General features: G+C 37.6%; 2 protein-coding genes across 2 annotated transcripts; one reads left to right on the top strand and one right to left on the bottom strand.

The window, feature by feature from the left end:
* Window positions 1-28,829: 28,829 nt before the first annotated feature.
* Window positions 28,830-51,315, top strand: LOC134541891 (dynactin subunit 5). Its single transcript, XM_063385620.1, has 4 exons — window positions 28,830-28,973; window positions 34,938-35,125; window positions 49,622-49,733; window positions 50,439-51,315. Exons 1-4 carry the CDS (start codon window positions 28,926-28,928, stop codon window positions 50,634-50,636), a joined length of 546 nt encoding a protein of 181 aa, XP_063241690.1. The 5' UTR covers window positions 28,830-28,925; the 3' UTR covers window positions 50,637-51,315.
* An 11,621-nt stretch (window positions 51,316-62,936) lies between these two features.
* On the bottom strand, window positions 62,937-71,653 carry LOC134542488 (raf homolog serine/threonine-protein kinase Raf). Its single transcript, XM_063386818.1, has one exon. It carries the CDS (start codon window positions 71,651-71,653, stop codon window positions 69,461-69,463), a length of 2,193 nt encoding a protein of 730 aa, XP_063242888.1. The 3' UTR covers window positions 62,937-69,460.
* Between the last annotated feature and the right edge of the window lie 436 nt (window positions 71,654-72,089).

Below are 72,089 nucleotides of genomic sequence, written 5' to 3'. Positions count from 1 at the left end.
AAAATTAGATGTTGCCCCGGGTGGAAAAATGTCCAGTTACGTCCCTGGGTGTAATGCAAGTCCCTTAAGTGCTTTCAAGAATTTGTACCGGTTGTTTTACGCCTAAAAATAACTCCGGAAACACGCCTTTTAGCCATTTTCAATATTCTAAGAACACAGCTGGTAGTATACGAATGTATGTTTGAAACTGGCGCTGGCGCGTGGAGCCGGAGCCGGTGTCCGCCATATTGGATTGTGACGTCACGGCGGCCATCTTGGACTCAAAAATTCCTCAAAATTCCTCAAAATTGACTCAAAATGACTCAAAATTTCCCGTTTTAAGAAAAAATATCCCGTTTTCGAGGGGAAAATTCCCGTTTCGAGGGAAAATTTCCCATTTTATTCCTTAAAAATCCCAGCGGCTGAAAATTCCTAAAACTGGCTTAAGCATCCTTAACTCAAGCCACCGTTAAGCCATTTATAGGATTATGACGTCACCGTTGCAGTTTCCGTTACGCCCGCCATCTTTAACTTTTTTATTTATTATCCGATTTTAATGAAATTTTTTTTAAAAATTATAAAAAAAATTCAATTAATAAAATTTTAATAATTTTTTATAAAAAATATACTTTTACGACACGGAGTTCGGAGTCCTCGATTCGACCCCGACGAGGGCAAAAAAAAATTAAAAATGGCAGCCGATCCTTCCTCACAGTGGCTGCAGGCAGACTGACTCCCACCACTTTTTTTCAAAGCATATATGTCGTCACCTAGTATGACGTCATGTCCGCCATCTTGTCTTCGTTGCTGGAGACCACCATCTTGTTTTCGTCGGCGAAAGTGCGCTGACGCCATGTTAGTTTAGTTCTTATCCGCCAGAGTGCAGTAATCATTTATTATTGCTGTGACACCCGCCATCTTGCCATTTGGCCGCCATCTTGAAAATCCGTAATTATTTAGCTATAAATTCGGGAAAAATTCCAAAATTCATTAAATAAATCACTCATCATTTTACAGATTGATTCGATCAGTTTCATTCCTTGGTTCGATACCCGATCGATACAATAATGTTTAATTTTATGTAAAAAAATAATAATTTCAATAAACCATGTTCAACATTCTTAAAAAAACTTTAAAACCTCTACTACCATCATCCTATAAGCCATCAACACCACCATCTTGGAAAATTCGTAATTATATTGCTAGAGATTCGGGAAAAAGTTCAGAAATCATTAAATAAATTTCCAATCAATGTACCGATTAATTAGATCGACTTAGGTTCTTGGTACGATTCTGGGCGATGAAAAAAAATTTTAAATATAACAATTTAACATAATAGTAACAGGTTTGAGGAATTAAACACCACAAGTTCTTTTACAAACATAATATTTATTACATAATTTATATTCTACTACAGGATCACTTACGAAAGCCAGCAACTTTATAATCAATCATTTAGTTCCGCATCGGTGTGAAATGACTAATTCTTAGCTCCAATCGGTTTATACTAGACAGAGTCCAACCAGAACCTTTACTGACATAGTTCTCCTCTTCTTGACAGAGTTTCTGGATACCGTTTTTAACAGTTTGCTTCACATTGTCAGAACTGTAAATTACTGCAGCCGATGTCTTGAATGCACACTTCGTCACTTTGTCATCTAACGGATATGGCTTTCCATATAAACAGTCCAACCACAAGTTATACTTCAAAGGTCCGTTTGTTGCTACGTCATCAGTAAGCTGATTGATTATGTCCTGTCTGATATCATCAAGAAAAGTACAAATGTCATTCGACTCACCGAACGTATTTAGATAATAATAGTCTTTCAACGTTCCACGAAATGCAGACTGCGCCAAGTAGAAGCCATTATCGTTTACTTGTAATGCACCGAACACAGTCTTAGGTTTATTTTCATGTTCAGACGTCATAGCAATCGGTTTCTGCACATCTGTTTTTTTGCTTGTACGCTCACGAGTCTCCAATCTAAAGCGAGGAGTCGAAATGGCAGCAGGTAGTTCAGCAGTAGGAGCACAGACTCCACCTTTACATTTTTTCGCATGATGTCGCAAACTGTCAATTCGACTAAACCATTTAAGGCACTCATCACATCGAAACTTCATACGAGAAGGATTCTTCGTGCATTTGCTCCGCTCATGTCTTCGTGCATCATGGGAAAATACGAACGACGTATCACAGTAGCTACAAGGATACCGTGGTGATGAAGACGAACCTTTCAGACCTGATCCAGATACAGGCGTTGCAACAGTAGTACCATTTCCAGGCATACTCTTATGCACATCGATGCATCGTTGTTGCGCCGAAACCTTTACTTTCTGCCGCACAGCAGGACCTTTGCATGCCTTCATGTGCGTTTTCATATTATCTTTTCTGGCAAACTGCTTATGACATTTCTCACAAACAAACATTTTACGATAAAGGTTCTTGGCACATTCTCTCTTCTCATGCCGTCGAGCATTGCTGCTGTTTGAGAAAATCTTGTCACAGTAACAGCACCGATGTTCGTTAGTTGTTGTCGATTCGGCATCTATTGAAGTCTCCATCGAGGGCGAAACGAAGTTCGTCGAGTTTTCCTGCACAGCCAGCACTACCGGCATTAAAGTCTCTTCTGCTGGTGGTATCACATCTGATGAAGTCTCCTCCAGTGTTGTCAGAGGCGTTGCCAACGGGATCTGCTCCATCATCTTCGTCGCTGGCGTCATGGTTCCCGTAGTCGATGGTACATCCTCCATCGAGTTCGACGTTAAAGTCGGTAAAGATGCCATCGAAGTCTCAAGAACAGGCAATTACACGACTTATGCACCAGAAGAAACAAACTAGATGATCCGTACACCGTCGACGTCAGTAACAAACTGAGCGTCCTGCTGTCTAGGACTCGTTTAAATACATTAACCGGTTTGAATAATACGCTAGTCAAATCAAGAACAATTTACTAAAATACTAGAGTCAAAACAACATTAAAAAAAATAGAAGCACCATCAACAAAAAAGGAAGCACATTTGGAAGCACCATCAAAAAAGGAAAAACAATAGGAAGCACCGCCATCGAAAAGGCAGCACATTCGGAAGCACCGACAACGAAAAGGCAGCACATTTTACAGCACCGACAACGAAAAGGCAGCACATTTGACAGCACCGACAACGAAAAGGCAGCACATTTGGAAGCACCGACTACGAAAAGGCAGCGCATTTGGAAGCACCATCATCGAAAAGGCAGCACATTTGGAAGCACCGACAACGAAAATACAGCACATTTGGAAGCACCGACAACGAAAATACAGCACATTTGGAAGCACCGACAACGAAAAGGTAGCACATTTGGAAGCACCGACTACGAAAAGGCAGCAACACCATCGAATAAGGAAGCACATTTTGGAAGCACCATCGAATAAGGAAGCACATTTGGAAGCACCGACAACGAAAAGGCAGCACATTTGGAAGCACCGACTACGAAAAGGCAGCACATTTGGAAGCACCATCATCGAAAAGACAACACATTTGGAAGCACCGACAACGAAAAGACAGCACATTTGGAAGCACCGACAACGAAAAGGCAGCACATTTGGAAGCACCGACAACGAAAAGGCAGCACCACCATCGAATAAGGAAGCACATTTTGGAAGTACCATCAAATAAGGAAGCACATATGGAAGCTCCATCAACAAAAAAGGCAAAAAGGAAGCACAAGTTGCGAGATCTAAGTCTTAATTAGAAATCAGAATACAAGAAATAAAAGCATTAAATGTTTATAATTTTAATTATTTATTTTATTTCAGTAGGTGTATTTGGTATGTATGGGGGCACCGGTGGGTGGTGGGGGATCCGCAGCGGCCATCTTGGATTACGTCACATCCGGTCGCCATCTTGGATTACGTCACATCCGGCCGCCATCTTGGATTACGTCACTTCCGGCGGCCATCTTGGATTACGTCACTTCCGGCGGCCATCTTGGATTACGTCACTTCCGGCGGCCATCTTGGATTACGTAACTTCCGGCGGCCATCTTGGATTACGTCACTTCTGGCCGCCATCTTGAATTTGACTTTTACCTTTGACCCCGACGACCATTTTGTTTTCTAGAACATCCCGACATTTCGAGTTTCATCCGCCATCTTGAAAATCCTTATTTATTATCCGATTTTAATTAAAAAAATAAAAATTAATAATTTAATTTTAATTAAATGTTACAATTATCTAGCACCACACTCCTATACATTACGTTTACATCATCGAGCGCCCCACTCTTCTACATTACGATTACATCATCGAACACCCCACTCATCCCTGTCGCAATTTTTCGTAACACCACCATCTTTTTAAATAAATTTATTATAAAAACAATAATCTAAACCATTATCGTCTGCTGGAGGCAGCCATCCTGGATTCCGCCATATTGATTTCATCCGATGATGTCATCACCATCCTAAAGCACCTTAGTGTATGTAAGGCCGACTTTCTATCCCGTACCAATGTTGTTATGATCCTTATAGACCATAAAATCCTCAGTCATTTTGTTGTTGTGACAACCATTTATTCTTAAAGGCATAATCATTTACAGGTTTTAACTTACATATATGTTATTATTTCATTGCTGCGGATGCGATAGTTAAAGTAATTATAATTTTAAAAAAATATAAATTTATTACTCCATCTTAGCGGACCAGAAATTTTTCAGAGTCCGTGTTTGCGTACTCGTGTTTAAAAAGCTGCATGGGAGCAGATATTTAGGTGTTTATGTATAATTACATGACCATTTTACGATATCAAATTAAGCATAAGTACCTTGAGGAATAAAGGTTCTATATTTAAAATAATAAGCAGTATGTAGGTATTATCATATTTATTTAAATAACCTCGAACGCTACAAAAACAAATTCTGGATTAAAGAAAAATACATACACATCAAACGAATCTATACAACTAAAAATGAAACCATATAGCAAAAATGGAAACTATACAACGAAAATGGAAACTATAAAACAAAAAATGGAAACTATAAAACAAAAAATGGAAACTATAAAACAAAAAAACGGAAAATATACAACAGAAATGGAAACAATACAACAAAAATTGAGACTATACAAAAGATTGAAACTATACAACAACAAAAACTGAAACTATACAACAAATTGAAACAGCAACACCCAAACTATTTGCAGAAAAAAATTATTCGTCGTCTCCTATATAGCCGTGGGGGATTGTGCGGATACCATCCTCGCAGATACGTCGCTTATCATCCTCCCACGTGATGGCCAGCTTATTACTATACTCACTATACAGCACATGCTGCCTCGACCGTATGGCTCTAACGCCTGCCCTCCTTGTGCGGTGGTCTTGCAGGGCATCCAGGTAGTCACCGAATGTGATGCGATTTTTGACCACACAACGCTGGATGCCCTTGGCCTTTTTCTCGACCTTGCCACCGCACTTGTAGGCATAGAGTTTGGCCCGTAGACTGACAAACTCGCTCATTACTTCTCCTCCACACTCGTCCTTGAATTTGCCAACAACCTTTTTGTTGACTGGGGAGAAGCAAGGGTGGTCGGAAGGGTAGCAGCTTGTGTCGAACTTCGCCATTAATGTGAAGTCGGCTTTGAGGTCATGGTAGAAGTCCTGTGTATGGATCTCGTAGACAAAACTGTCGGTGTCCATGTATGCTAGATGAATATTATCATTGTATCGGGGTTTCATAGTATTGTAGTGGAAGTCGTACATGAGTGTTTTGGAAAGGTCGAGTACTGCTAGTCCGGCATAGATCGGTTTGTCAAAAATGATGGTCTCATGGTTCAGGTGGACAAGCGTTAAATTCGGTTCATACATCGTGCGGTCCTTGAAGGATGGGCGACACACCAGTTTCTTAAATCTCTTCTCGGAGCACACCAGCTCCATTTTGAGCCTCCGCCTCTTGTTCTCCATAAGTTTCCCGAACGTGGAGTTCACAGCCAACTTAAAGAACTCCTTCTCGAACTCGTTGGCTGCTGCTTTGCGTTTGTTGGTGTTGAGCTGAATATACGGCTCCAACCATGCCGACTGCTCAAACTGAAGGACTCTGTGTATCTTAGTAACCATCAACCCGTGTGATACTGCTTGCTGGAGGTTTCTGTAGTGTACAATGTAATGTTCCTTATTTTCCAGCGTTGTCATGAGTTTCGATTGCTTTGAGCCAGGCGGACATTGATTCACGGGAAGAAACGGCAGGTCTTTGTGACTTTCATAGAGCTCGGGAGGGTACTCCACATCACACTCGATAATGTACCCGATAGGAGAATCATCCGGTACAGACATAACATCAATGGATGTGTCTGACCATTTGAAATGACGAATGGGGAGCGGCAGAGACATTGCCCACCCATACAAATTATTGGCATCAATGTACTCCAGATAGGTGGATGGCTTGGATGCATCATATGTCTCAGGCACGTAGGTGTTATTAGCCACACAATGCCTCTTGATGCTTTGCGCTACACCACCGCGAATACCTGCTTCCACAAACATGTACATGTCATAATCTGTCAGAAGCTCGAGTTTTACACCTGTGGTACGAAGCATCGCGTCGAAAGCGAATCCTGGACAAGAAATGTAGTGCGAGGGGTCTAGACTGTACGTGTCCAAGCAAAGACTGCGAAAATTCTCGAACACATCCGTCAGGATCAGGACATCTGTCTTTAGGTACAAGTCAGCGTACTCCCCCAAAGTAGCACACTGAAACTTGTCCCAGACTTTCCCTGCATGAGCATACTCCATCTCTGAAATCCCTGAATCAGTCAGACTATTGTAGAAATCATCGATAGGTGGAAGACAAGTATCGTCTAGTCGAACAAAAGAATCTACAAAATCGTATGGGAATACTCCTTTGCGGGTAACCAATTCCAGCTCATCAGGAGCGAAAAACTCAGCAGTACTGACAAACTTGTCTGCAGGCAAGAACTCAGCGAGCGAAGCGAGACCACGACTCATGAAGCGGAACGTATCTACAAACTGAATGCTGAACTTATCATGTAACTTCTTAGAAAAAGTTATCAGCTTCTCCTCTGAATTCGGAATTATGAAAATTTCTTTAGTGTCGTACCCTAACTTCCTGATAATGAAGTTCTGGTCGTAGGCCAGGTTGTGGAAGAACACAATCAACTTTTTTGGTCTGCGCCTGAGAAGGTTGCAGTCATTACATGCAGGCCCAATAAATTCGCCGGTGAAGTGATTATGATCACGGACTTTCTTTGAATTTCCCCCGAACTTTCCTCCACAGTAGCAACAACATCTTGCTTGCAGAAAAGCGGTGTTTTGAGCATGCGTGAGCGGAGTCATTGGAACAGATGTGGAAAAGATTTTCTGGACATCATGTCCAATTTCCACAATGCGAGAAATGAACTTATCCTCTGCGTCACAACCACGATACACTTCAGGCTGTGAAGGAAGTGAAGAAGTGAGGTGTGCAGGGATGATGGTGTTATCCACTTTCATGTAAATGCAGTAGCTATATGCCTTATGCTTTTGATACTGCAGCGTGTATGGCTCATCAGGATTCGGGTGACATGTATGGATTTTCTCTAGAATAGCCTCAAAGTCGCAATATACCACGATAGGCATCTTATCAGCATGATGGAAGTTTTTGAACTTCAGAACAGGAGGCTGACCATTTTCATCAACTTGAGGCATTTCCATCCTAACAGCAGCATGCTGTTTGCAGAGCTCACTGTGTTTTTCCAAACACCGAAGACCCGTGAGTCCTGTAACCCTATCCCGATCATCGTAATGCTTAAAGCATCTTTTGCAAACATGAATAGCCTCAGTGTGTGTAGTGAGTTGGGAGCGAACCAGGGCAGAAAAATTTTTAATGAATGTGAAATGGGACGAATTGTCATTGACCAAGAGCAGCAGATCGAAATGATGTTCTTTCTCTTCAGGAGCGACTCGTGCAGGAACAACATTCAGGTTCTCGTCGATACTGTAAATGTTGATGGAGACTCCGGGGTTCTGTTTTTCAAACAGCGGTATTTGCTTGATTGGAGTAGGGAAGTCAATGTTGCTGAAGTTGAACTTCCCCTCCAGGTCACGGTAGCGCTGGTTGACACGTTCAGGATTCCATCCTTCCACGTACTTAACAAGAATTGACCACTTGAAGCACATGTGATCTTCGAGGTTTTGCGGATTTATCACTGCGAATTTGTCTTTGATGGAAGTAGGTAATTCTATGTAGGAACTGGCACGGAGTGGATCAAGCTTGTTTATTCGGAGTTGAAGTCGCTTAACGGCCGACAAAGTCCATCCGGACCCCTTTCCCATGTAGTCTTCCTCCTCCTTGCAGATCTTGGAGATGGACTCGGTAACTGCCTCATCCACCTCGTGAACTGCGTAGAGGGGTACATTAATGGTTTTGAAGGCCCTCTTGTCTTCACAGGCATCTACTGGTTTTTCGTAGTCGCACTCAAGAACGACATTAAACTTCAGCGGTCCATTCTCTTCAATCTCCTCCTCAAGTTGGCTTATTATTTTTGCCTTGATGGAGTCCAGGTACGTACAAATGTCCTTGGCAGAACTTGACGTATTTACAGCAACGTAAGTCTTCAAGTTGCCCTTGAATCCCACTTCGGCGGTGATGAAGCCATGGGTATTGGCCAAACCCGCGCCGGTCACCACCTTTGTTCGGCTGGTCGATGGTTTAGGCAGTACTGCTGGCTTAACTGCTGCCATCCTCTGCTTCTTTGTTGGAGGCGGAGCAGGCCCCTTGCACACCTTAATGTGGTTGCGAAGAGTGTCAGCCCTGACGAACTCCTTAGCGCAGTTCGTGCAGGAATGCACTATGCGGTTAGGGTTGAGGCCACAAGCCGACTTCTCATGTAGTCTGGCGACATCAGCACGGGCGAAGGCCTTATAGCAGAAACTGCACCGCACGCCTGATGTCGTGGCGACAGCACCAGTGCATGATACAAGGTGCTGCTGCATCTTGTCGCTGCGTGCGACCATCTTCCCACACAGGTGGCACTGCTGGAAGTCACGAAGCTGATTCTCAGCACACTGTCGCTCGTGCCGGTAGCGGTTGTTGCCTGCCGTGAAGGTAGCAGGACAGAAACGGCATTTCTGCATGGTAGACGACATCTCGACAATCGGTAGACTGGTCTCGACGTACGGAACACGCGAAGGAAGCTCGACGTACGGAGAACTGTAACAAAATAATTAAGAATACAATCTTGCTAGATGTTAACACGAAAACAAACATAACCTCAAAAACTCTAGCCCTCAAGCTTACTAACCTAAACTGATAGCGATGTTACTAAATAAAAAAAGTTTCAAACATAACCTCAAAACTCTAGCCGTCAAGCTTACTAACCTAAACTGATAGCAATGTAACTAAATAAAAAAAGTTGCAAACATACCCTCAAAACTCTAGTCCTCAAGCTTACTAGCCTAAACTGTTAGCAATTTTACTAAATAAAAAAGTTACAAACATAACCTCAAAGCTACTCCTTCATGTACAATCCTAAAAAATGGTAGAATATTTAAAGTACTGATTAAAGTTAAAGCTGAAAAATTATTCAATGTTAACTAAACATATTCAAAACTAGTCTAATGCACAACCTAACAATGCTAGAATATTTAAAGTGCTGTTAAAAGTTTAAGCTAAACAATTCCTGGTTACCCACACATAAGTTTAAGTCCAAGTCCTGCTGACATACACTAAAGTTCAAGTACAGAGAAGTAGTTAGCTGAAAAATATTACTGATAGCTTATACAAAAGTTCAAGTACAGAGAAGTAGTTAGCTGAAAAATATTCCTGCTAGCTTATACAAAAGTTTAAGTACAGAGAAACAGTTAGTCGAAAATCCAAAGCTGAAAAAAATATTCCTGCTAGCATACATAAAAGTTAAAGTATACAGAAAAAATTAGCTAATAACCTAAAAGAAGTTTAAGCTGATAACCTACAAAAAAGTTTAAGCTGAGAAACATATCGAAACATGTAGCATACCTCAGAAAATGGTGCAGTGGAGCTGTAGAAGGCGATGTAGCGTTGGCGGTAGGAATCGTGGTAGCAGCGAAACTCACACACGAACTAACTCACTCAAACTCCAAACTCACAATGAAGCTCCGACCCTCTAATCCTGTCCTTTTATAGTCGCGGACCTCCCAATACAGCCAATAGGAACAGAGTATTTTTACCGAACCTACCAATAGGAATGTAGTATGTGGAGGGGAAGTACCTTTGTCTTCGGAAAAACCCAGCATGACTCATGCGCAGGTCGTGGCAGGTCTATGAGAGGTGTGGAGCAGATACCCTACCACTGGTGAGTCGGGTAAAACCACTAATGACCTAGGTGATAAGGCGGCGAGGCACTGCATGCATCGTGACTCATCACTCAGGAATGTCGTCTCGCAGTGCTGAGGGGGGCCCGAACAATATACGTGACCGTGCATGTCGTAGCAGGTCCATTAGTCCGCGACTTTGTGGCGCCATGAGGTGCTCAGGAATGTCTGAGCCTGCCACAAACAGCTCGTCAACAGTCCAAGCACTCGAGCTGCAGTCATGACGCACATGCTACAAAAGGTCTGCGACTTTGTGGCGCCAGCTGACACTCGAGCAGCTAAATACTCATTATAGATATGTAAGGAAATAAATAAATCAGGTAAGTTTAATACATTTATTAAAAGTAAGAACACATTACAAAACTAAAACATTAAAAATTTATTCTACATTTATTATCTCCGACATACTTTTTAAAATCTTTTGCATTTCATTGCGTACAATCCGTTGAACATCCGCAGTATGCAGGGCTGCTGGTTCGAGACCGAAGAAAGTACTTGTAGTTTTCAAATTGTTTTTAGCAGGCTTGCGAGGATTTTTTTCTTTCTGGTACACTTTTCGCACGTTGGAAATTTGTTCTTTCGTGGTTTGAATACCAATTTCACTCGTAGTAATACAGTTTGTTGCAGGATTGTAGAATTGTATAGTAGCACATTCAGGTGAATGAAGAGGTAGTCTTTCTTGATTCTTGGCGAACTCAATTACTTGATCGATAGAACTCGGTAGTACAGTTTTTTCCCTCATGTAAAACATGGGGCACTGTCCGTAAATTTGACAGGTAACAATATTTTGACAATGTTCGTATGAATTCAAGTCATCGGAAACTATAGTATGAAATAGTCCGTCACATGTCTCCGTATAGCTTTTTAAGTCCCCGCCATTCCAGTAAGAGTAGCTTACCTGGGATAAAGCTTGTTTCACACTGACGTACGGATTAGCAGGATGAAACGTCTGCATTCTGAGGCTTCCAAACTCGTACTGACCGGCTTTTTACATATACTACCGATCGGCTTTTACATATAACCGGTTAAAACCTGTCTGTATGACTCATCGCTTAAAAATATATGCAAACAGTCGGCGAATGCATTCACAGAAACCATGATAGTGGTGATGACAGTTACAATCACAATTAATTTCTGTAGAACTTGTTTCTGTATTAGGTACATTATCTAAAGTATTAATATTAAAAACAGGACATTTTGAAGAATCACACGTTTTAGTTTCAAATATTTTTATTACCGATTTCTCTCCATGTAAATAACCAACATGACAACCATCTTTACACTGTTCGGAGAACACAACATATCCGTCCGAACTATAAGTAATGGTTTTATGACCCTTTAATAAAATCACATAATCCATGTCCTCACTGTAGCGCAACATTTTACGTACTGAGACATTATTATGTAATACACATTATTTTAAATAATTTCATGTAGTTTCTTGCACCATCCACGACTGTGCGGTGTTGAAGGTGTGTCTTGTTCAGGCCTGTCATTGTCGAAACACTCGGTGCACGGCAGGCAATCCACTATGTCCGGATCATTTTTCAAATTTGTAGACAAGTAGTCGAATACCCACTTTATTTGATTGGCTGCATACACCAGCAAAAATTCTTTAGGTAAGTAGGGTAGTTCTTCTGTCTTGTCGAGTTCAGTAAGCATACCACACTTTCCAAATGCTAGAATGGCAGACATTGTTTTTTCGTAGCACATTTTTTGTCGTTGCACAATCAGGTTAGTCTGACACATCCATGGAATTGTCGGAACTGGAATCGTCCTCGTTGTCAGAAACAGCCCAAGTCGGCTTATCGGCCAGCCATTCGTCCAAAGCTTTCGAGTTACACTCTGCACACTGCAACCTCTTTTTACGCCGTTGTAATTCATGTAATTTATCGGCATATTTCACAACAAGGACGATTCCAGTTCCGACAATTCCATGGATGTGTCAGACTAACCTGATTGTGCAACGACAAAAAATGTGCTACGAAAAAACAATGTCTGCCATTCTAGCATTTGGAAAGTGTGGTATGCTTACTGAACTCGACAAGACAGAAGAACTACCCTACTTACCTAAAGAATTTTTGCTGGTGTATGCAGCCAATCAAATAAAGTGGGTATTCGACTACTTGTCTACAAATTTGAAAAATGATCCGGACATAGTGGATTGCCTGCCGTGCACCGAGTGTTTCGACAATGACAGGCCTGAACAAGACACACCTTCAACACCGCACAGTCGTGGATGGTGCAAGAAACTACATGAAATTATTTAAAATAATGTGTATTACATAATAATGTCTCAGTACGTAAAATGTTGCGCTACAGTGAGGACATGGATTATGTGATTTTATTAAAGGGTCATAAAACCATTACTTATAGTTCGGACGGATATGTTGTGTTCTCCGAACAGTGTAAAGATGGTTGTCATGTTGGTTATTTACATGGAGAGAAATCGGTAATAAAAATATTTGAAACTAAAACGTGTGATTCTTCAAAATGTCCTGTTTTTAATATTAATACTTTAGATAATGTACCTAATACAGAAACAAGTTCTACAGAAATTAATTGTGATTGTAACTGTCATCACCACTATCATGGTTTCTGTGAATGCATTCGCCGACTGTTTGCATATATTTTTAAGCGATGAGTCATACAGACAGGTTTTAACCGGTTATATGTAAAAGCCGATCGGTAGTATATGTAAAAAGCCGGTCAGTACGAGTTTGGAAGCCTCAGAATGCAGACGTTTCATCCTGCTAATCCGTACGTCAGTGTGAAACAAGCTTTATCCCAGGTAAGCTACTCTTACTGGAATGGCGGGGACTTAAAAAGCTATACGGAGACATGTGACGGACTATTTCATACTATAGTTTCCGATGACTTGAATTCATACGAACATTGTCAAAATATTGTTAGCTGTCAAATTTACGGACAGTGCCCCGTGTTTTACATGAGGGAAAAAACTGTACTACCGAGTTCTATCGATCAAGTAATTGAGTTCGCCAAGAATCAAGAAAGACTACCTCTTCATTCACCTGAATGTGCTACTATACAATTCTACAATCCTGCAACAAACTGTATTACTACGAGTGAAATTGGTATTCAAACCACGAAAGAACAAATTTCCAACGTGCGAAAAGTGTACCAGAAAGAAAAAAATCCTCGCAAGCCTGCTAAAAACAATTTGAAAACTACAAGTACTTTCTTCAGTCTCGAACCAGCAGCCCTGCATACTGCGGATGTTCAACGGATTGTACGCAATGAAATGCAAAAGATTTTAAAAAGTATGTCGGAGATAATAAATGTAGAATAAATTTTTAATGTTTTAGTTTTGTAATGTGTTCTTACTTTTAATAAATGTATTAAACTTACCTGATTTATTTATTTCCTTACATATCTATAATGAGTATTTAGCTGCTCGAGTGTCAGCTGGCGCCACAAAGTCGCAGACCTTTTGTAGCATGTGCGTCATGACTGCAGCTCGAGTGCTTGGACTGTTGACGAGCTGTTTGTGGCAGGCTCAGACATTCCTGAGCACCTCATGGCGCCACAAAGTCGCGGACTAATGGACCTGCTACGACATGCACGGTCACGTATATTGTTCGGGCCCCCCTCAGCACTGCGAGACGACATTCCTGAGTGATGAGTCACGATGCATGCAGTGCCTCGCCGCCTTATCACCTAGGTCATTAGTGGTTTTACCCGACTCACCAGTGGTAGGGTATCTGCTCCACACCTCTCATAGACCTGCCACGACCTGCGCATGAGTCATGCTGGGTTTTTCCGAAGACAAAGGTACTTCCCCTCCACATACTACATTCCTATTGGTAGGTTCGGTAAAAATACTCTGTTCCTATTGGCTGTATTGGGAGGTCCGCGACTATAAAAGGACAGGATTAGAGGGTCGGAGCTTCATTGTGAGTTTGGAGTTTGAGTGAGTTAGTTCGTGTGTGAGTTTCGCTGCTACCACGATTCCTACCGCCAACGCTACATCGCCTTCTACAGCTCCACTGCACCATTTTCTGAGGTATGCTACATGTTTCGATATGTTTCTCAGCTTAAACTTTTTTGTAGGTTATCAGCTTAAACTTCTTTTAGGTTATTAGCTAATTTTTTCTGTATACTTTAACTTTTATGTATGCTAGCAGGAATATTTTTTTCAGCTTTGGATTTTCGACTAACTGTTTCTCTGTACTTAAACTTTTGTATAAGCTAGCAGGAATATTTTTCAGCTAACTACTTCTCTGTACTTGAACTTTTGTATAAGCTATCAGTAATATTTTTCAGCTAACTACTTCTCTGTACTTGAACTTTAGTGTATGTCAGCAGGACTTGGACTTAAACTTATGTGTGGGTAACCAGGAATTGTTTAGCTTAAACTTTTAACAGCACTTTAAATATTCTAGCATTGTTAGGTTGTGCATTAGACTAGTTTTGAATATGTTTAGTTAACATTGAATAATTTTTCAGCTTTAACTTTAATCAGTACTTTAAATATTCTACCATTTTTTAGGATTGTACATGAAGGAGTAGCTTTGAGGTTATGTTTGTAACTTTTTTATTTAGTAAAATTGCTAACAGTTTAGGCTAGTAAGCTTGAGGACTAGAGTTTTGAGGGTATGTTTGCAACTTTTTTTATTTAGTTACATTGCTATCAGTTTAGGTTAGTAAGCTTGACGGCTAGAGTTTTGAGGTTATGTTTGAAACTTTTTTTATTTAGTAACATCGCTATCAGTTTAGGTTAGTAAGCTTGAGGGCTAGAGTTTTTGAGGTTATGTTTGTTTTCGTGTTAACATCTAGCAAGATTGTATTCTTAATTATTTTGTTACAGTTCTCCGTACGTCGAGCTTCCTTCGCGTGTTCCGTACGTCGAGACCAGTCTACCGATTGTCGAGATGTCGTCTACCATGCAGAAATGCCGTTTCTGTCCTGCTACCTTCACGGCAGGCAACAACCGCTACCGGCACGAGCGACAGTGTGCTGAGAATCAGCTTCGTGACTTCCAGCAGTGCCACCTGTGTGGGAAGATGGTCGCACGCAGCGACAAGATGCAGCAGCACCTTGTATCATGCACTGGTGCTGTCGCCACGACATCAGGCGTGCGGTGCAGTTTCTGCTATAAGGCCTTCGCCCGTGCTGATGTCGCCAGACTACATGAGAAGTCGGCTTGTGGCCTCAACCCTAACCGCATAGTGCATTCCTGCACGAACTGCGCTAAGGAGTTCGTCAGGGCTGACACTCTTCGCAACCACATTAAGGTGTGCAAGGGGCCTGCTCCGCCTCCAACAAAGAAGCAGAGGATGGCAGCAGTTAAGCCAGCAGTACTGCCTAAACCATCGACCAGCCGAACAAAGGTGGTGACCGGCGCGGGTTTGGCCAATACCCATGGCTTCATCACCGCCGAAGTGGGATTCAAGGGCAACTTGAAGACTTACGTTGCTGTAAATACGTCAAGTTCTGCCAAGGACATTTGTACGTACCTGGACTCCATCAAGGCAAAAATAATAAGCCAACTTGAGGAGGAGATTGAAGAGAATGGACCGCTGAAGTTTAATGTCGTTCTTGAGTGCGACTACGAAAAACCAGTAGATGCCTGTGAAGACAAGAGGGCCTTCAAAACCATTAATGTACCCCTCTACGCAGTTCACGAGGTGGATGAGGCAGTTACCGAGTCCATCTCCAAGATCTGCAAGGAGGAGGAAGACTACATGGGAAAGGGGTCCGGATGGACTTTGTCGGCCGTTAAGCGACTTCAACTCCGAATAAACAAGCTTGATCCACTCCGTGCCAGTTCCTACATAGAATTACCTACTTCCATCAAAGACAAATTCGCAGTGATAAATCCGCAAAACCTCGAAGATCACATGTGCTTCAAGTGGTCAATTCTTGTTAAGTACGTGGAAGGATGGAATCCTGAACGTGTCAACCAGCGCTACCGTGACCTGGAGGGGAAGTTCAACTTCAGCAACATTGACTTCCCTACTCCAATCAAGCAAATACCGCTGTTTGAAAAACAGAACCCCGGAGTCTCCATCAACATTTACAGTATCGACGAGAACCTGAATGTTGTTCCTGCACGAGTCGCTCCTGAAGAGAAAGAACATCATTTCGATCTGCTGCTCTTGGTCAATGACAATTCGTCCCATTTCACATTCATTAAAAATTTTTCTGCCCTGGTTCGCTCCCAACTCACTACACACACTGAGGCTATTCATGTTTGCAAAAGATGCTTTAAGCATTACGATGATCGGGATAGGGTTACAGGACTCACGGGTCTTCGGTGTTTGGAAAAACACAGTGAGCTCTGCAAACAGCATGCTGCTGTTAGGATGGAAATGCCTCAAGTTGATGAAAATGGTCAGCCTCCTGTTCTGAAGTTCAAAAACTTCCATCATGCTGATAAGATGCCTATCGTGGTATATTGCGACTTTGAGGCTATTCTAGAGAAAATCCATACATGTCACCCGAATCCTGATGAGCCATACACGCTGCAGTATCAAAAGCATAAGGCATATAGCTACTGCATTTACATGAAAGTGGATAACACCATCATCCCTGCACACCTCACTTCTTCACTTCCTTCACAGCCTGAAGTGTATCGTGGTTGTGACGCAGAGGATAAGTTCATTTCTCGCATTGTGGAAATTGGAAATGATGTCCAGAAAATCTTTTCCACATCTGTTCCAATGACTCCGCTCACGCATGCTCAAAACACCGCTTTTCTGCAAGCAAGATGTTGTTGCTACTGTGGAGGAAAGTTCGGGGGAAATTCAAAGAAAGTCCGTGATCATAATCACTTCACCGGCGAATTTATTGGGCCTGCATGTAATGACTGCAACCTTCTCAGGCGCAGACCAAAAAAGTTGATTGTGTTCTTCCACAACCTGGCCTACGACCAGAACTTCATTATCAGGAAGTTAGGGTACGACACTAAAGAAATTTTCATAATTCCGAATTCAGAGGAGAAGCTGATAACTTTTTCTAAGAAGTTACATGATAAGTTCAGCATTCAGTTTGTAGATACGTTCCGCTTCATGAGTCGTGGTCTCGCTTCGCTCGCTGAGTTCTTGCCTGCAGACAAGTTTGTCAGTACTGCTGAGTTTTTCGCTCCTGATGAGCTGGAATTGGTTACCCGCAAAGGAGTATTCCCATACGGTTTTGTAGATTCTTTTGTTCGACTAGACGATACTTGTCTTCCACCTATCGATGATTTCTACAATAGTCTGACTGATTCAGGGATTTCAGAGATGGAGTATGCTCATGCAGGGAAAGTCTGGGACAAGTTTCAGTGTGCTACTTTGGGGGAGTACGCTGACTTGTACCTAAAGACAGATGTCCTGATCCTGATGGATGTGTTCGAGAATTTTCGCAGTCTTTGCTTGGACACGTACAGTCTAGACCCCTCGCACTACATTTCTTGTCCAGGATTCGCTTTCGACGCGATGCTTCGTACCACAGGTGTAAAACTCGAGCTTCTGACAGATTATGACATGTACATGTTTGTGGAAGCAGGTATTCGCGGTGGTGTAGCGCAAAGCATCAAGAGGCATTGTGTGGCTAATAACACCTACGTGCCTGAGACATATGATGCATCCAAGCCATCCACCTATCTGGAGTACATTGATGCCAATAATTTGTATGGGTGGGCAATGTCTCTGCCGCTCCCCATTCGTCATTTCAAATGGTCAGACACATCCATTAATGTTATGTCTGTACCGGATGATTCTCCTATCGGGTACATTATCGAGTGTGATGTGGAGTACCCTCCCGAGCTCTATGAAAGTCACAAAGACCTGCCGTTTCTTCCCGTGAATCAATGTCCGCCTGGCTCAAAGCAATCGAAACTCATGACAACGCTGGAAAATAAGGAACATTACATTGTACACTACAGAAACCTCCAGCAAGCAGTATCACACGGGTTGATGGTTACTAAGATACACAGAGTCCTACAGTTTGAGCAGTCGGCATGGTTGGAGCCGTATATTCAGCTCAACACCAACAAACGCAAAGCAGCAGCCAACGAGTTCGAGAAGGAGTTCTTTAAGTTGGCTGTGAACTCCACGTTCGGGAAACTTATGGAGAACAAGAGGCGGAGGCTCAAAATGGAGCTGGTGTGCTCCGAGAAGAGATTTAAGAAACTGGTGTGTCGCCCATCCTTCAAGGACCTCACGATGTATGAACCGAATTTAACGCTTGTCCACCTGAACCATGAGACCATCATTTTTGACAAACCGATCTATGCCGGACTAGCAGTACTCGACCTTTCCAAAACACTCATGTACGACTTCCACTACAATACTATGAAACCCCGATACAATGATAATATTCATCTAGCATACATGGACACCGACAGTTTTGTCTACGAGATCCATACACAGGACTTCTACCATGACCTCAAAGCCGACTTCACATTAATGGCGAAGTTCGACACAAGCTGCTACCCTTCCGACCACCCTTGCTTCTCCCCAGTCAACAAAAAGGTTGTTGGCAAATTCAAGGACGAGTGTGGAGGAGAAGTAATGAGCGAGTTTGTCAGTCTACGGGCCAAACTCTATGCCTACAAGTGCGGTGGCAAGGTCGAGAAAAAGGCCAAGGGCATCCAGCGTTGTGTGGTCAAAAATCGCATCACATTCGGTGACTACCTGGATGCCCTGCAAGACCACCGCACAAGGAGGGCAGGCGTTAGAGCCATACGGTCGAGGCAGCATGTGCTGTATAGTGAGTATAGTAATAAGCTGGCCATCACGTGGGAGGATGATAAGCGACGTATCTGCGAGGATGGTATCCGCACAATCCCCCACGGCTATATAGGAGACGACGAATAATTTTTTTCTGCAAATAGTTTGGGTGTTGCTGTTTCAATTTGTTGTATAGTTTCAGTTTTTTTTGTTGTATAGTTTCAATCTTTTGTATAGTCTCAATTTTTGTTGTATTGTTTCCATTTCTGTTGTATATTTTCCGTTTTTTTGTTTTATAGTTTCCATTTTTTGTTTTATAGTTTCCATTTTTTGTTTTATAGTTTCCATTTTCGTTGTATAGTTTCCATTTTTGCTATATGGTTTCATTTTTAGTTGTATAGATTCGTTTGATGTGTATGTATTTTTCTTTAATCCAGAATTTGTTTTTGTAGCGTTCGAGGTTATTTAAATAAATATGATAATACCTACATACTGCTTATTATTTTAAATATAGAACCTTTATTCCTCAAGGTACTTATGCTTAATTTGATATCGTAAAATGGTCATGTAATTATACATAAACACCTAAATATCTGCTCCCATGCAGCTTTTTAAACACGAGTACGCAAACACGGACTCTGAAAAATTTCTGGTCCGCTAAGATGGAGTAATAAATTTATATTTTTTTAAAATTATAATTACTTTAACTATCGCATCCGCAGCAATGAAATAATAACATATATGTAAGTTAAAACCTGTAAATGATTATGCCTTTAAGAATAAATAGTTGTCACAACAACAAAATGACTGAGGATTTTATGGTCTATAAGGATCATAACAACATTGGTACGGGATAGAAAGTCGGCCTTACATACACTAAGGTGCTTTAGGATGGTGATGACATCATCGGATGAAATCAATATGGCGGAATCCAGGATGGCTGCCTCCAGCAGACGATAATGGTTTAGATTATTGTTTTTATAATAAATTTATTTAAAAAGATGGTGGTGTTACGAAAAATTGTGACAGGGATGAGTGGGGTGTTCGATGATGTAAACGTAATGTATAGGAGTGTGGTGCTAGATAATTGTAACATTTAATTAAAATTAAATTATTAATTTTTATTTTTTTAATTAAAATCGGATAATAAATAAGGATTTTCAAGATGGCGGATGAAACTCGAAATGTCGGGATGTTCTAGAAAACAAAATGGTCGTCGGGGTCAAAGGTAAAAGTCAAATTCAAGATGGCGGCCGGAAGTGACGTAATCCAAGATGGCCGCCGGAAGTGACGTAATCCAAGATGGCCGCCGGAAGTGACGTAATCCAAGATGGCCGCCGGAAGTGACGTAATCCAAGATGGCCGCCGGAAGTGACGTAATCCAAGATGGCCGCCGGAAGTGACGTAATCCAAGATGGCGGCCGGAAGTGACGTAATCCAAGATGGCGGCCGGATGTGACGTAATCCAAGATGGCGACCGGATGTGACGTAATCCAAGATGGTCGCTGCGGATCCCCGGATCCCCCACCACCCACCGGTGCCCCCATACATACCAAATACACCTACTTATTTCTTTACATTATACAAAAGCAAGTAAAACAAGCCATTATTGTATGTAGCCAGATTTCCTCAGTTCCTTGAGTATGAAGGATATTTCTTTGATGCACGAATAGTTTCCTGCACAAAGCGAACCATGTAGAAGTCTTAGCCGGTCAACCAATATGTTTGGATCTTTCCATGATGTGTAATCAATCTCTTCTACCACCATCTTCCTTGCACCTTTATAATAAATATTATGGTTCTCTGGTGTCTTCCGTTTTACCACCAACCTCAGGTTAACTTTCATTTTTGAGACGGTGATCATCACAAGCTTGATCAGATTTATTTAATATATCACGTCGTTTCCATCGTTTCGGTCTCAGGACACCACCACATTCTTCGATCTTGTCAGCTTTAGGTGCTTCATCATAGTCTATGTCTTTGTCAACAGCCTCAGAGTCACTGTAACAATCACCGTAGAAGGAATCGTCTTCACCCAATTTACCGTAAGAATTCGATGTTGATGATGTTGAAGTGTCTTCATCGTCTTCATGCTTCCTTTTTAGGAGTCCATCATTTCTACAAAGTAGGAAAGATCTACTTGAATTCGGCTGTAATATATTCTCATTTTTCACGTTAAGGATTCTTCCACTGTCTTCATTCTTCCGTAAATCATCAACCTCCTTCAATTTAAGTTCTTTGTCGAGATCGGAAGAGCCAGGAAAATTATTGTCGTAATGTAGATCACGCTTCCTTAGTCTAGTAGATTCATCGTTGCCCTCTAGGTTGTACGCAGGCTTGACGTTACAAGTTCTGCCATGTCTTTTTAAGCTCTCTCTCCGCGTAAACGACTTGCTACATCGAACACATTTTATCATATTGCGTAGTGGATTTTTAACACAGTCATTTTTCTCGTGTTGTCTTTTATTCTTTCTCAAGATAAACTCTTTGCTGCAAAACTCACACCTATGTTCTTTCGATACAGCGTCAGATCCTGAATCGGAATTCATATTAGTTACCGAGACTAATGCCAGATGCAAACTAAGAGTTTTAAATTAATAACCATTACTTAAATACAATTTTTTAAATATTTCGTTAGCGAGAGTTAATTTATCTTATGCAAAGGTACTTGCTGCAACTAGTTCCGCTTTTTAACATCAGATGACATCACGTATTGCTTGCTGGTAAATAATATTTATTTCTTTTATGCAGGATGCGGGATGCTCACTATCGATCGTATAAGAATGATAGCTACGATAGTCTCCAAGGAGAAGGAAGTTCGTCCTTCCTGATAGTGCTTCTCAGATTTCTCACGGTCCACCATCTTGGATAGCGACGTCACGGTGGTCATAATGGATGTGTGTGACCTTGAACTTTGACCGAAACTGCAGGAATGATCGCAAGCACACGGATTAACCATCAAAATATTAACAAGAATAATCGGGAGCACACGGAGAAAACCACCATAATATTGTCAAGAATAATCGGAAGCTCACGGAGAAAACCACCATATTATTGTCAAGAATAATCAGGAGCACACGGAGAAAACCACCATAATATTAACAATAATAATCGGAAGCACACCGTGAAAACCACCATAATATTGAAAAGAATAATCGGAAGCACACGGAGAAAACCACCACAAGTTTTCTTTAATAAAAATACAGAAAAAAAATTTTTAATAAATAACAAAAAAATTAATAAAAAATTTTAAATGACAAAATAAAATACAAAAATAGATAAAATTCTGGCTTGTACTAGAACTATATCTTTGCTCAACAATGAGAAGTTCACAAGCTAGCAGAATCTGTTTATGTATTTTTGTATTTTATTTTTTCATTTACTGTTACTGTGACAAGATTTTCTCAAACAGCAGCAATGCTCGACGGCATGAGAAGAGAGAATGTGCCAATAACCTTTATCGTAAAATGTTTGTTTGTGAGAAATGTCATAAGCAGTTTGCCAGAAAAGATAATATGAAAACGCACATGAAGGCATGCAAAGGTCCTGCTGTGCGGCAGAAAGTAAAGGTTTCGGCGCAACAACGATGCATCGATGTGCATAAGAGTATGCCTGGAAATGGTACTACTGTTGCAACGCCTGTATCTGGATCAGGTCTGAAAGGTTCGTCTTCATCACCACGGTATCCTTGCAGCTACTGTGATACGTTGTTCGTATTTTCCCATGATGCACGAAGACATGAGCGGAGCAAATGCACGAAGAATCCTTCTCGTATGAAGTTTCGATGTGATGAGTGCCTTAAATGGTTTAGTCGAATTGACAGTTTGCGACATCATGCGAAAAAATGTAAAGGTGGAGTCTGTGCTCCTACTGCTGAACTACCTGCTGCCATTTTGACTCCTCGCTTTAGATTGGAGACTCGTGAGCGTACAAGCAAAGAACAGATGTGCAGAAACCGATTGCTATGACGTCTGAACATGAAAATAAACCTAAGACTGTGTTCGGTGCATTACAAGTAAACGATAATGGCATCTACTTGGCGCAGTCTGCATTTCGTGGAACGTTGAAAGACTATTATTATCTAAATACGTTCGGTGAGTCGAAGGACATTTGTACTTTTCTTGATGATATCAGACAGGACATAATCAATCAGCTTACTGATGACGTAGCAACAAACGGACCTTTGAAGTATAACTTGTGGTTGGACTGTTTATATGGAAAGCCATATCCGTTAGATGACAAAGTGACGAAGTGTGCATTCAAGACATCGGCTGCAGTAATTTACAGTTCTGACGATGTGAAGCAAACTGTTAAAAACGGTATCCAGAAACTCTGTCAAGAAGAGGAGAACTATGTCAGTAAAGGTTCTGGTTTGACTCTGTCTAGTATAAACCGATTGGAGCTAAGAATTAGTCATTTCACACCGATGCGGAACTAAATGATTGATTACAAAGTTGCTGGCTTTCGTAAGTGATCCTGTAGTAGAATATAAATTATGTAATAAATATTATGTTTGTAAAAGAACTTGTGGTGTTTAATTCCTCAAACCTGTTACTATTATGTTAAATTGTTATATTTAAAAAAAATTTTCATCGTCCAGAATCGTACCAAGGACCTAAGTCGATCTAATTAATCGGTACATCGATTGGAAATTTATTTAATGATTTCTGAACTTTTTCCCGAATCTCTAGCAATATAATTACGAATTTTCCAAGATGGTGGTGTTGATGGCTTATAGGATGATGGTAGTAGAGGTTTTAAAGTTTTTTTAAGAATGTTGAACATGGTTTATTGAAATTATTATTTTTTTACATAAAATTAAACATTATTGTATCGATCGGGTATCGAACCAAGGACTGAAACTGATCGAATCAATCTGTAAAATGATGAGTGATTTATTTAATGAATTTTGGAATTTTTCCCGAATTTATATCTAAATAATTACGGATTTTCAAGATGGCGGCCAAATGGCAAGATGGCGGGTGTCACAGCAATAATAAATGATTACTGCACTCTGGCGGATAAGAACTAAACTAACATGGCGTCAGCGCACTTTCGCCGACGAAAACAAGATGGTGGTCTCCAGCAACGAAGACAAGATGGCGGACATGACGTCATACTAGGTGACGATATATATGCTTTGAAAAAAAGTGGTGGGAGTCAGTCTGCCTGCAGCCACTGTGAGGAAGTATCGGCTGCCATTTTTAATTTTTTTTTGCCCTCGTCGGGGTCGAATCGAGGACTCCGAACTCCGTGTCGTAAAAGTATATTTTTTATAAAAAAATTATTAAAATTTTATTAATTGAATTTTTTTATAATTTTTAAAAAAATTTTCATTAAAATCGGATAATAAATAAAAAAGTTAAAGATGGCGGGCGTAACGGAAACTGCAACGGTGACGTCATAATCCTATAAATGACTTAACGGTGGCTTGAGTTAAGGATGCTTAAGCCAGTTTTAGGAATTTTCAGCCGCTGGGATTTTTAAGGAATAAAATGGGAAATTTTCCCTCGAAACGGGAATTTTCCCCTCGAAAACGGGATATTTTTCTTAAAACGGGAAATTTTGAGTCATTTTGAGTCAATTTTGAGGAATTTTGAGGAATTTTTGAGTCCAAGATGGCCGCCGTGACGTCACAATCCAATATGGCGGACACCGGCTCCGGCTCCACTCGCCAGCGCCAGTTTCAGAACATACATTCGTATACTACTACAGTTTAATATCTTATTCCGAAATAAAAAGTACTTTTCGGCCTTCAACGAATTCTTAAATGCTTTTCATAAGCGGACCCCACTCGGATATCTTGAGCAGTTTTGAAATCACGTTGTTTTTCCTAAAGCTCTGCGCACCTTGTTCAGAGAGTGCGTATCCGTGGGACGTGTCACCCAGGAAAATATTCGCGTGGAAAAGAGAGAGCTCAACTATCACCTCGACTGGGCCAAGGTTTCCCGAGTCATTTAGTCACGCTAATAGGGGTGACACGTAGTGTTGTGAGAAACAATTTTTGGCGAGGAAATCTATTCCAGGAGAAGCAGTGCAATGATGATAATCGTTGTGTTCTGACAGTCCTCTCCCGAAAAAATTTGGATTTTAAGGTGTAATTAGTGCTATTTTAGCAGTTTTCGGTTCTTAAATTTAAATATTTCAATGGTAAAAATTTTATTAATTTTAATATGAAATTTGTTTGAGTGAAGAATAAGAAATTAATTAAAGATTTGGTGCTAAGAGGGGGGTTTGAACCCCTAAAACCCCCTCCCTGGCTACGCCCCTGCATGCAAACAGTGGCTGTTTGTTGCATACCATTCTGGCTAATGTGGAAACAGTACGAGGTTGAATCTTGGTCTTTGCTATGTACAAAATCATTGCATGAGTTGCTTATAAATCTTAATAATGGTGGTATAGAACCAATCGAAATTAATCAGAACACTGCCTTAAATCTTCGTAAAGTGTCACGAATTGTCCTTTTATTGTAAATATCACTGTCATTCAGGGGATTCGCCCAGAATGCCTTTTGTTTCTTTTTTTTTTCCTTCCCTTTTTGCAACACAAATCGCTATTGTTAGTAATTTGCAGAATTAATTTCACGTCCTATTACAGCGCGAAAGGAGACAAAAAGTGATTTTAAAGCACTCATCTGAACAAAACAAAGAACGTATTAAAAGCACTAACGTCAAGTTTCAACGCAACACTTTTTTTAACTCTCGTGCCAATGAGGCCATATAGTCTGAAATAAAATATTTCATCCTTTTTTTCCCGTGCAACTTATCTCGTATAAGAACAAAGAGTTAAACATGATTTATACTCGTATTAAATTTATTGACAAATTGGCCGCGGTCATGTTAGGGTGTTACCAGTTACCTGGTAACTTTCTCCATAGGTTGGCAATCCGAGTTAAGCACGTTTCTATATTTTATTTTCATAATACGCTCTTATAATTTTTTTTTTTATTCTGTTAATTTTAATGGTTAATTTATTTTTATAGTTTTTAAATGATTTCCCGTGTTCATTTTCTGGTATATATTTGTGCTTATCGGCACGCCTGCCAATCTCTTCTGCGGTTGTTTTCTGCGCGAGTCCCGAGCGGAACCGAAGACGTAGCGAGAACGGCCGACGAGACCGTTGAGGGCGAAAACCTACTAAGGGCCGGTTTTATGACCTCCGGCTAAAGTTCCGGCTAAAATTTAACCGCAGGCTAGCTCTTATTTCGGTTTTATGACTCCCTGTTAACGTCTACCTTCCAGTTAAAGTCCCGGCTAACCTAGCGGGTGGATGAACCCGCCGCTAGCTGCTTAACCGGAGGCTAAGCAACAGAAAATAAAATGGCGATGTATCAGGCGAGGTTAGTTGTTGTTAGTGATGATGACTATTTGAGGAATTCTATTGAATATTTGCAGGATGCGATGGAATAATTTATTACTAAATGTAAAATGCTTCGCTTTCGTCAAAGTTTTATTAAAAATTACATGGCATGAAAGTGTAGTCACGCTTTTCTATTCTCGTCGAGTCGTGTATTATTATTTGACTTTAATTGATCACGAAGTACATAAACGTATGCTATGTATATAAATTTAAATGTTCCTGCTTAAGAATATGTGTAAATAAGTGAATTTTAAAATTGCAAAACGAGGGTTATTATTACCGGTAGGTACCTATAAAATGCGTGTTTTCGTGGAAGTTGTATCTGTGAATTTTTATTCGTAATACAGTGGACATATGCCGGGAATGAAATGCACTTCATACGACTTCAGACGTGGTTATAATTCAATGAATGCAATTGAATGTGAAAATAAATGTTACCCAATTATCCCTTCCCTATTTTACAAACCATTAGGTACTTATTATCTACCTGCCACGCAAGTGAAAAACGAAAACAGCACTGGAATTATTCTGTTTACCGTATCCAAGTTTATCCCTTGATCCTATCGGCATGACCCTTTATATGTTGGTCTTGTTTTACATTATACTTGCTGTTTTAATTTAGAATGTTGAAAAATCCTGTACACAACACAAAATACCTAACATATCACGATGCAAACAAATTATGTCAGGTCTTGTAAAAATATATTTCTTTCGTATACATTTTACAATCATAATTATTTCCCCAGTGAATATATCTAGGATCTCTCGACCTACTAAATTAAAACAGCAAACATCCTATACCACAAACTAATTCCATCAGGATCGGATTCATTTGGATACGTGATACGAAACTATTAGTACAAAAATGAAACCTACACCAGTGAAATGAAAATTGACAAGTATTTTCCCGAAACGGGGTCTATATTATTTGATTATGAAATAAATTTATGAAAGAAATAAGTGTTCTCTAGCAAAAATGTCATCCCTATTTATTTGTTGGTATAGAATTACTTCGTTAGTTTTGGCTTAATATATAACCTAACAAAATCATGAGTTCCAATACAAGAGTAAAGTTGAAAACACACGGTTTTGAATCGTAAATTGTAATTTTATGGTTTAATACAAAGCAGGTTTGACGTCAAAGTAGTTTTTGGTTAATTTAATTATATCTGTTGCAAGATAAAGTTCGCGGCATATTTCTTTACTGCAGCTGTAAATATTCCGAATCACAATACAAACAAACAGCTGACTAACATTCTACCAGAAAAAATAACTGTCTTGCAACAAAAGTTACCAAATTCTGTTTTATTTCATTACCAACACACCCATTATTACACCACACGCTTCGTCAGGTTACGGTTAGCCAACCGCAGGCTAAGTATGGGTCATAATACACCCCTCGTTCGTTAACCGGAGGCTAGCCTTACCTGGAGGCTAGCTAACCTGTGGATTTAGCCGGAGGTCATAATATCGGCCCTAAGTCGGAAGACAAATTATAGTGTCACATTATTAATTTGTTTCAAATATAAATATATAAATAAACATGAATTAACGTAATTATTACCTACTCATTTGAAAATAAATAACAGGTCAGGATATAAATAAATTTTGATCAATGAATATTTATTAATTAGCAATAAATATTACTTACTGTTGAAATACTCAAACCATAAAGAAAATTTTCAAAGCTAAGATAGATTATAAAAAATTAGTGTTTAATTTTATTTTATAGGCTACTCTATACAGATTAGATGCGATCGAAAAATTTTCTGAATTGATTTTGTCGTTCTGAAAATATCACTTTATCATTGAGTTATATTGCACCAGATTTTGCCAATAGGAAAAAATGGATACAAATCAATGTTTCTTCTGATTATAAATAAGGAGAGTAAATAATTACTTTAAATAATTTTCGTAAATGTTAATTTTATTCAAAACCTCATTATTTAATTTAACTGTTTAAATATATTTAATTTCTATAATGAATTGTTTAATTTTGCGAGAAATAAAAGAAAACGAAAATTTAAAAATTAAATTGGTTCTACTTGGTATCAAATCCAAGCCAACCGATTGTCAGATTATGTATTTCACAACTACAACATGCCACTTAACAAAAATAATGAAAAACTAGTTTTCAAATTGTACTTTAATTTTTTTTAACCGAGTTGTTAAGTAGGTATAAAAAAAGGAAAAAAACTTGGCAGTTTTAAGGCGTAATTTTTATTACTGCCATGCACAATAAAAAAGTGAGGCATTCTCTCTCACCACTTCAACTCAATTAACAAATGCACCTATAAGGCATTTACCAAGGCACCAAAAGATATTTAAAAAAATAGTGATCTCGGAAAAATTTAAAACATTGAGACGGAATTAGGAATAATGTCATATTTTATACGTAACTCCCATTTAACACAATGTTAATAATGGGTTTTACTACTACTAGCGCTTTTAGTTCGCAGGTCGTCGCATACTTCACTAAGCGGACAATCACGCCAAAGTAAAGGATACAGGATAGGAAGGTGACAGACATGGACAAATGAAATGACGAATGTAAATAAACACAAATACAGCCACATGTGCATGTAGGTTTTGAAAATGGAGATTCAAAATATTTACTACAATAAACAAGACTATGTAGAAACGGTAAGAAGCGATAGTATGTTATTGCTAGTTGTTATTCATAAATTTTCTTAATTTTCTTTAAACATATAGCTAAATTACTTGAAACAAACATACGGAGTAGGGCTTACATATTTTGCGAATAGTTTTAGAGGAGTCACAAAAGGGTCTAATTCCATAGCATAGGTGACTAAATAATTGTCCCGCGAGAAGGGGACGAGTACCTTTTAAAGGTTGCTAAGATGTTCGAACAGACTTTATTATCTCAAGAAGTGGTTGTAGGATTTAATTTTCATGTTTCATAACACTGTTTATAGCCCAGGATATTTAAGATTGTTACCTCGAAAAAAATAAGGTAAATCTGAAAATTTGGTCATTAATACAAAACACCTTGCTGAACAACATACTGAAATTCCCCTATTTTCCCATGCCGGCGTCATAATGTTTTCGTGCAATAATGTCGTAAGTCCCCCTAAATGACACAAGGACGCAAATGTACATCCGAAAACTATTTGCATCAACTGACATCCACTGGGATCGATTCAAATTAACCACTGGACTACACCAATGTTATATATAAGCAGACACAGTAAAAAAATCTACTTGAAGTAAAAATATGATAGATCGAACATTGACAATTCTCCGAAAATCATGGAATTTATGAAAAAAAACTATCCATAGGTTAAAAAGTACTGCAAATAACAAAAAATAAGTTGCCCAAAATCAATTCCTTAGGATTTGAGCTTTTCAACGGTGTATCTCACACTGCTCTGTGACAAACGGTTACTGAGATACGGTGGCTCAAGTACTAGTGTGCGCCATCAGATATGACTCGTACGGAAGGCGGGATGACATTTTCACTCGTCAATATTCTGCTTTAGGTGCTTCTAACGAGCCATTGCTCTAGTAAGATACAAACAGCTTTGTTATACTATGTAAGCAGTTTTACATATGATTTAATTATTTACTACATTTATGATATTAAAATTATGCTCCTGCTTCTCAGAAAACATCTCGTACAATGTTATACTCTGTGTAGTCATTTTTAATTCAGGTTTTTCTTTGTAATGTCATGCACTATAACAAATTATTTATTGGCATCATAAGAAATCTCAAATAACGAGAAACAATAACACAGAAACATAGTTTTTGTTCACATACCTCAGCTAACTACATATGATCTGGGTCGTCATTGATGTCTTCAGCTACATTCCTATAACTTCTACCTCTACAGCGTGTGCAAATCATAGAGCACGGAAGGCCAGCAATGCGGCAGGAGCACTTTGATTCACACTCAGATCTACATGCACATGAGATGAGATGTAGAAGTTCATCGGGAGCTGGTGGCAAGTCACTGGTAATCGGAAGAAGTGTTTGTTGAACCTCACGCCAGCCCCAGTTGGTTGGTGTTAAAGTATTACCCAGCCAATCCTGGACCTATAATGCAGGGTCAAAATATGATCAGTTGATAAGGATTACCAATAAAATTTGCTGTACACACAGATCCTTATAACGTGAGTTGTCGTTCCTGCATGGAAGTCCTGCGCGAGTGTTGGAAGGCTGCGGACCTTGTTGGAGGAAGGTTCGCCAGCTCGTAGGTAGCAGTCACAGCTTTTCGGGCCACAGTTCGAGCATACAGATGTTCACGAAGTTCATCCAGGGTGGAGAATTTCTCTGTAGTGTACATGTGGATAATGAATTCCTTGCCAGCAGCAGTGATTTCTTCTGCAGTATCAGATGTGTTGCTAAATATGGAAACAATGTTCTGGAGATGTGGATTTTGTTTCAAAAGGTTCCAAGCATTAGCATTTCGCTTATAGCTGGACACACATTCTCCTTGGTGCGAAATTGGCTGTCTCTGTTCCATTGACTCTGGTGTTGTTGGGGATGACAACATCAACTGTGACTGTTCTGTGTTTGTTGGTGTTGCAGCTATGAAGAGTATGTTAGGTAAGATCTTCGGCAATGTCAAGTTGTCAAGAAAGAGTAGGGTGAATCCGTTAGCAGCTATGAGCCTAAATATTACCATACCGGATGAAATTGTTCCCATCTGTCTCCAATAGTTGTTTATGCGCATTGGATGGGCCATCCACCACCAAGGTGGTGATTTGATGGAGTATCTGAAGTATGAACTTTCACCAAGGCCACCCTCTTTGTTTGATGAGGTATCAATGCGAAAGACACCCAAGTCTTCGCTGCTGCAGATCTTAACTTACCACCAGTGCATAGACTGAATAAATGAAGTAGCCACAATAATCGTTGATGGTGGTTTTCTTCTACATGAATTTCTCTGGGACCACCCACTAACATATGGTGAAGTCGTTCATTCTTACCTACAGTATGTTGTGAAACATTATTCGTCCAGAGCCATTGTTGTGTTCGATGGGTATGGAGAAAGTCTTACAACCAAGTGAGAAGAAAGGAAGCGCCGTTCATCATGTAGGTGCTCAAGAAACTTTGAATTCGATAAGAATACAGCTGTCACTACTTCACAAAAGGATTTCCTCAATAACACACACAACAAATCACAACTCATCAAATTGCTCTCGAAGAGCTTTGAACAAGCAGGACTCACTGTTCTTCAGGCACCGGCAGACGCAGACACACTGATTGTGGAAACTACCATGGGAAACGACGTCTGTGAAACACCAGTTGTCGTCATAGCAAATGATACTGATATCGTTATGCTGATTGTAAGAGCTAAAGAAAACACTTGCATCAGTGTTCATAGCCCTGGAAATAATACTATAACAGCAAAATTGTTCAACATTTGTGAAATTCAAAAACAACTCGGAGACTGCAAGAATTGTTTATTGTTTGCTCATGCAGTCACTGGCTGCGACACCACTACCGCCATTTTCCGTAAAGGTAAGAAGAATGCTTGGAAGCTTTTGAAACAAAATCCACATCTCCAGAACATTGTTTCCATATTTAGCAACACATCTGATACTGCAGAAGAAATCACTGCTGCTGGCAAGGAATTCATTATCCACATGTACACTACAGAGAAATTCTCCACCCTGGATGAACTTCGTGGACATCTGTATGCTCGAACTGTGGCCCGAAAAGCTGTGACTGCTACCTACGAGCTGGCGAACCTTCCTCCAACAAGGTCCGCAGCCTTACAACACTCGCGCAGGACTTCCATGCAGGAACGACAACTCACGTTATAAGGATCTGTGTGTACAGCAAATTTTACTGGCAATCCTTATCAACTGATCATATTTTGACCCTGCATTATAGGTCCAGGATTGGCTGGGTAATACTTTAACACCAACCAACTGGGGCTGGCGTGAGGTTCAACAAACACTTCTTCCGATTACCAGTGACTTGCCACCAGCTCCCGATGAACTTCTACATCTCATCTCATGTGCATGTAGATCTGAGTGTGAATCAAAGTGCTCCTGCCGCATTGCTGGCCTTCCGTGCTCTATGATTTGCACACGCTGTAGAGGTAGAAGTTATAGGAATGTAGCTGAAGACATCAATGACGACCCAGATCATATGTAGTTAGCTGAGGTATGTGAACAAAAACTATGTTTCTGTGTTATTGTTTCTCGTTATTTAAGATTTCTTATGATGCCAATAAATAATTTGTTATAGTGCATGACATTACAAAGAAAAACCTGAATTAAAAATGACTACACAGAGTATAACATTGTACGAGATGTTTTCTGAGAAGCAGGAGCATAATTTTAATATCATAAATGTAGTAAATAATTAAATCATATGTAAAATTGCTTACATAGTATAACAAAGCTGTTTGTATCTTACTAGAGCAATGGCTCGTTAGAAGCACCTAAAGCAGAATATTGACGGGTGAAAATGTCATCCCGCCTTCCGTCCGAGTCATATCTGATGGCGCACACTAGTACTTGAGCCACCGTATCTCGGTAACTGTTTGTCACAGAGCAGTGTGAGATACACCGTTGAAAAGCTCAAATCCTAAGGAATTGATTTTGGGCAACTTATTTTTTGTTATTTGCAGTACTTTTTAACCTATGGATAGTTTTTTTTTCATAAATTCCATGATTTTCGGAGAATTGTCAATGTTCGATCTATAATATTTTTACTTCAAGTAGATTTTTTTACTGTGTCTGCTTATATATAACATTAGTGTAGTCCAGTGGTTAATTTGAATCGATCCCAGTGGATGTCAGTTGATGCAAATAGTTTTCGGATGTACATTTGCGTCCTTGTGTCATTTAGGGGGACTTACGACATTATTGCACGAAAACATTATGACGCCGGCATGGGAAAATAGGGGAATTTCAGTATGTTGTTCAGCAAGATGTTCCATATCAATGACCAAATTTTCAGATTTACCTTATTTTTTTTTAACTTTCTTTAAATATTAACCTAAAACTCCTGGGCTATTAGTGATAATCATAATTGTTTCAGTTAATTGCTACACTCCTGGAACTCTGTGTGTAATGCCAAATCTTTTTAATGCATTGACTCCATAAACATCTAAATAAATATTGTTGATTAACAGTATTATTATATTAATTATTATCTAGGGTTGAACAGGAATGTGATATTTCGTGTTTCACGATGCAGAATAAATTAGATAGAGAAAGGCAATTTTTTTTTCCTTTGAGTAAATTTAATATCTACAAGAAAAATATTGACAGTAAATTATTATTGCCATAAAGTCTAGTAAAGGAAGTGTTTTTTTTTATAGCTTTTAAATATTTGTAAATTTTTTGTTTTTTATGTGCATTTCATTTTAATATGTTAGGGGAGAGGTGTGTTGTATGGGTTTTTATTTGTGATATTAGGTGAAATAGCTACTGATATTTCATTTAGTGAATCCAAGAAGTTTTGTCTTATTTAGTAAATGCTGGTATTTAATTTTTGGGAAGTGAGTCTTTTCGACATAATATTTCATAGGTATTGTGAAGTAGAATTTAGTCCCACTTAGTTTAGTAAATATTGCAACATCAGTATTTAGTTTTTTGAAAGTGGGAATTTTCGAGATAATTTTTTATCGGTATTGTGAAGTCGAATACAGTCTCACTCAGTGTTGTCTGTTTTGTGATACTGGTATTTAATATTTTGAATGTCAGAATTTTCAAGATAATTTTTCATTCGTATTGTGAAGTAGAATACAGCCCCACTTGGTGTAGTCTGTTTTGCAATACCAGTATTTTATTCCTCATCATTAACCACTTTTCCAGCAACTTTTATTTTCAGTATCATGAAGTATTCTAATAAATAGGGCACACTGTTATATTTCAGGTTACAATCATAAGTTGTTATGTCTTCAGACATTTTTTCTTTGATAATTAAATATCAGTATCACAAAATAGACTAGTCGGGTGGTAAAATGGTGGGGGGGGATTATAGTCTAGTGTACGATACCGAAAAAGTATAATGTTCAAAAAATGAAATGTGTGAAAAATAGCATTTTCAGAGTTCCCCGCCCAAAATTCCCCATTTTCCCCCATGATTGTCCCCTTAGAATGTAAGGGTGGTAATGCTGTAAGTGATTCCATGTTCGTGACGTCGTCAGTATTGTTTAAGGAATTGGGATCTAGACTACTCCCAAAAACTAATGCACAAGAAAACTTTATCAACACATTATTCTAACATTAAATTCAATAATTCAATAATATTGCTTGTTCTGAAATATTGAATTATGTACAACAACAAAGAATATAATATCAAATTATTTCCAAGGCTTGTGAATGTATATGTATATTTTTGGGTGATTTAACAAACTTATTGCACTTTTCTGGGGGGATTAAGCTAGCTAAGGACACTAAGAAAGCTAATACAAGTGCTGTTCAGAAAAATTCCAGTGTGTAGCTTTTAAAAGAGTTTAGTTTACTGCAGGTAGATTTACTAGAAGTATATGTGAAACCAAATCTGTTGATGGAAAAACTGAGCATAATTGTTGAGAATAGCAGAAATAGAATTTTTTTTTTCATGAAATATTTTATGCATGAATTATATCTATTGTGGCAATAATTTTCTTTTGTGTAGGCATCAGGGAACAAGGTGTGCAGACAAACAGTTCTCTGTGGATCCCAGAATATTGTGCTAAGTGGTAAAGTCATAGTGCAGTCTGACGCCATCATCCGTGGGGATCTGGCGAACGTCCGAGCTGGGAGACACTGCATCATCAGCAAGAACGCAGTTATACGACCACCTTTCAAGAAATTCAGCAAAGGGTGTGTTTCTAATTTCTCAGGGCCTCCACATGTCATTAAAAAGTATCAAAACTGAAGGAACTGTCACAAAAATGTCCTGAAAAAAAAACAATACCAGTGCTGGCAGTATAAAAACCCTAAATTATCCTGTAGCTTTTCGTTTTATCACCCCTCACTTCAGTTTATATTTATACTTTAATTATAAGGTAGTTGGAGCCTGTCCTCACGTGGCAATTATCTCTGAAAATATTTATGCTTGCTGACTTAAATATCAGTATGTTCCTGCAAAAGAATATGTTGAATTTTGCTTATTATGCTTACGTAAACCAACCCTGTGATGTAAAATATTTGTTGAAAAATTTTATTTATAGGTTCCAAAGAAGCCCTGAAATTGGTTCATCAGAAATATATAGAACCGGTTTTTGTTAATTTTTGGCTTGTTTTGATGGATTGAGCTACAATCATTAGCCCGTTAAGGAATCTCTCTTCCTTTATGTACCGGGTCTCCAGTTAGTGGCGGCTGGTGAAGGGAGTTTGACGCGTGGTAGGCTTGCTCCTGTCTGTTCACTCCCACAGCCACTCACCAGGAACCAGTTACCACTGCAGAGACGGGGGAAGCTGGATTTGTGACAACCAATCACGAGCAAACTTTGAGTACCTATGTGGAAATAAATACCAAGACTGTGTTCCAATCACTATTATATCAGCAAGCAAGCAAGCCTGTACAGACTGGTGCTATTAGTGGCACGGTTCGCAATGAGCCACCACTGTCTTCAAGTTCCAGAAGTTTACATCACTTAAAGTTGACCTAGATCTTTGAAGATGGTGTTTGTTTGGGAATAGCAGTTAACAAACTGCCTATATCCACATGGTAGTATTGTTTATGGAATTTCTCTCAAAATTATATTTGCTTAAGAGTGCGAGGGAGATAATATTTTCTCGCGCGCGGTCAGTTGAAGTGGTTCATGTTTTCCTCGTAGGATAGCGTTGCATTCTGCCAGAAGAGCGTACGGCGCGGCATCATGTGGAAATCCCACGAACTAGTTGGAAAACAGAATGCCTTTTGGGGGGGGGGGGGGGGGGGGGACGGCTGATAGGGTGGGATGAATCAGCTGAAGCAGCCGAGGCAACGGCTTTGTGATGTGCTGAGAAGCACAAGATGACACTGGACTATCACGCCCGTTTCATACAAACTAGACAGAGCGGATAGATCTTTTTTTTTTTGTTTAAAGGAACGCCGATTTTATAGTTAACTGTTTCAGCGTCCATTTTATAACCTTTACGCTTTGTGGATGTTACTGTGTGATACAACACCACTTCGTTTAAATAAAAACTGTTCAACAGTTCTGGTACATAAAATATTACAAAGTAAAATTATCACTCATGTTTATTTTACATTTTACTGCAAGCGAAAAAAAAAAAACTTTAGATACAAGTCTATACTACATACCTAATAGTTTAGTATTGTCATCTGTCTGACAACTGCAGAACGAAACTTCTTATTTATACCTTTTTTAATACACTTGACGTTTCTGACTCGTGTTTTGTAACAAATATACCGTTGATTTGTAGAGAATAAAACACAACATAATTTGTTAATAGTTTGAGAAGATAACAGCATATTCAATACTGAAAAATCGGCGATCTCGGCACTTTCTGCATTACAAAATATCGGCTTGAGCTCAACTTTTTCTGCGCTTATCGCGCGAGGTGGCGTTAATACCAATGGCGCGTCCTGATAGGCTGGAACAGTTTTCCGCTCTGTCTGGACGGCGTCCCGGCACCCAAATTACTAGGTACTGGCTCAGGCAACTGAAGCTGAATTACTCCAGGAAATATTATCCTAATCAGTTTGCTAGTTTACTATTTTCTAAATGAAAATTTGTTAATTGTTTCTCCAAATTTTGTTTCGAAGTTAAAAAAAAAAACGTGAAGTCCGTGTAGTCTACGTTTTTGATTTTAAGAAAAGTCAAACAAGAATTTGCCTTTTTTTTCCCGCAATGGACCTAGATAATAGTTTATATATTTTCTGTAAATCCAAATGTCCATACTTTAATTTTAACTTTAAGTTAACTTTTATAAATGTATGTTGTGTATAATTAAGTATACCTTTTTTTAATGATCAACATAATATTTGCTCCGTAACCAATTAAGTGAACTTAAAAGTCAATATTACTGGCATTACAGTATATTCCACATAAATTATTATTATTATTGCAATCACAACTGGTAATCATAATTTAAACAGAACTACTATAATCTATTTCATTGTACGAATTTTGACGTTTAGCTTGTGAGAAAGCAGAAAGGTCTCTGTGAAAAGGATTGCAAAGATCTTATTTTACCAGAAAACTATTGGACTGCCAGAAACTTTTAAAAAAGTGAACGTCAAAGTTCGGACAACATGGACTTTATCTCAATGGAAGTTATTTCTGAATACAAAATATTACCATATCGGTTTTTCGAAATTGAATGACAGTTCACTATATTATCATTGTGTTAGGTATGTTGAAATTGAGCCAACTTCTCGCTACAGAAAGGAAACGTATGTCTCTTCTCATATAACGTAGAACATGGTCGTGGTAACTACCCACCTATATACTACCTCTGAAGGTACAATTACTAAACTCGCATTCGCGGTGGCCTGGGTTTCAATCCTTTTTCAGAGAGTCTTGTTATATTTTAAGTAGTGTATCTATATTGCGGCAAATATTAGAATAAATTATATGTGTCGTTAAGAGCCATGACCGTCTATGGTGGAAGGCCGCGGCCTAAGGTGTGGAAGGGCTTGCTGCCTGTCGCTCAGTGGCTGTTCTGTAATTGAAGCTACCGTATATCTAAATATGATACAGAGACTATAACAGCTAATGAGCGACAGCCATTAACCCTAGCACACCGCGGCCTTCCAATAAAGATGCCCACGAAAGAGCCCATCGAAAATTAATATTGAAAGTTGTAATTAATTTGAGTGAAAAATTATGTTTTACTTAATATTTTTTTCGTTCATGTTACGTAGCGTTTTCTTTCCATAGGCTAGTCATAGGTTCACTAACGTAACCAAAGTAAGTTAACTCTTGGTTATTGAGCACTATATATATATATATATATATATATATATATATATATATATTTATTTATTTATTTATTTATTTATTTATTTATTTATTTATTTATTTATTTATAGAATACATATAAAGTTTACATACATACACAACGTGTATCTAAAACATGTACAAACTTCGGCAGGCTGTTTCTGGAAAGAATACAAGACGAAAGCCTAATAACCACTTTACTCATAAATCGAGTTACGAACCTCCGAAAATGGAATTTTCCATATCTTGAAATTAACATCATCAGTAAGTAAACTGTGGCATATGATTTTTTTAGAAAGGAAACTTTACACCTTGCAAACGTGCTTTGTAATGCCTGCCCCGGTTTTTTTTATTTATTATTAGCTTTTCAGGTGGTAAAATGTGCTAAAACAGAAATGCAGTTATATTCATTGAAGGATGTTCGTTACAACCTACGTATCTAGTGGTGGAAAATTTGCTTTCTACAAAATCATCAGACGCAGTGCAAGTTATTCAAGAATAAGAAAATTTGATTTTTGGGAGTTCAAAACTCCGAATCCATTGACGAGAAAAGTATGGTACACAGGTTTACGTCTTGTATTTTCGCCAGGAATATTCTGCCAGAATTTGTCAGTATGTTTTAGATACACGTATATAGAATACATTATAAAGTTTACATATATATATATATTTATATGGAATACAGTAGAAAGTTTACACATATAATATATATAATACATTACTAACTTTAAAAATGTATATAGAATACTTTAGAAAGTTGACATTCCGTGTTCGGCCCTTGCAATAATCGAAGTTTTACAAATCGCATCCACAAAATAATAAGTAATGTGTGCATAAAATATAAAAGATTATGGAGTACCTATATTTTAAGAAAATTATATGAAATATATTTACAGTAGGATAGGTCCATGGGCGTATATAAGGGGGGGGGGGGGATTTTTGGCTCATTTGGGTATGTAGTAAAGTTCAAGGTCACATAGTCGTGTATGTATTAATAAAAAGTCACGAAAATGAAATATTGTCAGTAACATTAAATTTGGGGGAAATACAATATTTCAAAAATGTTACGTGTTATGGGGTCAAAGGGTCAGGGTCTCTTGGCATAGTGCAGGATGTCTGTAATGGTGTAGGTGAAGCACCTTTATTGACTCAGTTTGCATGAGTCATTTTAGGCAGTCTCGGTTTTTCGCCAAAAGAGCCCAAAATCCTCCATGTTGGTTAGCTAAGTATTAGTAACGGTTCTTAAATTTCATTAAGATTTTCGGGGTATCAAATTGCTTCGAAGCTGTAGGTTCCAACAAGTCTTTGAGCAATAAAATACATAAACTTTCAAGTTATTTTCCACCAATAAGGTTTTTTTTTTATTTACTATATAAAGTACGTCAAAATTTATTTTGAAATAAAGCATAGTCTTAGTAGAAAACCACATATGATACCACAAATTAACGATTAATTGTTAAAGATGGAATAGTACCTTAGTAGCCATTGCAATTTGTTTTCTATTCATCTGTTCATGCGTATTTATGAAATTTTTAGACACGTGAGATTTTTTACAATGTTCTCCAGTCGCGGTGAAAATTACGATTATTGTAATGTACTCGCACAAAACAGAACAAGAGCACATAAAAGCTTCACCACAAAAAGTAGTAAATATTAAATAATTGAAGCTATAGCAGCTAGTAAGATTCGTTTACCGTGCCCAAAAGTTTGAAATACTCCTCACTTACAAATAAGTGTAACTATGTTACACCGCGTACTGATACAAACATTTCGGGACCAATAACATTTTACGATGTAATTATAATATTCTATTAAACTGTACTCCTCCCCCGTGTATTCCGGCATCCAGTTATCCGGAACTACAGTTGAGGAAAACATCTGCTGGCCCGTACAACCTCACAACACGATGCCCTCCTCCCTTTCCTTTTTCCCCTCCGTCAAACCCATAACACCCATTCATTTGCCTTTTATGGTAGACGCGGTAGTTGCTTACAGCGTTACAACTTATCTTTCAGGTCGCACGTCGACCTCGGCCGGCCGCTAGTGCTAGATAGTGAATTGGCAATGCAGTTGTGCCGTATATATTTTGGACGTTTAGTATTTGTTTATACTGTGTTATGTGATGTCAGCAACAATTAACATTAATGTGTGTCCAGATGTAGCAATAGAAAATATGTAATGACCAAAAAGAGTCCTGGATAGCCGTTTTTATATCCTCTGAAATCATGTTTTTAATAGACGCGATATATAATTGCTATGCTACGCTTATTTGATAAGTTTCCATTCACGTGTGACATTTCAAGAGTAGTACAGTTAGAGCACCCCTCAACAATAAGTCCCACAAGCGGAACTCCCGATATCCGGAACTAATTTTCCAAAAAAATTAAAACATTACAAAACACCTCCAAAACATTTCCGCACTGGAACGAGGCGTTTTTGCTTTTGCCTGACTGTACATGTAGGCGCGCGCGCACGTCTGTCAGAGAGCTAATTATAGCCTGTCTTTCCCGTGCATTGCGTAAATACACCGCTGGTTTTCGCGTAGGACGTGAATTACTATAAAGATATTTATCCTATAAGTAGTTTTATTGATTCACTATGTCAAGTAAACGGAAAATTCCGGCCGGCCCGAGAGTATGTACACCGACTCCCACTATACACGCTGACACACGTGATAGCGAGTAACATTTACTTCCAATGTGTGATGCTTTCAGTTTGTAGACAATAATTTAGTGTGCAAATATGTATTATGTAAATATTTATACTTTAATATATGGTTAAACAGTCTACTTTTATCTGTATTTTCTATCTCTATGTTTTTAAACGAGATGCTTGAAGTGTTATTCTTGTGTATGTCATGTAAACTGTGCGTGGCAGTAACTATACACTCTCCAGGAAGTGTGAATCACTAACACGTCAACACAGAAGTAACACAACACTGCAGCTGTAGTCCTACTACCTCCCCTGAACCCTCTTCATCGTCCTCTTCGCTCACGCACGCCCCCACCCACCCACAGAGATAAGAAACACCCGCTTGCCAGCTTGCTAGAATGAAGGTTATTCAAACAGCCCGGAGTTTTACGACCTGGTACGTTTTGAAAACAGTACTTGTTGATCTACATATTTTTTATTGTATGATTTTATAACTGTGGAAAATATTTACAGTAGAACTTTGGCTATACATATAAGTTAATATGTGCAGCATGTAAAGGCCTTTTTTTTGCCTCCCTACCGCAACTCCCCTTACCCGGAATTTTCCCATAACCGGAATAGACCTCCCCCCAATGATTCCGGTTGAGGAGTGCTCTACTGTATTGCATAAGGCTGTGCGAACGTTCGAAATTTCGAACTCGAACCGAACTTTGAAATAGTTCGGTTCAAGTTCGTGTCAATAAATTTGGGTTCGAGTTTGTTTTTTGTGACAACACTAGAACTTGTTAGTTTCCACATTTTAATAATACTAGAACCACGATTTTACGTATGCTCACGGCAAGGGCGCCCATATGGAAGTTTGTGTGGGGGGGGGCAGACTATATGATAGATTGTAAGGGGGTGGGGGGGGGCAGACCTTCAAAAATTGACAAAAAGTGTCAAAAATTACAATTTGCCAAAAATCCTCAAAAACCCATACATTTTTTCCTCTTCCTGAAAGCTGAGGGAGGGGGCCACGGCCCTACCCTGCTCATGGGTATGGGCGCCCTTGGCTCACGGTTCCAAGGATGGCATTCATAAAATCGCTGCCTTTGTAAAATCGGGGCTGGCACATTCCCCCCCCCCCCTTTTTTTTTTCTCCCCATTTTATTTCTTTAACTTTTCGAACTAAATATATTTGGTATTACTTGTGTGTATTTTGTCGTTATAAACAACATATCATTAAATATTAACGACTATTACTGCAACGAGGGGGGGGAAAAAACTTCCGGCCGCAGCACATAGAGTAAGTAAAGGAAGAGTCGCCACTCCCATAGTAATGATCGTTTGCTTACATTTGTAAACAAAACCCTTGCACATGACCACCAATTTATCTAGAGAGAAGTTAAACAAGTGTATGCAATTATATAATATTTTTCTGCACTAGTAAAGACCAAATTAATTATACAGCCAGATTGAAACTGATGATCGTTTAGTAATGAATTTTATTTCTGTTTATTATATTTATTTTCCATTCCATTATTAATTTTTTTTTATTTTCAACTTAAAAAACTACAGTAGCAGCCCTAGCAGGTAATATGGAGAACGACAGGCCAACGTGCTCTAATTTTCGTTTTCGGCAAAATGCCACGCAGCATCTAGTTTTCAGTGACATTTTAAATTATATACTTTTACTTTCAAATCCCATTATTACCACGAGACAATACAAAGAGGGCCGTATGTAATTATAATAACTGGATATGTAATAAACTAAAGAGATCAAAACTTGTAATTTTTTTTCCGATGTTGATGAAACATGGTATGATCTCATTTTTAAGGATTCAGTTTGTCCTATCTACTGTCACCAGCGTGAACGTGGAATGCGCACTGGCTTCGCCAGCCCGGCGCCGCCCGCCCTTTCCCGCGCTGCGGCCGGTCTCGGATGCCACAGTCTCTGCGCTGCTGTTATTAGAAATATTCAGATACATGGAAAGTGTTATACACTCGTTTTAAAGATTTTGGAATCAAAAACAAACTAATATCATCAATTTAAAAATAAGTTACCTAACTTTTATTTTTCCGCCTTGCAGAAAGAAGCAGGTTTCCTTTGTCACTATTCTTTTTAAAACGCGTCTTATTGCCACCAATTGCAGCGTTTCCCACCTATTTCAATTTAAAAATGTGGCTTCGTGGTAGCGCGATACAACAAAACAAGTAGTGACGATCTCCGACATGTGCGACATCTGTTATGTGTTACTGCAATGAACCTCTGCGTGCGGAGTGCCTGACATCTGTGTGTGGACGCGTGAACTACGATGTGTAAAATTTGTTCTTCGTATACCAATTACTAGAGACCTGCAAAATTCGCGGATTCATTGACCTCTAGGATAGACTCCACAGCCCTTTAAATACTCGCGGAAATGAAACCTGTTCATTGGCTACTGACGCGTGAGACGTCTCAACTAGGCCGTCCGTAATTCGGCACTTTCTTGGTTTTGTGTTTCCCGTTGGCTCACAGTTCCCCGGATAAAAATATGGGCCAATCGCAGAAGCGGTACGAAGGTATAGTTGTTTTGATGCTCGCCTATCGCTAAATGAATCCGCGAATTTTGCATGTCTCTACCGATTACAAAGGTTACGGCGGAACAGATTTTTCAGCTGGCATTGCTTCTAAATGGATTCTGCTGTTTCTAACTCATGCACACATATGTGTTGTATGATATTATTATTTTGTTTCCCATTTCCAATCAAATTATACTAGCATTCGTCTACTAAACTTCGCCGTTTTTAGAAATAATTAGTTAATAAAATAAGACGCATACCGAAATTTCGAGTAATAACATTTTAAGATCCATCCTTACTCTGTAAATAATATTTTACCAAAATCCAATTTATGTCATGGTATTTACAGAATATGCTCCACCGCAAACGTCGATTTTGCTGCTCGGAACCACATGTATCTCGCACTCTTAAGAGTGAAAATTGCTAACAGGAATGTTTTTGAAACCATTAATTAGAAAAAGAAATACTGAAACACAATCTTGAAAGCAGATGCTTTATTGCTGCATCATAAAATGTTAGGGTCACTTCATATAATTCCTTTGTGATCATGCCAGTTCAAGGTCTTACGTATAAATTCTTCGAGGTAGCTGATGCATGACTTGTCACGTTTGGGTCTTTTTTGTCAGATAAAATATCTGCTTCCAGGCAGCACCTTAAGGTATTAACAGTGAAGTTATGTAGGTAAGTGTAGTACAAACTTTTTACTGTTTAAGAGGCCCGATCAGTCATCAGTTCAATCTCTCAAGAATAAATTACATGAATTGGAAGCATTCCTTAAAAATTCTTCTGTATATGTTATGGTCAGTCACCTGGCCTGAATAGGAAAAAAGACCTTGTTAAATTTCCTTTTTTAAATTATTATTGTATTTTATATTTTAGTAATTTTTGTAATATACTTTTGTTTTATGTTTGGTGTATTTGTAGGTTTAAGGACACTCAGTAATATTATTGCCATGCAAGCGGAACTTTGCTAGGGAACTTTGCTGGCAATAGTTGGCGGCTGTGTTTGCTGAGGAATATATAAAAATGCTTTGCCTGGTGCCAGGTAATTTGTGATTTTGTGTAACATCGTAAAAATGTGTACCGGAATAATGTAGCTATAGTATTTTTATAATATTTTATCAGTATATAGTTTTGTTAGTCAATTATCCTATTCACAGCTTGATGGTTTTGAGTACTTGAATTTGCATTTTTACGATCATGCTTATAAAATCAACAGTAGATGGAAATTTTTTAACGATGGTTTTTTTTTGCACAGTCAGCCCAATCGGAATGCATAGCTTTTGTTTGATACTTTCACAGGGTGGCCACCAAACCGGGAAAACGGGAAAAACCGGGAATATGTCGGGAATTTGAAAGGGCCCGGGTAAAACCGGGAAACTGTCTGGAATTTTATTTCTTTCCTGGGCAAATGCTGCGGTGTAAATGCGCACAACTTATATAAGACGTACATCGCGGCGTCTGATAATCACGCGGCAAATCTGTACAGTGTCATGTTGGCAGCGACTGTAGTGTTCCCAGGCGTGTCATGTTTCTTCTTTCCTCATAGACGCAATACGTCACTAAGAGGCGGAGGGGGAGGGGGAATATGAACCGCACTACGGCGTGCAACACGGGGTAGAGGTGGGTTGTTACAGCAATTTTCGGTATCTGTCCCAACCTGATACTGATACAGCATTGTACCATGTTACAAGTCTCTGATACTTCTGTATCAGACGGTCCCAGGAGGCAACAAAGTTCCGCGTACGCAGACCGTGCGACCGGAAGGAGAATCTGATACATTATTTATCACGCCTGGTAATTCTCTACCTCTGATACTCTCATGCCCGCCTGATACAACCAGTATCAATCAGTTCAACATTCACTGCAGTTCGTCCTGGCCGTGTATCAATCACCATGTTGCGGGCTGTCATGCTTTATAGTTAGTATCTTTATAGTGAAATAAGGAATGGATAAGTGCACGAAAAAGACTTCATTTGTGTGGAATTTTTTCACGGAAAATAATGAGTTTGCTAATTGTAATTTGTGTAAACAAAAACTGAGTTATAAATCATCGACTAATCTGAAGAAACATTTGAAAAAACATTGATATAGTATGCTCACTAATGTACCTATCTGTTTTTTTATTTTTTATTTTTGATAAAATCGTGAATTTTTAATGTATAAAAACACTAGTTACTAATTGTTTTCGAAAAAAGAAAGTCCATATGTTGATTACATCTGTTATTAGTGTCAACTGAGAATTTATTTGCATTTTCATAGCTGTTAGGTGCACAAATATAAATATTATATCTTGTATTAATGTACTTTTTAATATTAAAATTTCATTAGTTTTATTATTGAACGAGACGGTGCACGCACTGCGCACTGAGCGTACTTTGAAGTAGGACAATAAACAAAACGACTTGTAACCAGGGCTGCCACTCTGATATTCATGAAAAACCTAGATAACCTACAAAAAAAACCCAGACACATGGGTAAAAAACCCAGATGCGTCTAAAATGCTATCGTTGAAAATGTTTGCGTACTAATTCAAAAATATAAACATAACTGGTTTTAATATAAAACAATTAATTACCTTACAGGACTGAAAACGGTTAAATACAACCAATACAAGAAAATTACACTGCAGCAAAATGGCTGTATAAGTACCTACAAATATATACATGACAAAACAAACACCATCACTGCATTCTTTAAACCGGTAATTGTTTTTATAAAACTGCATCATGTACGTTAGTCTTTATTCAGAGTCTGATTCTACAAGGTTGGTTTGAAGGTTAATTGTTGCATTGGTTTTGTGTTCTGCAAGCCTCTTTGAAGAATGTGTCTAATTTAATATTCGACTTAGCTTCTTGAAAACTAGTTTTGTGTTTATATGTATTTTTGTGTGTGAAACACATAGACTTGTTTGCATTTATCAAACAGATATTGCAACAGATACAGTAGCTACTACCTTTATTATTGTTTTAGGTATAAAAATAATTAAAATTATAAAAAACCTAGAATTGTTGGAATTCATTATTTAAAAACCCAGAAACCCAAACACCATTGGAAAAACCCAGATCTGGGTGGAAAAACCCATGAGTGGCAGCCCTGCTTGTAACAATATCGCTTTGCGCCTCTCCTTCAAGGCTTCAACGCCTTCCCCTGCGCTTCCTTCCCTACATTCTTTCCCTTCTTTATCCCTTATTCGTCGTTCCTGCTCCCTCCCCTTTCACAAGCTCCGCCCAAGTGACAGTCATCTTCGATCAGGTACTGCGCTCATTGGCCGTGGTGTTGTTCCAGGTGAATTCTGAACTGATACTAAAGTCTCTGATACTTTTCAAGTGTACTCGTTTGCCGTTCCTGATACAGGCGCGTATCAGTGACAAAGTATCAGGTTGATACTTTTCGACCCACCTCTAACACGGGGTGTTGTTCTAATTTGTTCTGTTCAGTACAAGTCTTCGAACGGTTTTAGTCTTACGCTGTGCAGTTTGTTAGGAAGCTATTGCGGCAATGTCTACTAGGTATTCCTGTCGTTATGAGTCTTGAGGTTCCATGGGCTACTGAGGATGCGAAAGACAGAACTTGTGCGAGATGCAAGATATGCAATAAAAGTTTCAAGATCGATACGATGGGTAGGGGAGCATATACAAGCCATGCCAAATCTAAGAATTACAATAGAGTTATAAATAACCAATCAAGAAACCTGCAAGTTACAGAATTTTGTTTCCACTCAACCTGCTCAGGATGAAGCCCACGCTTCCTGTAACAAACTTTTATTAGTACTTTAATTTATACTAGTAGCTTCCAACGGTTTAGCGGTGTTATAAACTACGACGTCTTGTAATCCATCGCTTATCAATAAACTGTCAAATATGTCCAGTAACTAACGACACAACACGTTTTTTTATGAATATTCGCAGCGTGTTGAGGCCGGCCGATAAACCTTCCGCATTAACTTACCTTTAACGTCGGTAATGCTATGTTCACTTAAAATTTGTAAAATAATAATACTAAACATATAATTATTATGTACACCAGAACCCAGATTTAACGAAGCAGTGATTTTACGAGTACATTCTCGGGAACCATAAAAAAAATTGGAAATTTTGACCAAAATGTGAAAAACAGAAAAAAATATTTAAAAAAAAACGCAATGAAAGATCATATATACCGAATAAAAGCATGTTGGACCTCCTGCGGTCACCAGCAAAGCATAAACACGACCCAATGCGTGGTGCAACTGCTACATCGCTTCGTTATTGCTCGCGCGAGAGGCGGGACGTGGAATGTTAGAAGAAAGGAAGGGGGAAATGCGGGGGATGACAGACAGCAGCCAGTGTGTTTCCTGCGTGGGGAATAAGTGGCGTAGCTCCTTCTTTTATGCTGTGTGAAGCGACCTTTTTCTATCAACTCACGGGAAAAGATAATTGCTTGAGCTGTCAAAATAAACATCGCTGCGACAGTTAAAACAAGACGCGGGCGAGCAGCCGGTAGGTCGATGTGTATATCTACTCGTAAAACATATCTCAATTCATGACACTAATAAGATTCCTTATAACTTACACGTATAGCCTGATGTTTTCAGCCTGATCCATGCAAGTTCTTTAGCCACGTTTTGAATGAAAACAACCACCAGCCGGCCAGTGTTGTGCCCTGTTTAATACGCACAAAATATACCAAATATATTTGGTTCAAAAAAAAACAACAGAAAAGAACCTCAGGGAACTTAAGGCAAAAAAAGTCAAAATAATGAGTGATGCCTTAAAACAGACCGCTCTCATAGACGAAGAAATTTTAAACACAAAAAAGGTTATAGTTATGTGGCAAATATATATTTAGTAAACTGCCACCTGTTTTTTTAGTTGGGTATGTATCACATTTTGTGCATTTTTGTTTTATATTTAGTACTATACAGTTCCGTGTTTTAAAATGTGTGCTTTGTATCATGTATTACATAAATAAAAACATGTCATTTTGTATATATATTGCAAAACCTGGAAAATCTTGAAAATACCTGGAAAAACCTGGAAAAAACCTGGAATTTTTTATCACAATTATAGTGGCCACCCTGTTTCAGCTCTGCTTTTTGACCCGACCCCTGTCTGAGATATTTTCTTTAAAAAGGTGTTGTATAAAATTGGTAAAATGATTGAAGATATTTGTGATACTTCGCGTGAGGTGTATGGATTGTGTGTTCATCCTCTAAGAAGGAGGAGAGCACACAATGTAATATGTATTAATGAACAGTGGCTTAATGACAGTGAAATTAATTTTTATCTTTCTACAGGATATATGTTAGGTTCTGCCTTTTGTAAATAAAATAATATTCATGGAGTATCTTTTTTGGCCAAAAAAAATTTTCTTTTTGACCATTTTAATGTGAATGAATTTTGTATTGAAAAACAATGTGAAATAACTTGTATTGCTTTGTTCAATGAAATATCAATTATTGCTACTGTATGTAGGACTCCTGAATCAAATGTTTAAGTTTTCACTCATATTTTAAATAGGCCTAGTTTAAAAGTATTTTGGCTGAAATAATTTTTGATGAAATAAATTATTACCATAAAAACCGGGGTTTAGATTTTAGAAAATTCAAAACTTTCTTAGTAACAAATCTGTTTGAATTTTTTTTCAAACAATCTAATTATTTTCTTAAACCTCGGTGCAAAGCAAATTTTTATACAAACTTGTTATTAGTGCAAGGGATAAAAAAAATAGTTTTTGAAGGTCAAAAAAATTGAATAATATATTAATTTGGCATAATATGTAATTCGTTCTAAGCTTTTCAATGCTGGATGCATTGAGTTAAAAACATTCATAAATTTTTTGCTGCATGGAAAATGAGAAAATGTTTAATCAGTCAATCATTTTGTAATATTGGAGAACATAAATATGTTATGTACATTAAGTTCGTAAAATGTTCCAGAAATTCCAAACTATTTCCAGAAGAAATAGGTACTTCAAAATCTGCCTACACGTGTAGGCTGTGCGAAAAGGGATATATATTTTTTTGTCTGGCTGTTATAACGACCCAAAAATAGCTGTTAAATATTTTCTGAAATGTATATTTTGAATTGTATTATTCATGATGTATGTCACTTTATTTAAAAAAAAAAAAAAGAAAAATATTATGAGCACTATTTATTATGTTTAAACGTTTAAAGTTGTGTATCATGAGTGAACTTGACACATAAAGGAACGGGGTTTTCAGTAGCTAATTTTATTTTATTTTTTACAGGGTTGCTTTCTTCCCTTTACACATGGGAGACCACGTGTTTGTTGGAGAGGGTTCTATTGTGAACGCTGCAATGATCGGGTCATACGTCTACATTGGAAAAAACTGTGTTATTGTGAGTTATTTTTGAAACAGCATCATCTCGGATATTCTACTAAAAACTATTATCCATGCAGTAGAATAAATTTATAGGAAATAATTTATGACAAAAGATAGATAATATTTCAGTTGAATCTCAGAATGTATGATTAAATATTTGTATTATACTTGAAAACAGTTGGGTTTAGCGTAACAACTAACAAAACGGAGAGAATTTTAAGGTAACGTTAAGCAGAAAGAGGTTAAATACTTTTAGATGGTTTTGTTATAGTATATAGGATAATAATTGGTAAAAGTTCCATATTACATTTCCAAGTTTATCCCTTGATCCTGATGGCATGATCATTCATCCTGTGGTACGTGATCCTTGCTTTTTTTATTTGATCGAAAGGTCCTGTGAAACACACAGGATCACAAGAAACTCGTGATATAACATTGAATTATGATCATAATTTGATTACAAACAATAATTTACACAAGACCTGTCATAATTTGATTGTATTGTGATGTTTTAGTTTGGCCGGGATCTTTTGATGTACTAAATTAAAACAGCACGCACAGTGTACCACAGGATCAATATATACCCGATCATGCCATTAGAATCAAGGAATAAAGTTCGATACGTTATACTGAACAAATGGAAATTTGGTGTGGTTGGCCAGGCAGACGGCATCCTCACAGCATGTAGGGTTAGGAAGAGCCGAGTGCATGTTGCCTGCAGGGCCGGCGCTGCGTGCTGAAGGACTGCTGCGTGATCGAAGATGGCGCGGTGCTGGCGCCGGAGACGGTGGTGCCGCCCTTCGCGCGGTTCGGGGGCTCGCCGGCACTCTGCGTCGGGGACGTGCCGGAGTGCATGCAGGACCTCATGCTCGACTTCACCCGCAACTACTACCAGCACTTCGTGCCGCTCAGGCCTTGAACCTGGCGGGGGCCGCTCAATAACGCTTCTGTAACGTTCCATTGAGTTTGAATCAGGGGCCTAGCCGTGGATTGGGAGTTACGGGGATGCACGCACCTTGTTTCAATTTTCCGCAGAACAGAGGCAAGTCACACTCGTGTTGTTCGTCGGAGATTGCATGAAAGTAAAAATTTTAAAGCCATAAAATTAAACAAAATATAAACTACAGTAAAAGCTCTTTAATTTGGCACGTTTGGGTACACAACTGTGCGGGATTAGCAATTTTGTCTGATTATTGAATGTTGATATAGTTTGAATGGGAATACCAAAAACAAAAATTGGTATAAAGTGCAATGAAATTTAAAACGAGTAATAAGCGGCTCTGTGGGTGTGCAGTGTACGTACACAATTGTCATATTACGCAAATGTGAATGTAACCCTCTAGAATGCTTGAATTGACTCAAAAAAATCTGAATGCAAGTGGGTCGACCGGTGCTGGATCACAGAATATGCCAAAGCAAAAAATACCATATTGAAGAGCTCCAACTGTAAAATGCCAATGCCAAAAATTATACTCTCCCCCTTCATCGTGGAACTGTGTGCTACGCCCCTGGTTTGAATAACAATGTTTGTGAGAGGGCCACACATCCCTGATTGTCAATATTGCTGTAAGAAATATAACTAACCAGAATCTACATTATTTTTGACTGTTGCTATTTACTATTTCAACTGCTTGATTACAACTATTCCAATACTGTTCTTTAGTTACCTATTGAATTCTTGTGAACTCTCAGAAACAATAAAGCTAAAGTTTAACAGTATTGGAAAGTAATTAGTAGGGCCATTTACTTTTTGCAAAAAGATTTTCAGACCAGCTGTGTGTTAAAACTTTATAGCATTGTCTGTGTTTCTTGGTTAGCTGGGTTTATTTCAGATTCAGGTACATGTCTACTGTCAGTAGCTAACCAGTACGGAAGAAAAACGCATCCTTAATAGTCCAGCCAAATAGGGCTATAGCTTCTCTTGCAGACTGTCGCCAATTGCAAGGAAACATTCGCTACCACGGGCATACCTTATTGCGATTTAATGAGTGATCAGATTATTTTGTGAAAAATACATGTTTTTAGATAACTTCAAGGTTAAGGAAATAAGTTTCTATTGAATTTTTTTTAATTTTTTTTTTGTAGGTGATGGTGATGATTTTGATATAGAGACATTTCTGTATAGTGCCTTAAGTTTCCACTTCAATCATGACACGTATCCCAACCACTCGAAGATACAGTTTTTTTGGTTTTACACATGTGTGCACCTCCTGCTTTTCCCAACCACCCAACACTTTAGAAATGTGTCACGATGAAAATTGCCTGATCGGTCCAAGCAGTAGCTCCTAGTGTGCATACACTGGTCAGGCTTCTTGACCTCTGCAAGAGGCTGACAAGAGACTCCTCCTCGGCTGTAAGCAGCCGGACGGTTGCTACAGGGTTGTGCTGCCTAGTGCCATGTTCCTTTGTAATCTCAAAACCAATAGGAAATACTGCCGAGCTGCCACAAAATCTACTTGTGTGATTATACGTTGGATATACCATGGGCAAGTATTATGTATTAAGTGATATTGTTAAATTTGGATGCTATTATGCAATCAGGAACCTATTTTAAAAAAAACACGTGTAACTCAGTACACATGATAGAAGTGAAATTTCTTTGGCAATTCAAACCTCGACTAGCAAGTGCTCTCTTTATATCTTTTTGGCGTCAGAAACATTTCAAAACCATGTTTCACAAAAATGTTGCATTAAAATTCAGCCTTGAAATTGTAATTGAAATTTTACTCTCATCATGCCCAAAAAAGTTTCACTTCAATTTTGAATTTTATTTTATCAACTAAAACAATACTCATATGATACTGTTACACAATACTGATTTACACAAGTACCATATTCACTAGCATAATAAAATACAATGGAGGAAAGGAAAACAAAGGTATAAAAAATAACAGTTTTCTCCTTTGATTAAAAAATTGGATGGGTTGTAAATATGGATGGCGGGGAGGGGGGAAGTATGCCGCCTCACACCCTCCTGTAGTAAACAGACAAAGAAGAGCCGAAGGTCTGCCAGTGTCGTATTTCTTACGCACCAAGCTGATAAAAGTAACACTTTACTTGAATAAACATAACTCTAGTGAAGACAGATATATGTTGCTGAGACCCATACGAAGAGGTGACCCTTCTGAGGTAAAAATGGTAATTAAAATAATCCGTACTTGAAAGAACACAATTTTCTTGTGAATATGGCCTATGGTGCAGTGCACAAGAAGCTCAAACCCTGTTGTCGTGCCCCCTGCCCAAATATTCCCTTACTAGGTGCCAGTAAGTTGAATGGCGGTTGTCCCTACCGCCGTGACCCGCCTATCCCTGCAGCATGGCAGGGTTCAACCTCTGTAGCATGGCAGGGTTCATCCTCTGCCGCACGCCGCCACATGGAGCCTGCTCAAGGTATCAAGGCACAAGTTCTCTGCACCGTCCTCAACATATTCTCTGGCCTTTTCGTGTCTGTTTCACAGAAATGTTTCACGAAAACGTTGCATTAAAATTTGGTCTTGAAATTTTACTCCCATCATGCCCAAAGAAGTTTCACTTAGAAAACTTAATTTTTTTTACATTTATTTTCACAAAATTCTATATTTAATTGGCGGTTTCATACAGGCTCCACTAAAAGCTTCAAACGGAATTAGGTATAGCCCAAGCATTTAAACTACATCGCAGCAGGATGTTTCCATGGAATAACCTATGCTATGATACTTCACTCGCATCTTAAATATAAATGTGAACTTATTTATGGTTTGAATATGTACGTTTGTATTTATAACATTGATATTTGTTGAAAATGTTGCACAACACCTTTTTTGGTGTTTACAAAAAAATCACCCTGATCACTTCGACACCCACTAACATTTGTGTGTATTTATATGATACTGATATTGTGTAATATCAAATGTGTTTTAAAGGTGATATCACAGCAGCATGATTTTCCATCATTTCTTTCATATGTATTTCTTTTTAAAGCATTTGATAAAATATATTTTTGTTTATTCAATCAAGATAGTAAATTTAAGAGTTTGCTACACAACTGCATCAGTTCAAAGTAAATGGGAATTTTGTGCTGTGTTTTGCTCTGTTAATGATAAACAAGCAAAATGGTATAGGTACTTACATAATTCTTTTCACCATGTACTTATACTCTCATAAGATGTCAGTGAGATGACATTCGTTTTATTTCATTTAGCTGGTACTAAAAAAAATAGTTTTACATGTGAAGACTAATTGCAACAGTTTTGTTGAAACAATTTTTATTTTAAAAAAAATTTAATATTTGTTTTAAAATGTACAGTAGATATTATAACTGTGTGTAGAAACTAGTTAAAGTATTGGAAATTTCTAATTACAAATACATACTATCTTTTATGCACTGACATAAGTTTAAAAATAAATGCATTATAAAATACAGTCTTCCAGAAGTACAAGTATATTCTTTATCAGCTACTAGCTAATGCCCGGCATGTGTTGCAATGCCTCTTTGTAATTTTTTTAAGTTTGTATGCACATACAAAGTGTATCTCTTTATGTCTCTGTAACTCTCCCTATCTTTATATCTCACTATCATAGCTGCCAACCCTGAGAAATCCAAAATTTTGAGGATTTTCAATTTGTGATTTTTTGCTGTGGTTTCGTGAAAACGCTTAAATATATCTAACATACAATATTATAGGCACTGATGTGTATAAATGCATATTTCACGTCAATCACTTAAAACTGTTTCCAAAAATCAATAGGAACAAATGCAAACAACTTACCTACATTAGAAGATCATAAATGTAAACCTTCACAGTTCACACGTAGGTCTGCACACATAATGATGTTATTTAACTCGACTACATTTGTAGTTTGTTAGAGGAAACATTTATATGTATAAAAAATAATGTAACATTAATAGACCAGGGTCGATAATTTTTGAAACCAAAAAAAATAATAGTGGGATGAAACCCATTAAAAAAGGACGAGAATATAACAAAAATGAAAGGAAAAATAATTTACGGGCGATCTGAGGTCGGGAAGTGGAAGGGGGTGAGTTTTTAAGGGTAAGAAACGGTGTATCTCAATTTCCGGCAACACTACAAGTCCTATGGAAAAAAATTAAATGACAGAGTTGTAGGTAATAAAGAGACCTACAACTTTTGTGATTACACTTTTTTCACATAACCTCACAATTTATGTGAAAAATTCAAATAATCAAGTTTTTGGTTTTTTATTTTTATCTTATGCAAAAAAAAATTTTTTTCACAAAATTTTGTGAAAACTTACCTTTTTATGTTCTAAAGACACTGTAATTTTTTTGATTTGAAATATTTATTTTTTCACCTTATTATCGAAAAAACACCCTAATTTTCAATCGAAAATTCTTGCGTCAAAATATCAGCTTTTTAAAAAAAGTTGGGGAGTTTTTTGTTCGTTGAAATCTCTTCTTTCTGATAATGTGAAAAAATATATACATTACTATGTTAAATGTTCTCAGAAAATGCAAAGAAAAGAAAAAAACTCGAAACCGAAAATTTTTTTTAATCACTATGTACAATTTTGAGCTATTTAGTAAAATTTACACTTTAATTACTTGAAAAACGTAAGATTCTATGTTACATTGATAAACAAAAAAATTACAAATCCATAAATCATAAAGATTGGAATAAACATGCGAAAATAGTTGTTTTAAATATTTAAGATAGGATTTAAAGGGATTTCAATTAAAAAATGTGATTGCTGCAATTTTTTTTAGTCAAAAAGTTGATTTATTAAATTCCAATTACATTTATGTCATAGAAAATCTCGTAATATATGAATAGAAATGTAAATTGTACTATTGAATTTAGATACTTTATACTAATTATTATTATTGATAATAATATTTTAAAATGCATTAATCTTCATATTTATAAATCTTATCTTGAACCCTAATCACTTATCCATTACTTTTTGTCTCTTCGGTGGCATTTCTTCATCGTTAGATTCGACAAACCTCCCCGATTCTAGTAGATCGTCGAAATTTTCAAGACCATCACCGTCTTCGTATCCAATATTATTTTTAGTCTGAACTGGTCCTTCATCCACAATTTCATCTGAATCACTAACTTCCTCGTAGGTTTTTTCTTCCACATTGGTGCATTTGTCAGAACCATGACAATTTGAGCATAAATTTGTGCATTTCAAGCCATGTTTTCGGCAGCCACATTTTAAACTGTTACATCCAGTTTCACAGCTGCAGCAAATAGTTTTGAGCAATATTTCCGGAATTAACTCCTCTATAAATTTGGGCATAATCCCACGTTGATGTTGCTTCCAGCCCCAATCTGTTGCTGTCAGTTCGTTACCTAGCCAAGTTTGAAGTTGATAATATGCCCTGTAACAATGTTGTTCTGCTGCACCTTCTGTGGGTGGGAGATTTGCCAATATGAAAGATGATTTAATTTTTGCCAATTGATATTTTTGGAATCTTAATTGATTCAGTGTTATATTATCTTTTTTACATTTATAAATAGATTTGATTAATTGTAATCCATTTTTTTGATGTCTTTTTTGTTTGCATCTTTTTTATAAAAAATATTGGCCAAATTTGACACATTCTTATCGTCTAATAATTAATTTACAATACTCTTCTTTCCTTTTCCGGCAAATCCAGATGTTGTATCGCAACCAGAAAAACAATGCAGAAGTGCAACGATATTTTTGAAGGATTCATATTTGAAACTATGTATTAGACGTGAAAAATAGATCTTTTACATTTACAGAACCTGGTTTGAGAAAATAAAGGTCATGATTATTTGAAGTTAATTGATTCAAAAGGACCAAAAGATCAATATCTTGACCCACAACAATGACAGTTTTATTGGTATCTCTGGCAATTTCTATCGAAGTTTTAATAATTTTTGCATCAGCATCTTCTTCTGCTTGCTTACAGGAAAATCCTTGTGACTGTAATCTTTTCATTAACGTTTTTATTATTTTGTCCTTGTTTTTCTCGTTAGATAAAATTTTTTCTTGTAGAAATGGTAATTTTGTATGGTTTTGATAATCAAACTCTGGAATATTTTCAGAGGTTTTTCTACGACTACGTTCTCCTTTTTTAGTTGATGGGCTAAAATTATCACTAGGTAACTCAGGTATATAAGTTATCTTAAAATAGCAATAAATAAGCATCTATGCACATAATTTAAAGAATATTCTACAACTTTCTCAAAATATTGTAAATGTCTTATTAAATATTAACTTATTTGTTTGTTAATTATAGTAGTACATTTCGATTTGTAATTTTTTTGTTTATCAATGTAACATAGAATCTTACGTTTTTCAAGTAATTAAAGTGTAAATTTTACTAAATAGCTCAAAATTGTACATAGTGATTAAAAAAAAAATTTCGGATTCGAGTTTTTTTCTTTTCTATGCATTATATTTTTTCACATTATCAGAAAGAAGAGATTTCAACGAACAAAAACTCCCCAACTTTTTTTAAAAAGCTGATATTTTGACGCTAGAATTTTCGATTGAAAATTAGGGTGTTTTTTCGATATTAAGTCAAAATAAACTAATTTCTATAATGTCTATATGGTCTTTATGGTCTATATGGTCTATAAACTAATTTTGATTATAAAATTGTAAATTGAGGTTGGGTTAGTATTTCAGCACATGTATGGGCCTACAAATTAAATGCAGATAATTTTCACTTCTTCAATGACATGCATGTTGAAGATTTAGCCTCCTTTAAAAAATTTGCATCAAAATTCTGTTCATAACAAAGTCCTCTCTGTGATGATTTCAGTTTGACCAGTTTTTCTAGAGTTGCATCACACATTGATGCTCTGAATTGGGTTCTTGTTTTCTTAATTTGTAAAAAAATCCTTTCACACTCTGTATTGCTGTGTGGGATACAGAGAACGGCAAGCATTGCCCTGGAAAGTCTGCCATATTTTAAAGTATTGTCTGGATTTTTTATTTTTCCAACCAATGACCACTTCATATCCATTCTGCTCTGTTTTACCACCTCTTCTGGAATCTCTTGCACCTGAAAAGAGCAAAACTCTGTTTCCAATAAGTCTACTTCTGAATCCATATCTTGGTCTTCATTCTTCACCACAATACTGGGAAACTTTTCAACAAAGAACCTTAGACTGCAGAAAGAAGCAGTATGAAGAGAGTTCATGTCTGCCACTTCTGCGTGTGTCAATATGTCACTATGTCACTTTTCAGTGGAAACTTGTGCAACATGTAATCACAAGCAGACATATAGTATTTTCTAAATGAAGTAAAAAATATTTCTTTTTGTTTCTGATCCAGTTTCTCTAACGACCTGTGTGCTGCACTACCTATCACCAAATCTGAATCATCTTTCTGATTAGTTTTATTATGATAATCAACATCAAGAATAGAAGATGTGACTACAGATGCAATAACAAATCTGGTAATCAAATTTCGAAACAAATCTGTCAAACAGACTTCAGAACATGAATAAGGGGGGGGGGGGGGGGGGGGGGTTCAGCTGATTGCAAAAAAGTATTTGACTTTTCAAAAACTGGTATAACATTCAGGACAAATAAACAAAATGTTTTGGAGAGGTCTGATGACATGAACATGAAAATTCTTTCTTCCCTGCAGAAATGTTCCAATTCTAATTTTTTTGTAGAGGTAGTAGGCATAATATTCTGCTTCTTTGAGTTACCTATCTTAGTGCAATCAGACCTTGGTTTCTTCACGACAATTGCAGAAGAGTCCACCTGTCTTTTCTTCTTTGATGATAGTTTGTCAGTTTCTGGTAGAACATGATGACCTATGTCAGCTTTTGTGGACTGTGAATCAGATTTAGGCCTACCTTCTTGAAAATGTTCAAGTTTAGGAATTCTATAGCTCTGCAAACATGTAGTTCCCTCTTTTCTATGATTAGACTTTGTTTCTTCCAAGAAGAAACTTGTAAGGGGCTGCCACTGTTCAACTAACCATCCTAAACACCTTCCCAACGACAACCAACGTGTACACACATGTTTTAATATCTTAGCTACATCTGTGTCATGTAATTTCTGGAACTGTTTTAGTTGTTCTTTGCGTTTTTCACTCTTTTGTAAATAATAATAAATATCTACTAACATCTCATCAATTTTAACAGGGATACAAGCTGCAGCTTTTTCAGCAGCTAAATCTATTAGATGGCAAGGGCATCCAATAACAATTAAATTTGGCATTTCTTGCTTCAGGACATTAGCTACGCCACTTTTGTTACCAATCATCACTGGTGCGTTATCTGCACTTAGAGCTAGACAGTTAGAAAGAGGGATGCCATTTTCTTTCAAATCTCTCAGGAGAAGGTTGCCAACATTTAAACCAGTTGAATTACCCTCTAAAACTGGGACAGACAACAGATTACTCACCACTGCAGATGTCTCTTTGTTGTAGAAAGTAACGATTGGATACAGCTTTGCATCACCCTGATTGCTTCCATCCGTCGCCACTGAAAAAACTTCACTTTTCAAGATCTCAAAATTAGTTGCATGAGTTTCCTCTTCCATTTCTGCAATTATAGCTGATGTTTTTGTTCTTGCGCAGCTGTATTTTTTTGCAATTTCGCTGTCCGGGAACATTTTCCTGAACAACGAGCCCGCGTGATCAGCACAAGTTATTGGCAAATTGTGTTCCACAATAAAAGACGTAAATAAACATTCTGCACGAATTATACGGCTCTCAGATGTATCAGAAACAAAATTCAGCTTCTTATTTGAATCAATGCACTTTACGCTATCATGTTTTTTTGTTTGGCAGTGTTTAAACACATCGTTTCTGCCAGCATGCGCGAGTGAAAAATCACAACGGCACGCAACACAATATGCATAATTTTCACCTTTACGAGACGATATGATGTGCGGAAACTCTTCTGCATATAACTTGTTGAAAGTTGTTTTGTAGTGTTTCTTCACGCCGCACTGCTGTGACATCATAAACATTGAATATAGATGCTAATCCACTACGTAACCAACAACACGTCTAGAAACAAACACAGCAGCCATTAACGATCAAAAGCAACTGTTCGAAAAAAGCAACAGGTCGAAGTTATTCGATCTCGAATCGAGGTCACAAGCGATATATCTCCGACCAATCTAGTGCGATACGATTGTATTGATACAGTTACAATCTATTGACACAAAAACGTACAAGGTAAAAAAAAAAAAAAAAAAACGAAAAATCGTGAGGGCGTGACATATATCTACAAATAGTGAGCCTCACGCCAAAATCGTGAGAGTTGGCAGCTATGCACTATATATAGCCATATCTGTCTATATATCAATATCACTCTCTCTCGACTTGCACGCCACCATTATTATTCAGACCATAGAAAAGAGTAGCTGATATAAAGTACTTACTGGTATGTTTCTTGAGCAAATTCACAACATGATGGCATTATTACGATTCTTCCTAGCGAGTTCTTTTCAAGCTATTAAACACATTTATAGCATATTAGCCTTTATACAGCTACTATATCAGGTACTTCAGAACATATAACCATTCCATAGATAAATACTGCCTTGGATTCCAAGGTCAAGTGGGCAAAATTTCATAGAGATTAGATGAATGATGAGTTATCAAAACAATGACAAAATTATATCAAGCATAAATAAATTTTGCATTAAGGATTGGTTTTATCAGAATCTCACCTAGACAGTACAGTAACTACCATTACAACAATTTTCTGTCCAACACAGTCAAATGTTTTGTTCCCGCCAATAATAAGAGAGATGTTATTTTTATGTATTTTTTTCAGTTTAAGATGTTGCCCATAAATATCTTTTCCCATATAAAACAATGTATTTTAAAGTTGAAAGCCATTATTTGTTAACATATTACCAGTTATTTAATTAACAGAAGTAGTTGATGTGTAAAGTTTCTTTCAAAGACTTTTCAATCTTATAGTCTTTATCTGCAGCACATTCATATTTGGTTAAGATGATTGCTGTATAGAGTGCGCTTGCATAGTCAAATATCTATATCAATAACACGCTCTGTCTTTTGCTGAGTGAACTGCATTTAATAGCCTGCATTCTTTCGTGGTTAGTCTGTACTATGATGATAGAATGGCGAGATTTTACCAAGAATAATTAAATTATGCTTTAAGGTTGTTTTTTTTATCAAAATCTCACTTCAACAGTGACCTTCCCCCTTGTATGAAGGTCAAGAGTGCCAAGTTTCAACACAATTCAATGAACAATGCGTAAGCATGTATATAAGATTATGTAATGCATGGTAAATTGAGCTGCAAACTAGGCATATTTTAGTCTTACACTTGATAGGTGATTTGTTAGTTTGGATTCACATCTACAGGTTATTTCACCATTCTTCTTAACTCTGAATAATGCTATATACATGATACACATTGCTTTAAGTAATGACACAATTACTCTGGCATCATCAAAGATTCTGCCCATGCGGAAGACAACTGGCGTTCATTCTGTTCTCAAGTTTAGCAGTCGTGTGTCCGGAATGAGCAAGCCAAACATTTCTGCGAGGGTGGCTTTGACAATACTTGGAAGAAACCTCATCAATTCACAATATAGTAAAATGAGCTCTTAGTTGTGCCACAGCCATTATTTAGAACTACATGGACTCTCTCTCTCATAAGGTAATTATCAGCTTTCATTGATGCCCTGCCACATTACAGTCATTGACCAGAGTATCTTTGTGGTACAGCTTCTGGCACTGCCCGCTGATACACAAGTCAGTACCTACCCTTTCCCTAGCCCTACGGAACAGCCACTGATTGTGTCTAGAAAGCTCTTATTTGAATTTGGTCCCTATGCTATTATTAGAGCCAAGGTAGTTTCGTCATTAAAAAAGGTGGATTTCATCTTTATCATCATTAAAAATTAAACCACACATGGTCAAGTGTAAGACAAGGAACTTAGCCACTGTAAAACAAGACAAAATTTAAAAAAAAATATGAGGCACAATTATATTGATCAACGGCTTACATAATTTGTGGCCAAGACACTTAAAATGTGTATATAAAACAACACTACACATAGTCATGAAAGTAAGTTAAACAAAAAACTGCAACCAAAACATTTGATGTTTTTCTGTAATGTTCTTTAGTTCATGAGAAAATTATAAATATGAAAACAAAATGACCAGCCAAAATTTTTTTTTAAAAAATTCAATGTCTAGTCAAGATTTTTGTGTTTGTTTTTTTAATTTTTCAAGTTATGTTATTTTTATTTTTAAAGTATCCTGCATTAATATATATTACTGAAAAGTCAAAACAAGAAACTATAATTGGTACTAAACCTTATTCACTTTACAAGCAGTGAAAATAAATAATTGGTTATTTCTGGTATCAACATATCTTAATTTTTGTTACTGTCTTATTGTTTCAATACTTTTATTAACTTAACTTAAAAAAAAGTATAGTTTTTTACCTAGTAAATATAGTACATTTAAAAAAAACCTAAACCAAAGGTATGAAATTATATATATATATACACATACACACACACACACACATATATATATATATGTATATATACATACACACACATATATATATATATATACACACACACAAAAATAATACTCAAAATGAGGTAATTTAGGTTATTTTCAATGCATTACTATGTAATATTGCCTCTGGCTTTAACCAACCATGAAATAAAGCACCAACAATTGTGATTTAAAGGTATGCTATGTATTTGTGATAGTAATTGTTTTTAATACCCTAAAAAAATTTGTTTTGCATTTTTAATGATTTATTTTAGTGTAATGAAATTGTAAACTTTATTGTGTACATAAAAAACTTTTCCAGAGGATAGTACAACACTGATACATATTTTTTTTTGTTTTGTGACATGTTTTTAGTATTACGCTCTTGTATACTGTCATGGTTTGTGTTGCTGGATAACAAAACAATTCTAATTGAATTTTTCGAAAATCAAAAAAGGGATGCAAAATCCTACCCTTAAGAAGAGAAAAATTAGCTTAGGTGAAAAGTAAATGCATGGATGTAAAAATAATGTTTTTTAATACAGTATGTAGATATAAAAAGTATATTGACAAAAGGAAGACAAACATGTAAGATGTGTTAAATAAGATTGCACGTAGCATGAAATGGTATAATATTACTTAGTTTTTTCCATGTGGAATTCACGTGCTAATGTTTAAAATTTTACTTGTAGCTGGAAAATGCACTATATACGTGCTCATATTTCTGGCTTTACATTAAATGGAATAAAGATGTTGACACAGCTTTAGGTTAAATAGTTTTTTTAATCTCTAGACCTATACAATATTCATTCCCGTGTGTATAATACATACTGCAACGTGCCTTACGAGCAGTCCTTTCTCTTAATACTGTTCATCAGTAGAAGTTGTGCAATAAATATACTACAACCTTATAATATATGTACACATGTAGTGAGAGTCACAAAAGAACTCAGAATTGACATAACAATGCACAAAAAACTTTTCACACGAGTTACATATTTAAGAAAAAAAATATTCCTCCAATAAAACTGTCTTTTTCTTAGATATCTGAACAGACTGTACACAAATTAAAGCTTAAGCTTAAGTTGTTGCATTTGCTTGAGTTTACTTGGCAAATCCCATCTCTTAACTTCACTTGTTCATTGCAATGCATGACATTAAAATATTTTAAAACTCGACATTAATATTTAATCTATTTAACAATTTGTTCACAATAAAGCTAACAAAAAAACGTAAGTACATAATAAAGATTGTAATAAAAAAATACTTTAGCAGATTACACTGCTGTCAATAAATAACTATGAATACTTCAGAATATTGCAATATAGTTCACATAAAAGTACATTATCACTTCCAACACTGAAACATTGGATGCTTTGAATTGTCTATCATAGGTAATATCATCCTTGGACTGGCAAGTGTGTGTTCAGTAACATTTAAGTTATTTTTCTCAAATATACAGAAGCTGGATTAAGGTAAATATTTTCGGCAAACATTAGAAACCTGGTAGAACATTACAGTTTCTCTTGTACATGAAAAAAAAATTCCCAACATTACACACTGGAACTATAAGGTAAGAAACAAGTTGCAAATTATCTCATCTTGGAACCTCATCAGGGCACTTTCACGTTGGCTCCATTTTTCAAAATTAACTAGAACATAATTACTGGCGTGTTATTTTTAGTAAAACTTCTCTTTCATCGCAATATCCATCACTATTATTTGTGTATGCAAACATCTACAAACGTTTTAGAATGTAGGCACTGTGAATACACACATTAGTCAACTGTCTGACCCGTGATGTCTAAAATGCATTACAATAATGGTATTTTTTAAATTTTGAATGAAAATTCTTTATCTTATTGATAATATATCCAAATTTACACAAACATACATGTTAAAATCACTTCAATGTAAGTCAACTGATAATTGAAATTGTAGCAGAAAGTTCACACTACTGAAACTACTCAGACAGGTCAAAAACTCATGAAGGTAGCATTCAGATGTTTTTAACAGATTAAGATATATAACTACGGCCCAGCATTAATGCCCAATTTCTACGTATTCTTAACAGCCAATCATCACTCATTCTCATCATGAAAACTGTCAAAATTTAAGCAATCTAAAAAAAATTACATTCTCAGTGTTTTTAGATTTAGTTTTTTCCCTATGCCAGAGGAAAATTTAACCTATGTCCAATATCTCCCCCATTAAAAAACATCACAAAACACTTTTTTTGCCTCTACAGGAGCATACCATAACCTCACGAGTCTTTTGAAATGTACATCTCTAAATTAGCTAGCAAAATATCTGTGATTTATAAAATAACATTTTCAATTCAAGTACAGTATGTACTCACATCTCCTTTTGGACCCTCTCATCTTATTAACACTGCCTACATTAAATTAAAGTACAAATTAGTTATCGGTATAAAAAGATTTTGCATAACAGAGGCAACATGACAATAGTTAATATGCCAAGCCAATGATATACAAGTAAGCATTACAACACACGCACATTTCTCTCTTATCATACTTTAGTCCTGGCATAAAGAAAACCAGGTAAGGTTAATATTTCTCCGAAGTAAAGCTTAGCTGTATCTGAAATAACAAAAGATGAAGTTCACTGTGCTGATTTTAGTACATAATAATTTAAAACAACTGTTATGTACTATTTTTTGTAATGTATTTCAAGCACTAATTACGTACAGTAAACTTAAATTTGTATCAGGAACATGAAACGCAGACCTCGGAGAACTGGTTAATTAAAATGCTGCTTATATATTCCTCCAGCCTGGCACAAGTTTCTCTGTGTGCTATTTTTTATTAAAGGACAGGGAACAAAGAAGAAAGAATAACTTGCCGCACAGGAGTAGAAAAATTAAATACAAAGGAGGTGGAAGTACCTGCTGCCTCTCCACCAGACGGAGAAAGACAGAATGGATACACAGTACCGTGTTGATTGCGTTCCAATAAGTTGAGAGTACACAAAGACTTCACTTGTGCTCAGAATTCCACTGAAGACAGATATACCCAAATTCAAGGCCCTACCGTGAAACGGTTTATCTACAGGATTTAAATTATTTTTGTAGTCAGGGAATTTACTTAAACTCTTGGAAAAGTTTTGGACATACCCCAATGATAATTTGAGGGAGAAATTTCATGCTCCAGTCTGCCATCCCTCAGAATTAAAATCATTTTTTTATGGTGTTTTAGTGCATAGTCACACATACACTGTAAAATTTTATATGCAAGGTTCTGTTAAATTTGGAAAGAAAAAAGTCAAAACAGAACTAGACAATCCAATAGGGATGGTGGAGGGTGGAATTTATTTATTTCAGATTTGAGTGAACATCCTGAGTTAATTCACAGGAATATGCAATATGGAAAGCAAATAGCTGCACATACAACTGAAATGTCTACTGCAAACATTATCAATGCACCGAAAAAACTTGCGATCTAAAAAGAAAAAAAAAACAGTTAAAATGTGTGTGGCAAGTAAAAAAGACAAATTCTGTGAAAACTACAACCTAGGGCTTAACGTCACATCAAAGTTAGGGTCATTAGAAACGTAGAGGAATGAAAATAGGATGGGAACACCCGTCATGTTTCCCACTTGCGAAAAAATATAATCCTATCCCACCGGTAACTGAACCCAGAATGCCTTGGAGAGAAGCAAACAATCACTGAACCATCATGCCAAACAACCCCCTACTCCAAGATACTGTACCTGTAGGGACATAAAAAACTTAGTTCGGACTGTTCACCACCATTACTCTTAGCAAATTTACTAGCTGACCATCAGTGAAAAAAAACTTGTACGTATATGAGCTTGTAGTCACTAAATTAGCACGTATTGATTACATAGGGAAAATTAAACTCTTTTACACTAAGAGTTGAAATTGTTATATTTTCTTGAATTATTTTGAAACCAAACCTTTCTTGTTTACTTAAGTTTTAACATTTTAGTTTCAAATTGCATGAAAAAATACCAAAGCTTATTTTTTTTAAAACTTTGTGTTTAAACTGCTAATTAAAAATCCTACGACCAATCAGAACCCAGCAATGAGTAGCAAGAAGACCGGACCAGCGTGGATTTGTAGGCAAGCAGCTAGTTAACTTGCTCAATGCAACTGACACATTACTGTTAGTTTCTGCTTGCAATAGGATACCACTGAATTTCTTTACATCAGGACTAAAGGAAAGATGAAAACTGTTGTGATCATGAAGTATGAATTTCAAGAAAGTTGAGCTACATAGAACATGATAACTGCAAGTTTCTAGTACATCAACTGTCAAATAACTGAATATACTGTAAATTCCAGGATATAAGACGAAGTGTGCTTTCCAATATTTAAATTCAAAAAATTTTTTTTTTTGCTTTATTTAAAACATGTAACTTGTCAACTGGTAGTTTTACTAAAAAAAAAGTTGCTAAGTTTTAACTTATAAATTTTTCAGCACAGAAAAAAAAAGACCATATCATAAATTAAAGCTAAGGTACAGAACACAGCAACTTGGAGGTTCAAAAGGTGATTGCATATGTTAAACACAGGCTCAAGGTAGTCATTCATTCTAAAACTGGTTCTTCTCCTACCTCCTTCATATGCAGACTCCATGCGACAGATATACCTAAGTACTGTCAAGATTAGTAGCAGTTCTAAGCTTGCACAAAATTATCGTCTTATATGCCAGAACATACAGTAGCTCACATTTTTTTTTTTTTTTAAATGAGACATCTACTGACAATAGTAAACCACAACCAAACAGATACTGCTCAACATTATACATCCAACACAATTAACTTTCGGTGCCAAATGCTCATAATATTAATCAAAACAAGCATTTGGTCCTACACAGCCATTTCACAATCTTTGACAGAAAGACATTTCCAAACATGTTCCCACTTTTTACACCTCCTACTGCAAAAATGCATGTGAAGCTATTAATGTTTAGCAACTGTCCATCAAAATTAGTGACATGAGTGGCATTCTAAAACATTAAAGGCAGCAAATAAGCTACAAGCATATCTTCATAAAGAAAGAAAACAAGTATGAAAACATTACCACAGAAATGTACATCAAATGCTTTCTTTATACATTCAAAATTCAATAACCATACATGAACGACAGCAAGAATATTTCATTTTCAGAGCCACTGTTTCCCAAAACGATAGCAAATCAAGCTTTGAGGTATGCCCAACTTACAATAGTTTCCTGTTAAACATTCCTGCTTGTAGAAATTTTATGTTGAATAATCTGCCTTCACTTGACCACCAACACTTTCTTCAATAGGAATTATGTCCACATGCAAAATAGCATAGATTCTTGGAACCCTCCAGGAATGTTCTAACAGGATTTCACCGCATCCGATTGGTTTGCTTGCAGACACTTCCCCAATAGGATGTGCGGTAGAGAAGTGGATGAAGGGGACCGGAGGCACTAATTTACATTTGACCCACCATTTAGACTGAAATATACATCCTCCTGTGCTTTACTCCAATTATGGTTAGGTTTTTTTAAACCTCAAGCTTGCATACACACAGCAGGTACAGAACTAAACTGTTAGCTATGGGCTTGATTTTTTTCCCCCTGATATAGTAGAAAAAAATTTTTGTTATAAATACAATGAAATTTTTTTTTTTTAATTTCCCCACCCTGGTTTCATTTTTTGTTATGTGGGAAACAACAAAACATGTAAATTTCCCATCTGTTTTTAAAACTATATCAACTGGCTGCATCAATATACAAATTAGAAAAATTAACTAAACCAAAATCCTTTCACACACCTTTCCAGATTTCTATTCCACAAAATGTTGCATGCCTAGAAGAGAGGGAGGAAAAAGGATGGGACCAACCATTAATCTGAACAGTGCTGAAAAACCTTGCTGAAAATGCAACTGATGTTCTATAATTCTACTTGTAACTGTACCCATACAAAACACTTTTGAGAAATAATTCTTCAGGTTGCATTGTAATGATAACTAAGGCAGGATGAAATTGAGACACTTTTACACCCAATTTCAGTATAACTCTTACAGCACTTCATAATTACCACAAAGAAACTATTGCAAAAAAAAAGACCAAACATTGTCATCCACTCTAACATTACGGCACTTAATTTCTATCACAAAAGTCTAAGACTCGACATGTTCCTTGGCACTCAAGTTACTTCGCCCAAATAATGCACACTTCAGAGTCAACACAATGCAAGACTGTATATGAGTCGACAAAGCGATACTATTTATATCAGTTCAGCATATCAGGTACAGCCATGAAGAATTTTATCACCCTGGAGTGCCTTCAGTACAATCACACAGCCACTGGCATTAAGAAACTAATCAATAATTTCTCTAGCACTAAACATGAACGCAAGTAAGCATCTCCACTCCAGATTGCAATGTCTTAAATTGGCACACTACGTCTTGTGTTACGGCCTGTTTCAAAAGCACCACTCTGCCTTGGAGTTGGAAAACAACCCAAAGGAACTTCATGCCTGTGCAAACTCCTTGACAGCCTTCAAGGGGTGTGCTGACAGCTATTTCCCTCAGCACGCAAGGAATCCACAGCCCACCACCATGTACATCACGTACCAGAAACGTTCATTGTCTGCTAAAAACAACTAATGCCAAAACTAGGCTGCAATGCAAAATGATAAATTATTGTTTAGCCAATATAAATACAATGTCACTATGAATCTAACTTCACAAACATAACAGGTCACAAAATTTGAATGCCTCAAAAAACCTCAAATTATTATAATCACCACAATTTTCCATAAAAGGAACAATCAGTGACTGCAAAAATGAACTGAGCCTAAATAATTTACGCATCTTTAACTGTGAAAAATCCATTCCACCTTACGTATAACAGCATAATTTTTAACATTTTTCTCAATAATTACTGCAAACAAAAAGTTCACATTAAAATTTAATTTTTGCACACAAAATTTGTTCAAAAATAGTTAGCCAATATATGTAAATTTTGCACCCAGCTACAATACACAAAACATAAACAACTCGGGGAACATCATAATATCTGAAAGTGAGATCATTAAAAATTATACCAGTGATTTGTAGGTAGTTATATAATATTTCAATAAGAGATCAAGATGAGCATTTACTGAACTCATTATCATGCAAATTGACATGTAAAATTTACATTTAACACACGGATCATAACATTACTCTCACTACCATAACATTACCAAGCAAACCCAATTATTATGTCAATGCTGAAGTCATACTGTGTAAGTATTAACAAAATTCAAAAAACAGCAGGTCAGATCTTTAAATAATGCCACTTACAGTGTAAAATGGAAAAGCGCAAAACTGAGAATTCATTGGGGTTTTGGGAGAGGCGCACATGTACAGGAAATCGTCAGACTGCAACTGAGTCCTGTTGAGGGTGGGCTCTGAGGCAGAGCGGTGAATCTTGGGCAAGGATTGTAAAGCGCTTTCCAAGGATGCTAGAATCTGCCGGAACAGAGGCCGCTCATCCCGGATGAACTTGAGACAATCCTCCGTCAATCTGCGCAATGCCTTCGGCACATCGGACCGCAAATTAGTGAGGTCTGGCCGCAGGAAGCCTCGGCCCACCATGAACAGGATCTGATCCTTATTGTTAATGTTGGAGTACGGAAGTTGCCCTGCGAGCAACTCGTACAGAACCACTCCGAAAGCATACACGTCCGACTGGAAACTGTAAGGGCTCTCTTCCTGCATGCGGATCACCTCGGGGGCCATCCACAAAATGGACCCTGTCGGCTGCTGGAACTGCTGCGACCCTGACCATCTTGTCTTCACTGTTGCCAGCCCAAAGTCCCCAATCTTTACCGTCATGTCGTCATGCAAGAATATGTTGTTGCTCTTCAAGTCTCTGTGGATGATGTTTTTCGCATGGAGGTAGTCCATGCCCTGCGCTGTCTGCCGCCCGATGTCTATCAGTGGAACCAGCTCAAACTTAGTTTCAACGACATGCAAATGTTTGTAAAGGCTGGAGCCCTCACACCACTGGGTGACTATAGCCAACTGAGGCTTGCCCACGCAACCCATAAACAACAAAATGTTCACGTGCCGAGTCTTTCGCAGCACCGCGACCTCGTTCTTAAATGCCTGCAGCTGTGCAGGCGTTGGATTCTTCACGTTGAGCGTTTTCACGGCCACCGAGCCGTGCCAGTGGCCCTTGTAAACAGTCCCAAATGAACCAGACCCTATTCGTGGACCAATGAGTATCTCATCCGCAGGGATCTCCCAGTCTTCGATTGATTCGCGAGGTGTGCGGATTTTGTTACCACTCTCATCTGCACTTCGAGCTCGAGGACGCCACGGCCTCAGTGTGTTTGTTGGCGACGCCTGGGCACTTTGACTGTGAGAAGGCTTTGTGGGACTGCTGCCAGGACTGTATGTGGACAGAGTGGTCCCTCCGCCAGGTCCCGAAGCAACAGTGGCCGCACGCGATTCATAATTTACAAATTCTTCCCTCAGCCCTATATCGTGACTGACTACATTGAAGCAGACATTAGGCGCTGAGCTGGAACGTTCCCTTGTACCCAAAGAAGGTGTGTGTGGGTGCCTTGGGGACATTCCTCGAGGCTGGGAAGGAGGCAATGTCTTGCCTGTCCCAAATGCTGTCGATGTCTGTAACAACCCAGTAGAATTAACTTTATTTTGTGCTAACAATATCTCAAAATAAGTGCTGTCTGGCACCCTGTATTGCTGACAAAGAGCTGGAACACCTGTGGCACAGCGCTGATGAAATTTATAACCACAAGTCCGACAATAAAAACCTTGGAATAGAAGACGGTTACAACATTCACAAAAAGCTAAAGAGAAAAATGTTTTACGCACGAAGTTGTGTGAAATACTAGTTGTGATTGAGAACTTGTTTAAAATCTCGACAGTTATCTCTTCTCCCTCCAGGGATGAAATGTCGGCCTCCCAAGGTACGGTAATCGCGCTCTGGCCTTTGTAAACCACGCACATTTCAGGAGTCAATTTGCGAAGCTTTAAAGCTTTCGAAAGCGCTTCTCGCAACGTCTGTCCTGGTCTCACTTGAACACTCGTCCTCTGTTGATTAGGTAAATGCGCACGGACAACAGATTTCAATGGGGACCTAGGAACAGATTTGGGTGATATGTCACCTCCCCCTCCACTACACACGGCAAAATCTTGCAGACTGTCACTGCCTGTGTTTACATTTATCAAGTCCACTAGCTCATGTTCTTTTGCCTCGAAATTGTGAAGTTTACTTGTCAATTCCTGGTATTCTATAAGGTAGTCGGATGGTGGGTCCTGGATATCCCCAAATTTCTTGTTCAACGCGTCGATATTCTTTCTTGTCAAACGAATCATACTCCGAATATTATGAAGTTCGTCGTATACAGGATCACTATTTTCTTCATAGTCACATGCCCGTGCTGGACTATTTAGTGAAAGTGTAGGAACTGTCCCAACCAATCTCGATTCTTTAATAACCGCCATTTTACAGCAAAATCACTGCAATAAATTTTTATACTTTCCAAACAATTTTCTCCATCTTGAACACAAAACATTTGAAGATCAATTATGAAATAATGGGTCAATGTGACGTTGAGCTAACCCCAATAGCCGCGCGCCAATTGGGGTGGCTATTGGCTCGGCAACTGTTATCTAATATTGTTTGGTCGACGCCAGGTTGTGAAAGAAAATTAACAGGTTGAGTACATCCGTTACAAATATAAATAAATTGTTAAATAGTTAATTAAATTAATTTTTAACTGTAATCGTAATAAAATAAAGAAAACACATAACTAACTTGCGCATGTTACGTTCTGCGCGTTGCCCTGAACTGCACTTAGGGCCAGTCTTACCATCCTCTGGACAAACTTCCAGGTAGCTACCCTGCGGATAAGCTACCCGGACCCTTTACCCGATGGCC

Source organism: Bacillus rossius (genome assembly GCF_032445375.1).
Source record: "Bacillus rossius redtenbacheri isolate Brsri chromosome 4 unlocalized genomic scaffold, Brsri_v3 Brsri_v3_scf4_2, whole genome shotgun sequence".
Lineage (NCBI taxonomy): Eukaryota > Metazoa > Arthropoda > Insecta > Phasmatodea > Bacillidae > Bacillus > Bacillus rossius.
Note: the sequence above shows the minus strand (reverse complement) of the source record. Positions and strands in the feature narration are given on the sequence as shown.

Bases quoted from the DNA above. Each gene is read 5' to 3' on its own strand.
- LOC134542488 (XM_063386818.1), bottom strand. From the start codon at position 71,653: ATGGCGGTTATTAAAGAATCGAGATTGGTTGGGACAGTTCCTACACTT.
- LOC134541891 (XM_063385620.1), top strand. From the start codon at position 28,926: ATGGAGATTCAAAATATTTACTACAATAAACAAGACTATGTAGAAACG. The intron at 28,974-34,937 runs GTAAGAAGCGAT...TCTTTTGTGTAG, and splicing joins AACAAGACTATGTAGAAACG to GCATCAGGGAACAAGGTGTG. The intron at 49,734-50,438 runs GTGAGTTATTTT...TGTTGCCTGCAG, and splicing joins TTGGAAAAAACTGTGTTATT to GGCCGGCGCTGCGTGCTGAA.